General features: G+C 46.0%; 1 protein-coding gene across 2 annotated transcripts; it reads right to left on the reverse strand.

The window, feature by feature from the left end:
• Positions 1-5956: 5956 nt before the first annotated feature.
• On the reverse strand, positions 5957-47167 carry SDHAF4 (succinate dehydrogenase complex assembly factor 4). Of its 2 annotated transcripts, none has more exons than XM_077289952.1 (3): positions 47015-47167; positions 16360-16512; positions 5957-7054 (listed from the first exon to the last, which is right to left on the reverse strand). In XM_077289952.1, the coding sequence occupies exons 1-3, from the start codon at positions 47073-47075 to the stop codon at positions 6945-6947; spliced, it is 324 nt and encodes a 107-aa protein (XP_077146067.1). In that variant the 5' UTR covers positions 47076-47167; the 3' UTR covers positions 5957-6944. The 2 variants fall into 2 exon arrangements, with proteins under 2 accessions (XP_077146067.1, XP_077146068.1); XM_077289953.1 differs by lacking the exon at positions 47015-47167 and adding an exon at positions 22550-22603.
• Between the last annotated feature and the right edge of the window lie 24922 nt (positions 47168-72089).

The raw sequence follows: 72089 nt of genomic DNA on the forward strand, positions 1-72089 counted from the left end.
CAGGCTCCCTCACATGTCAGTAGCCCAGTAGATAGCCATGGACTCCCTCACATGTCAGTAGCCCAGTAGATAGCCATGGGCTCCTTCACATGTCAGTAGCCCAGTAGATAGCCGCGGGCTCCGTCACATGTCAGTAGCCCAGTAGATAGCCGCGGGCTCCTTCACATGTCAGTAGCCCAGTAGATAGCCGCGGGCTCCCTCAGATGTCAGTAGCCCAGTAGGTAGCCGCGGGCTCCCTCACATGTCAGTAGCCCAGTAGATAGCCGCGGGCTCCCTCACATGTCAGTAGCCCACTAGATAGCCGCGGGCTCCCTCACATGTCAGTAGCCCAGTAGATAGCCACAGGCTCCTTCACATGTCAGTAGCCCAGTAGATAGCCGCGGGCTCCCTCACATGTCAGTAGCCCAGTAGATAGCCGCAGGCTCCCTCACGTCAGTAGCCCAGTAGATAGCCGCAGGCTCCCTCACATGTCAGTAGCCCAGTAGATAGCCGCGGGCTCCCTCACATGTCAGTAGCCCAGTAGATAGCCGCGGGCTCCCTCACATGTCAGTAGCCCACTAGATAGCCGCGGGCTCCTTCACATGTCAGTAGCCCAGTAGATAGCCGCGGGCTCCCTCTCATGTCAGTAGCCCAGTAGATAGCCGCGGGCTCCCTCACATGTCAGTAGCCCACTAGATAGCCGCGGGCTCCCTCACATGTCAGTAGCCCAGTAGATAGCCACAGGCTCCTTCACATGTCAGTAGCCCAGTAGATAGCCGCGGGCTCCCTCACATGTCAGTAGCCCAGTAGATAGCCGCAGGCTCCCTCACATGTCAGTAGCCCAGTAGATAGCCGCAGGCTCCCTCACATGTCAGTAGCCCAGTAGATAGCCGCGGGCTCCCTCACATGTCAGTAGCCCAGTAGATAGCCGCGGGCTCCCTCACATGTCAGTAGCCCACTAGATAGCCGCGGGCTCCTTCACATGTCAGTAGCCCAGTAGATAGCCGCGGGCTCCCTCACATGTCAGTAGCCCAGTAGATAGCCGCGGGCTCCCTCACATGTCAGTAGCCCAGTAGATAGCCGCGGGCTCCCTCACATGTCAGTAGCCCACTAGATAGCCGCGGGCTCCTTCACATGTCAGTAGCCCAGTAGATAGCCGCGGGCTCCCTCACATGTCAGTAGCCCACTAGATAGCCGCGGGCTCCTTCACATGTCAGCAGCCCAGTAAATAGCCGCGGGCTCCCTCACATGTCAGTAGCCCAGTAGATAGCCGCAGGCTCCCTCACATGTCAGTAGCCCAGTAGATAGCCGCAGGCTCCCTCACATGTCAGTAGCCCAGTAGATAGCCGCGGGCTCCCTCACATGTCAGTAGCCCAGTAGATAGCCGCGGGCTCCCTCACATGTCAGTAGCCCACTAGATAGCCGCGGGCTCCTTCACATATCAGTAGCCCAGTAGATAGCCGCGGGCTCCCTCACATGTCAGTAGCCCACTAGATAGCCGCGGGCTCCTTCACATGTCAGCAGCCCAGTAGATAGCCGCGGGCTCCCTCACATGTCAGTAGCCCAGTAGATAGCCGCGGGCTCCCTCACATGTCAGTAGCCCAGTAGATAGCCGCGGGCTCCCTCACATGTCAGTAGCCCAGTAGATAGCCGCGGACTCCCTCACATGTCAGTAGCCCAGTAGATAGCCGCAGACTCCATCACATGTCAGTAGCCCAGTAGATAGCCGCGGACTCCCTCATGTCAGTAGCCCAGTAGATAGCCGCGGGCTCCGTCACATGTCAGTAGCCCAGTAGATAGCCGCGGGCTCCATCACGTCAGTAGCCCGGTAGATAGCCGCAGGCTCCCTCACATGTCAGTAGCCCAGTAGATAGCCGCGGACTCCATCACATGTCAGTAGCCCAGTAGATAGCCGCGGGCTCCCTCACATGTCAGTAGCCCAGTAGATAGCCGCGGGCTCCCTCACATGTCAGTAGCCCAGTAGATAGCCGCGGGCTCCCTCACATGTCAGTAGCCCAGTAGATAGCCGCGGACTCCGTCACATGTCAGTAGCCCAGTAGATAGCCGCGGACTCCATCACATGTCAGTAGCCCAGTAGATAGCCGCGGGCTCCCTCACATGTCAGTAGCCCAGTAGATAGCCGCGGGCTCCCTCACATGTCAGTAGCCCAGTAGATAGCCACAGCCTCCCTCACATGTCAGTAGCCCAGTAGATAGCCGCGGACTTCATCACATGTCAGTAGCCCAGTAGATAGCCGCGGGCTCCGTCACATGTCAGTAGCCCAGTAGATAGCCCAGTAGATAGCCGCGGGCTCCATCACGTCAGTATCCCAGTAGATAGCCGCAGGCTCCCTCACATGTCAGTAGCCCAGTAGATAGCCATGGGCTCCTTCACATGTCAGCAGCCCAGTAGATAGCTGCGGGCTCTGTCACATGTCAGTAGCCCAGTAGGTAGCCGAGGGCTCCCTCACATGTCAGTAGCCCAGTAGATAGCCGCGGGCTCCGTCACATGTCAGTAGCCCAGTAGGTAGCCGAGGGCTCCCTTCACATGTCAGCAGCCCAGTAGATAGCCGAGGGCTCCCTCACATGTCAGTAGCCCAGTAGATAGCCGAGGGCTCCCTCACATGTCAGTAGCCCAGTAGATAGCCGCGGGCTCCGTCACATGTCAGTAGCCCAGTAGATAGCCGCGGGCTCCGTCACATGTCAGTAGCCCAGTAGATAGCCGCAGACTCCCTCACACGTCAGCAGCCCAGTAGATAGCCGCAGACTCCCTCACACGTCAGCAGCCCAGTAGATAGCCGCGGGCTCCCTCACATGTCAGCAGCCCAGTAGATAGCCGCGGGCTCCCTCACATGTCAGCAGCCCAGTAGATAGCCGCGGGCTCCCTCACATGTCAGCAGCCCAGTAGATAGCCGCGGGCTCCCTCACATCAGTAGCCTAGTAGATAGTCACAGGCTCCCTCACATGTCAGTAGCCCAGTAGATAGCCGCTGGCTCCCTCACATGTCAGTAGCCTAGTAGATAGCCACAGGCTCTGTCACATGTCAGTAGCCCAGTAGATACCACGGGGATGTCATAAGCAGGGTCGGACTGGAGCACCGAGACACCGGACGATTCGCCGTTGGGCCCCCGAGCAGAACTTAAGAGGGGGCCCGCTGGTTTCAATTGAATTCAGTTGAAATGTATTGCGGTGCAGAAAGTCTGCCCCGCAATAGTTAACATGGCGACCGAGTTATCAGAGGCCGGCGCATGAAAGTGACCTCGACGGGGTGTCCTGACATCAAGTGCCTGCTTCTGATAGATCAGTGGCCATTTTAACACGACTGCACCACCAATCTGAATGGAGAGGGAGCCGGGAGTGCAGGCAGGTAACAAGAATCTTTTTTTTTTTCTCCTGTGGACGAGGGGCCAGGACCAGGTGCATGGCGGTCTATTTCAGATGAAGAAAAGCAAAGATGAAGGACTTCAAATAGAGACGTCACTTCTAAGTTAGTGTGTTACCGGTACACTGTATACTATATACTGTACAGAGCTCCTGTGTATAATGTCATTGGTTATCACTGTATTACCTGTACACTGACACTATAGAGAGGTCTCCTGTGTATAATGTCACTGGTGATCATTGTATTACCTGTACACTGACACTATAGACAGGTCTCCTGTGTATAATGTCACTGGTGATCACTGTATTACCTGTACACTGACACTGTATACAGAGCTCCTGTGTATAATGTCACTAGTGATCACTGTATTACCTGTACACTGACACTATAGACAGAGCTCCTGTGTATAATGTCACTGGTGTTCATTGTATTACCTGTACACTGACACTATAGACAGGTCTCCTGTGTATAATGTCACTGGTCTGGTGATCACTGTATTACCTGTACACTGACACTATATACAGAGCTCTTGTGTATAATGTCACTGGTGATCATTGTATTACCTGTACACTGACACTATATACAGAGCTCCTGTGTATAATGTCACTGGTGATCACTGTATTACCTGTACACTGACACTATATACAGAGCTCCTGTGTATAATGTCACTGGTGATCACTGTATTACCTGTACACTGACACTATATACAGAGCTCTTGTGTATAATGTCACTGGTGATCTTTGTATTACCTGTACACTGACACTATATACAGAGCTCCTGTGTATAATGTCACTGGTGATCACTGTATTACCTGTACACTGACACTATAGACAGAGCTCCTGTGTATAATGTCACTGGTGATCATTGTATTACCTGTACACTGACACTATATACAGAGCTCCTGTGTATAATGTCACTGGTGATCATTGTATTACCTGTACACTGACACTATAGACAGGTCTCCTGTGTATAATGTCACTGGTGATCATTGTATTACCTGTACACTGACACTATAGACAGGTCTCCTGTGTATAATGTCACTGGTCTGGTGATCACTGTATTACCTGTACACCTGCATTGCCAATTTTGATCTGACCCCTTGGCTCAAAATTGGACATCTCCAATTTTTTTTTGAGGACCACTCGGTCTGAGGAAAAAAAATTGGACATGTGCACAGCCCCATCATATCATAGGTACAAATGCTGTCCGTAAAAACCAGATGGCACTAGTGTGAGAATATCGGACATGGGCACGAGCACTAAGGCTAAGTTCACACAGAGAGTTTTTGAATGCTCAAAAAAAAAATGTATTTTTCAAGTAGAAACCACTTCAGGGTTGCTCTTCTTTTTTCTCCTCATATACGAGAAAGACTGATGCTCATTGGTCCGTTTTTCTCGTTTGTGAAGAAATCGGTCATGTGGCCCTACCCTTAGGATGAGTAAAGAAAGTGTGGAATGCCAGGAGCAAATATTCAGCTAATCCAGCAGTAGATCCCACATAAAAGAACATATGAAGTCCCTACAGGTCTTGTAAGCAATTGGCCCCAACTCACCAAAGTGTTTTCTCCAGAAATGGGGCAAAATAACACTGATAAGCTGCACATTTTTTCTGGAACTCGATGTTGCACTAAAATTTTGTGACTTTTACCATATTCACTCCAGTTTTGCTCAGCTCTGCCAAATTGGGTGGAGCTGGGGGTGTGATGGACGGCGTGACACCACAACTCTTCATGTTCATGACTAGCTGCGGCCTGTCGTACGTCAGAAATCTTACTCCCGTCTCTGACTAGATGGAGGAGTAACATCTGTGGCAAGGCGCACCCAACTTTTCAGACACGCATGATTTGATCAGAGGTGTGCACCTCTTAATGAATCAGGTGCCTCTGACTCCAGCACGTCCCCTCATCAAGACTGGCATGAAGATTGATCCTGATGAGCAGGGGTCATTGGGCGCCATCTCGTCTGCCTGATAGGCACATTTTGTGCCTCCACTCAAAGTCCCCATGCCTCTTTGTAAATTAAGATATGTATTGATGTAGAAGTATCGCATCTATATGATAATAGCGCCATACATATTGCACTGACTGAGCACATTGTATGGCAGCACATATACTACAGAGCTATATTGTGTGCCGCCATACAGGCTCCCTACTGTGTACATGATCATTGGCAATATATGGAGATCAGAAATAAATGTATATACACCTGGCGTAGACGGTGGCATGGATGCTAAAAGACAAGGAGAATGCGGAGCACACTTTTGATCCACGACAATTGAGATTTGGTGCTGTAGGTTAACGCAGTGTGATGCAAAGCCACCTTACATTTCCTACAAGTGTCTTTGACGTGGATGTAAAAGATCAAAAGACAAAAAAAAATATTCTACAAGTGGCACCTTTATTGGCTATAGCTAAAAAGTGACAAAAAGCGCACAATAGGGCAGGACCCGGGCGATAAACGCAGATAGTATGGCATTGCTCACCTGGCTGGCTTGTGTCAGGCACAGCTCCTGTGCAGATATAGATACCAGCAGTAAATGCAATATAAGAAAGGGATATGCAGATAATTCTGGCCAAGAAATCCACAGGCGATGAGGGTGTTGGACAAAGAGCAGTTTTATTAATCTACGTGGTTCATTGTGGAACAAACTCCCTTCATCAGGAAAACAAAAATGCAATGCTAATCAGAAGAATAGTAAAACAAAATATTTCAAGTGGATGAAAACGTTGCACAATTTCATTTGACTTCTAATACAAGTGCTAGAGACAATTTACAGTAACTTGCAATTTTCTGCAGACATCATGAATCCATAAACCCGGCCAGTTCACATATTACAAGGCATTTTTTTTTTGTATGAATTAGCACTGGACAGTGCTTTTTTCACCATTCTGCAGGAGTTTAAAGGGGTTATCTGGTCTTCTCATAATATGCTACAGTCTACCTACATGACTGCAAACTTCAGAATCCTGACAGTGTGGTGCGCATGATGTCAGAATTCACAACTATTGGCAATGAGAGTGGGCAATCACATGACTGTAAGTATGTATGCGCTTTTCATACTTCCAGCCACTCTCCAACTAGACGTGCTCCGCTTCTATCATTACAAGGGAATTGTGAGAAGTCTGGAATGTCTAGTCTGCAAGTGACAAGATGCATACTGGCGATCACATGACCCACTCACCGGCAATTCAGGGGAATCTGCACCGCATGTTATCAGAATTCAGAAGTCTGCAGTAGTGTAGAATGACTGCAACCTTTTTATCAGATGACCGGGCAACCCCTTCAAAAAGTCGGCGCAAGAAATCAGCTGATCACTAGAATAGCTTTTTTTTGCCAAACGGGTTATTGGAAGTTCACATAATGCATCTCCAAGTCAGCAGCCCCAAAACGTAGGTTGTATAGTTGCTGACTGGCCAGTAATGCTCTATTCACAGGCCCTGTTTGGAGACACAATGTTACATCTCACATTTAACTACAATTTATTGCAATCGATACATTTCTCCCAAGGTTATTTCTTCTTAGTACTGGAGCAGGAACTCATCTATTCACAACAGGCAGGAAACATTCACCGCTTTCCCAGTGCTACTAAAAGTCTATACATCTCCCCTTCCTCTCCCAGTCTCCATAGCGCGTTGGTTCTGGTCCCCTCGGGCCACCTTTCTCCTTTGTAATAGGGTTGATATCGTTCGGGAATCCTACAACAGTATAAAAAAACAAACCAAATTAGTGTTCTTGGTCAATGAAGATGCAAAATATGCAGAACTCCAAGTATAATATCTGTATTATCAAATAATTATACCAAAAAAGAAAGATATATATCTTGGTAGCGTGTTAGCCAGTGGATAGAAAAATATTTAGAATTGAGAGTCCTCAGTGGTTGATACCTTTTAATGGCTAACTGTAGTCTCGAAAGCTTGCAATTTGTTGTCCACTACTGTACAATTTTTGTTTTAACCCCTTTATGACAAGTGACGGACATAACATGGCATAAGCGGGTGTCATTTCCCACACCATGACATGCAATGTCTGTCATGACTTTAACCCTTTAACCCCCAAGGGTGGTTTGCATGTTAACGACCGGGCCAATTTTTACAATTCTGACCACTGTCCCTTTATGAGGTTATAACTCTGGAACGCTTCAACAGATCCCGGTGATTCTGACATTGTTTTCTTGTGACATAATGTAGTTCATGATAGTGGTAAAATTTCTTTGATATTATTTGCGTTTATTTGTGAAAAAAATAGAAATTTGGCGAAAATTTTGAAAATTTTCACAATTTTCTAACTTTGAATTTTGATGCCTTTAAATCACAGAGATATGTTACACAAAATGCTTAACCCTTTCGCGACATGCGCCGTACATGTACAGCGCATGTCGGGTCCCCTGCTTTGATGTGCGCTCCGGCGGTGAGCGCACATCAAAGTCGCGACATGTCAGCTGTTTTGTACAGCTGACATGTGCGCGCAATAGCGGCGGGTGAAATCGCTATTCACCCGCCGCTATTAACCTGTTAAATGCCGCTGTCAAATGCAGACAGCGGCATTTAACTACCGCATCCGGCCGGGCGGCCGGAAAAGATGTCATCGCCGACCCCCGTCACATGATCGGGGGTCGGCGATGCATCAGGAAGGTAACCATAGAGGTCCTTGAGACCTCTATGGTTACTGATGCCGGCCTGCTGTGAGCGCCCCCCTGTGGTCGGCGCACACAGCACACCTGCATTTCAGCTACATAACAGCGATCTGATGATCGCTGTTATGTAGCAGAGCCGATCGGGCTGTGCCTGCTTCTAGCCTCCCTTGGAGGCTACTGAAGCATGGCAAAAGTGAAAAAAAAAAGTTTTTAAAAATGTGAAAAAAATATTAAAAATATAAAAGTTTAAATCACCCCCCTTTCGCCCCATCCTAAATAAAACAATAAAAAAACAAAACAAACCTACACATATTTGGTATCGCCGCGTTCAGAATCGCCCGATCTATCAATTAAAAAAAAGCATTAACCTGATCGCTAAACAGCGTAGCGAGAAAAAAAATCCGAAACGCCAGAATTACGTTTTTTTGGTCGCCGCGACATTGCGTTAAAATGCAATAACGGGCGATCAAAAGAACGTATCTGCGCCGAAATGGTATCATTAAAAACATCAGCTCGGCACGCAAAAAATAAGCCCTCACCCGACCCCAGATCACGAAAATTGGAGACGCTACGGGTATCGGAAAATTGCACTTTTTTTTTTTTTTTTTTTTTTTTTTTTTAAGCAAAGTTTGGAATTTTTTTTCACCACCTGGATAAAAAATAACCTAGACATGTTAGGTGTCTATGAACTCGTAATGACCTAGAGAATCATAATGGCAGGTCAGTTTTAGCATTTAGTGAACCTAGCAAAAAAACCAAACAAAAAACAAGTGTGGGATTGCACTTTTTTGCAAGTTCACCGCACTTGGAATTTTTTTCCTGTTTTCTAGTACATGACATGGTAAAACCAATGATGTCGTTCAAAAGTACAACTCGTCCCGCAAAAAATAAGCCCTCACATGGCCATATTGACGAAAAAATAAAAAAGTTATGGCTCTGGGAAGGAGGGGAGCGAAAAACGAAAACACAAAAACGAAAAAGGGCCGCGACTTGAAGGGGTTAATAAGTAACATTTCCCACATGTCTACTTTACATCAGTACAATCTTGGAAGCTAAATTTTTTTTGTTAGGGCGTTATAAGGGTTAAAAGTTGACCAGCAATTTCTCATTTTCAGAACACCATTTTTTTTTTTTTTTTCTAGGGACCACATCACATTTGAAGTCACTTTGAGGGGTCTATATGATAGAAAATACCAAAAAGTGACACCATTGCAACATGAAGGTGCTCAAAATCACATTTAAGAAGTTTATTAACCCTTCAGGTGCTTCACAGGAATTTTTGGAATGTTTAAAAAAAAAATGAACATTTAATTTTTTCCACAAAAAAATTATTTCAGATCCAATTTGTTTTATTTTACCAAGGGTAATAGGAGAAATTGGACCCCAAAAGTTGTTGTACAATTTGTCCTGATTAGGCTGATACCCAATATGTGGGGGTAAACCACTGTTTGGGCGCATGGCAGAGCTCGGAAGGGAAGGAGCACCATTTGACTTTTTCAACGCAGAATTGGTTGGAATTGAGATCAGACGCCATGTCGTGTTTGGAGAGCCCCTGATGTGCCTAAACAGTGGAAACTCCCCACAAGTGACATCATTTTGGACACTAGACCACCTAAGGAACTTATCTAGATGTGTGGTGAGTACTTTGAACCCTCAAGTGCTTCACAGAAGTTTATAATGTAGAGCCGTAAAAATACAAACTCATATTTTTTTCACAAACATAATATTTTGCCCCAATTTTTTATTTTCCCAAGGGTAACAGGAGAAATTGGACTTCAGAAGTTGTTGTGCAATTTGTTCTGAGTACGCTGATACCCCATATGTGGGGGTAAACCACTGTTTGGGCGCATGGCAGAGCTCAGAAGGGAAGGAGCACCATTTGACTTTTTCAACACAGAATTGGCTGGAATTGAGATCAGACGCCATGTCGTGTTTGGAGAGCCCCTGAGATGCCTAAACGCTGATACCCCATATGTGGGGGGGACCACCGTTTGGGCATATGGCAGAGCTCGGAAGGGAAGGAGCGCCATTTTGGAATGCAGACTTTGATGGATTGTCTGCGGGTGTCACATTGCGTTTGCAGAGCCCCTGATGTACCTAAACAGTAGAAACCCACCACAAGTGACCCCATATTGGAAACTAGACCCCCCCAAGGAACTTATCTAGATGTGTTGTGAGAGCTTTGAACCCCCAAGTGTTTCACTAAAGTTTATAACGCAGAGCCGTAAAAATAAAAAAATCATTTTTTTCTCACAAAAATGATTTTTTAGCCCCCAGTTTTGTATTTTCCCAAGGGTAACAGGAGAAATTGGACCCCAAAAGTTGTTGTCCAATTTGTCCTGAGTACGCCGATACCCCATATGTGGGAGAAAACTACTGTTTGGGCACACGTCCGGGGCTCGGAAGGGAAGATGTGGCGTTTTGGAATGCAGATTTTGATGGAATGGTCTGCGGGCATCATGTTGCGTTTGCAGAGCCCCTGATGTACCTTAACAGTGGAAACCCCCCACAAGTGACCCCATATTGGAACGTAGACCCCCCAAGGAATTTATCTAGATGTGTTGTGAGAACTTTGAACCCCCAAGTGTTACACTACACTTTATAACGCAGAGCCGTGAAAATAAAAAATCACTTTTTTCCCAGAAATGATTTTTTAGCCCCCAGATTTTTATTTTCCCAAGTTAGACAGCAAAAGTTGTTGTCCAATTTGTCCTGAGTACGCTGATACCCCTATGTTTGGGCGCACGTCGGGGTTCAGAAGGGAAGAAGTGGCATTTTGGAATGCAGACTTTGATGGAATGGTCTGCAGGCGTCACATTGCGTTTGCAGAGCCCCCGATGTGCCTAAACAGTGGAACCCCCAATTCTAACTCCAACCCTAACCCTAACCCACCCCTAACCCTAATCCCAATCCTAACCACACCCCTAACCCCAACCCTAATCCCAACCCTAACCATAACCCTGACCGCACCCCTAACCCAACCACACCCCTAAGCCTAATCCCAACCCCAACACACCCCTAACCCCAACATACCCCTAACCCTAATCACAACCCTAACCTTAATCACACCCCTAACCCTGACACACCCCTAACCCAACCGTAAACGTAATCCAAACCCTAACCCCACCTCTAGCCCCAATCCTAACTTTAGCCCCAACCCTAACTTTAGCACCAAACCAAACCAAACCAAATGGAAATAAATACATTTTATTTTATTATTTTTCCCTAACTAAGGCGGTGATAAAGGGGGGTTTGATTTACTATTTATAGCGGGTTTTTATAGCGGGTTTTTATGTTTGGCAGCTGTCACATACTAAAAGATGCTTTTTATTGCAAAAAATAGTTTTTGCGTCACCACATTTTGAGAGCTATAATTTTTCCATATTTTGGTCCACAGAGTCATGTGACGTCTTGTTTTTTTGCGGGACGAGTTAAAGTTTTTATTGGTACCATTTTCGGGCACATGACATTTTTTGATCGCTTTTTATTCCGATTTTTGTTAGGCAAAATGAACAAAAACCAGCAATTCATGAATTTCTTTGGGGGGGGGGGCGTTTATACCTTTCCGCGTTTGGTAAAATTGATAAGGCGGTTTTATTCTTCGGGTTAGTACGATTACAGCGATACCTCATTTATATCTTTTTTATGTTTTGGCGCTTCTATACAATAAAAACTATTTTATATAAAAAATAATTATTTTTTCATTGCTTTATTCTGAGAGCTATAACTTTTTTTTTTTTTTTGTCGCTGATGACGCTGTATGGCGGCTCGTTTTTTGTGAGACAAGATGACGTTTTCAGCCTCACCATGTTTATATATCCTTCTTTTTGATCGCGTGTTATTCAACTTTTTGTTCGGCAGTATGATAAGGCATTGCCTCACTTTTTATTTTTTTACGGTGTTCAATGAAGGGATTAACTAGTGGCACAGTGTTATAGGTCGGGTTGTTACGAACACGGCGATACTAAATACATTGCGTTGTTCTGACGGTCTCAGGGAAGCACGCAGGGAGTCCCCACCCTGCGTGATGCTTCCCTATGCCACCCGAACGCTGCGATCATGTTTGATCGCAGTGTTCCAGGGGTTAATGTGGCGGGAGCGGTCCGTGACCACTCCTGGCACATAGTGACGGATGTCAGCTGTGATAATCAGCTGAAACTCGTCCGTGATCGGCCACTCTGCCCCCGCTAGCGCAGCTAATCGCCTATGACGTACTATCCCGTCCATGAGAATTAAGTCTCAGGTCACATGGACGGGATAGTACGTCCAATGGCAGAAAGGGGTTAAACGGTCACTGCCTGTAAAAACGCAGTGATAGTGACAGCTGTCAGCACGGAACTAACAGCTGAGCGGCATGGGAAGAGGTGTGGGGACCCATACTGTCGGTCCCCGCACTCAGGGCTCTGTGATTGGCCAGTCAATCTGACTGACTAATCACACAGTAGATGTTGAAATATCAGCACCTCCCGCATGATCACAGCAGGAGCTCGGCGCTGCTAATGGCTAAGCTCCTTCACTAACAGCCAGGGACTGTTCCAGCACCACCCCTGGCTACTTAATCCTCTAAATCAGGGGTGGGGAACCTCAGGCCCCAGGGCCATTTACAGCCCTCAATGAACTTTTATCAGGCCCCCGAGCAGATTCTCAGGGACCGCATTCTTGGGCAGGGAGCTGTATTTTGATTACAACAAGCTCATTAATTTCTTCATGCTCTGTTAGCACACACACAGTGTTCACTACTAAACACTGAAGGGCATGCAATGAAAGATTACGTCCTGAAACCAGTGCCAGAGCCAGGATGCACTTTGTGGGCGGAGTTTGTACGACCCCGAAGGATGGTATAAATATCCAAATGGCCTTGGTAGAAAAAAAGATTCCCCACCCCTGCTCTAAATGCTGCAATTGAGAGCGATCGCAACATTTAGCAGGCAGGCAGAGGAAGGGAGCTTCTTCAGATCAGCGCCTTATTGTTGATGTGGTGACCTGGGGTTGACATGACAACCCCCGGGTCACCAAGCTACAGAAAGCTGCTTAGACCATGCTCAAATCATTGTTTAAGAGACTTTCTGTACAGGTATAATTCATTGCAATGCATTGTACCTGTTATCAAAGTGAAAAAAGTGAAAGTCCCATAGAGGGCCTAAGTAAAAAAAAAACAAAAAAAAACTGTAACAATATATTTTTCAAAATATTAATTACAAAATAATAAATATTACACAAATTAATACACATTTTTATGTAAAAATAAAAAAGTACACATACAGTGAAGGAAATTATTATTTGATCCTTTGCTGATTTTGTAAGTTTGCCCAATAAAAAAATTGGGGCTAAGAGAACATTTATTTGTGGGAAAAATTGTATTTTCTATTTTCAGGGCTCTACGTTATAAACTTTTGTGAAGCACCTGGGGGTTCAAGGTGCTCACCGGATTCTGAGATACATTCATTGAGGGGTTTAATTTCCAAAATGGGGTCACTTGTTGAGGGGTTTCCAACAAGTAGGCGAGGATGGGTGGAGAGATGGGGCAGCCCAAGGAACCAGCGCAGGTGGGGAGATGAAGCAGCCTGATGGAGAAGCGCGGGTGAGGAGCTGGAGCAGCGTGAGGAGCCAGCGGGGGTGGGGAGCTGGAGTAGCGTGAGGAACCAGCGCGGGTGGGGAGCTGGAGCAGCACAAGGAGCCAGCGCAGGTGGGGAGCTGGAGCAGCGCGAGGAGCCAGCGCGGGTGGGGAGCTGGACCAGCGCAAGGAGCCAGCGTGGGTGGGGAGCTGGACCAGTGCAAGGAGTCAGCGCGGGTGGGGAGCTGGAGCAGCACGAGGAGCCAGCGCAGGTGGGGAGCTGGAGCAGAACGAGGAGCCAGGGTGGGTGGGGAGCTGGAGGAGACAGCGCGGGTGGGGAGCTGGAGCAGCACGAGGAGCCAGCGCGGGTGGGGAGCTGGAGCAGAATGAGGAGCCAGGGTGGGTGGGGAGCTGGAGGAGACAGCGCGGGTGGGGAGCTGGAGCAGCACAAGGAGCCAGCGCGGGTGGGGAGCTGGAGCAGAACGAGGAGCCAGGGTGGGTGGGGAGCTGGAGGAGACAGCGCGGGTGGGGAGCTGGAGCAGCACGAGGAGCCAGCGCAGGTGGGGAGCTGGAGCAAAACGAGGAGCCAGGGTGGGTGGGGAGCTGGAGGAGACAGCGCGGGTGGGGAGCTGGAGCAGCACGAGGAGCCAGCGCGGGTGGGGAGCTGGAGCAGAATGAGGAGCCAGGGTGGGTGGGGAGCTGGAGGAGACAGCGCGAGTGGGGAGCTGGAGCAGCACGAGGAGCCAGCGCGGGTGGGGAGCTGGAGCAGAACGAGGAGCCAGGGTGGGTGGGGAGCTGGAGGAGACAGCGCGGGTGGGGAGCTGGAGCAGCACGAGGAGCCAGCGCGGGTGGGGAGCTGGAGCAGAACGAGGGGGCCAGGGTGGGTGGGGAGCTGGAGGAGCCAGTGCGGGTGGGGAGATGGAGCAGCACGAGGAGCCAGCATGGGTGAGGAGATGGAGCAGCACGAGGAACCAGCGAGAGTGGGGAGATGGAGCAGCACGAGGAGCCAGCACGGGTGGGGAGATGGAGCAGCACGAGGAACCAGCGTGGATGGGGAGATGGAGCAGCGTAAAGAACCAGGGTGGATGGGGACACATAAATGTCTTTTCTTGTTATTTTAAAACGTTTTAAGATTTTCCAAAGTTATTTTTACTGCTTGGATACAATATAGTTTTCATTAACTGAATGTAGTCATTTCTGCACAGGGAGAATCGCAGACATGTTACATCTGCTGTATGGTAATATGCCCTTATATTGAATACCAAATTGACACAATACACATAGGTATTACTTGTAGATGCTCATTTCATCCTTTATCCAGCATTCTCGGAGCTGAACCTTGCTGCCTGTGACATGGAGCCTCATGAGCCGCTGACATTGAAGCTTACTAGTAGGGTATCAGAATATCTGACCAGCGACATGCAGACACTGGGACTTCATGGCACACAGAATGACCAAGGGTGAAGCTAATTATTCCACCTTATTATTATTATTAATCTATGGTAGGTAAGTAAATGCCTCGGTGGTGTGAACTAAACGTGCACGTGCCCGGCATCCTGCCAAGGAGCGGATGAAGGATGTATTCTCCTTGAAATGGATGCTGAATAATTAAGGAAGGTCAATCTGATGAGACTACGGCTGTGCTTCTCTCTAAGAAACCCATGAAGATGTAGCCAGACTGCTAGCTTTCCTTCATATCCCGAGGAGCTTTGTCACTTCTAAACTGTACATGTCGACCACTGGAAGACACGGGATCGACCGAGAGTTTATAGTGAAGAATTGCAGAAGCCCCCAGGAGGCGAGAGACCCCATGACATATCCCCCATTATAACACGCCTGTTTCTCGCATGCAACTTCTAAATTGGATTTTAGAAGAGGCCGAACTTCTGTCCTGAGCAAGGCACCAGCCAGTACCACCATGTCCTGTAGGGTTATTTGCCCCGGCATCAAATGCCATGTGTATTCCATCTACTGACTACAAGCATTTCTTTCCTATTTTACATACACTGGGCAGGCCACTGGAGGACTTGTCCTTCATTACGATAGCCTTGTAGTTATGCTTTCAAAAATTAAAGGAAATCTGTCACCAGGTTTTGCTATTCCATCTGAGAGTGGCATGATATAGGGGCACTAACCTTGATTCCAGTTCTGTGAATAGTGAGCTCTGTAAGATCCCACCCTCAGCACTGATTGGCAGCTTTCTAGATCCCTAGTGATTATCTCCTGCTGATAAAACTACGATTTCATCAAAACTACACTAAGCAGCCCAGTGAGTGACAGATCAGTGGAATTAGAGTCTCTGCCTCTACATCATGCTGCTCTCAGAATAGGTGGCAAAACCCTGGTGTCAGATTCCATTTAATAGTTCTCCACTGCACCCTGGTGACCCTACCTGTGACCTCCAAATGCTGTAGTTGGCACCCAGGGGATTTTTGTATTAACCCCGGCCAGTGTTGCCATCTGTCCAGATATTCCAGGACAGTCCATAAAAATAGAGAAATTTTGTGCCCTGTTGGTAAAAAGATGAAGGCGTCCGTGATATTTGTGAAGCTGAATAAGCCTATACAGATTCTTTTAACTGTAATTGTCATCATGTTAGAGTTTACTGTGAATGCAGCTAACGTCTCCATATCAGAATTGTGGGCTGCAGACACGGATCACTGATAATCAGAGTGATTTATTATGGTTTTACAATGTGTCCGGAAAAAATATTGTCTGTCCTTGATTTTCTGATGAGTAGTGCAAAAAAAAAAGTCAAGTTGGCAACCCCTGGCACGTTGTGTAGCGTAATGTGTAATTATTGCCGCACTCACTTTCTAGCGGTTCTTTTTCTTTTGCAGTCTGTTCAGTCTCATCGAATCGCCCTTGAGGAGTCTTTGATTTCTTTAGAGGGGTCTTTGTTGAGCTGTTACTTTGGGTCGAGCTATTGCTTACTGCTCTTAACCACCTCAATTTTCCAGCACATTCTATAACAAACACAAGAGGTTAAAATTCATTTTGTATTGTTTGTTTGCTCGATGAGATCATTATCACTATAATTCTATGATTATTCACTTTCCCATCTCAGACAATTATAACATTTTCGCCATTTTTTAACGTATAACTCTCAATTAGTGACTTTATTTACGCAAAATTTAACCAACGATTTACGCCTTGTTTAACCCCTTAGTAACAGAGCCAATTTTGTACTTAATGATCAAGCCAATTTTTACAATTCTGACCACTGTCACTTTATGAGGTTACAGCTCTAGAACGCTTCAACGGATCCCGCTGATTCTGAGACTGTTTTTTCATGACATATTGTACTTCATGTTAGTGGTAAAATTTCTTCGACATGACTTGTGTTCATTTATGAAAAAATGGAAATTTGCAAAAATTTTGCAATTTTTAAACTTTTATTTTTGTGCCCTTAAATCAAGGAGTCATATCACACAAAATAGTTAATAAATCACATTTCCCACATGTCTACTTTACATCACCACAATTTTGGAAACATATTTTTTTGTGAGGAAGATATAAGGGTTAAAAGTTGGCCAGTGATTTCTCATTTTTCCAACAAAATTTACAAAACCATTTTTTTAGGGACCACCTCACATTTGAAGTTAGTTTGGCATATATATGACAGAAAATACCCAAAAGTGACACCATTCTAAAAACCGCACCCCTCAAGGTGCGCAAAACCACATTCGATATCTTTATTAACCCTTCAGGTGATTCACGAGAACTAAAGCAATATGGAAGGAAAAAAATAACATTTAACTTTTTTCACAAAAAAATTTACTTTAGACCCAAACTTTTTTGTTTTCACAAGGATAACAAGAGAAAATGGACCACAACATTTTTTGTGCAATTTCTCCAGGGTACGCAGATAGCCCATATATGGGGGAAAGCCACTGTTTGGGCGAATGGCAGAGGCCCAGCCCTAATCCAACTATAACCCTAACCCTAGCTCTAGCCTCAACCCTAACCCTAGCCCCAGTCCTAACCCTAGCCCCAACCCTAACCGAAAAATGGAAAGAAATACATTTTTTTTAATTTTATTATTTTTACCTAACTAAGGGGGTGATAAAATGTGGTTTGATTTACTTTTTTTTTTGATCACCGTGATCAAAATGAACCAATAGGAAAAATCTATTGTTGCCAGGTGCTGGCCAGCAGATCTCATTTTTTTCATGGAAGAAGATGCCGGGGGACACCGGAGATACCGGGGGGGGGGGGGCTCGGGGGACCCCATTTCTCTTTCCTCTGGTATGCTAGATCATAGCAGGAGGAGACAGAAAGAAATGGGTAATCAAACCTTTTTTTTTTTTTTTTGCAGTCGCCGTTATTTGGTGAATAACGATGATCGCAACACTGGGGATGGTAAGACAACCCAAACCATGTTCTTTGGGGTCTCAGCTACCACCGAGACCATGGAGATTTTCCAACTCTGGGGGGCGCTATAACCTTATTTCTCAGCGCCGTTAAAAAGTGGCGCCGAGGAATGAGTACCTTTAACTGCCGCCATTAAAAGGTGTATCGGCGATCGTTAAGGGCTTATTTTCTATTTTTTAGACCAGTATGACCTTTCCAGATGTTTTAAGCCAATTCATCAAATGTGACTTTTAAAGACGCTGCAAAATTTGGTACAAATATACTCCAATTATGCGGTTCTCAAAGCCGCGTCGGGTGTTGAGGTGCAGCAGCCATTCAATGACAACAGTTATTGTACATACTGTATGTCATGTTCTAATCTACCCATTTAGTCGGATAGGGCAGCAGCATCCATCTGCCACATGTTGGACGCTATATTGTATCCTTCTCATAATTGTATCTCAATGCCAATAGCAAGCAGTTTTTATCTAAAACCTGGCCATATGTGGATCTACAAAGTATCAGTATTGGTTTATTTCATAGAATACAGATGTACTGCAATTTGGATGAACACCGCTACCATCAGGGTGATCAAGAAATGACCATGGTCAGGACTTCTCAATATGGCACCCACCTATAAAAGACGACACAGGAGCTTAGTCCACAGATTGTAGGATGCTGTGCCAAAAAACAGAGTGCTTGCCCGTGGTACTGCACATTTTTTTCAAGTCAAACCTATTCTTAATGTTTCTCTTCTAAAATCTGTGCAGCGCATCACAAAACCTGAACAATAAACAGTAAAATGCGCATGCATACGAAATATTGGCTGCACTGCGATTGCATGGTACATGCCCTGGTAGGCCACGCTGCTGTTTATGTACATCGCTGCAGTGATGACGTCACGTCCCTCAGTCATGTGGTCACAGCAGCCAAACACTGGCCCCAGCGAGCTTCTGCACATTCACTTCAAGGTCCCGATTCATCATTGCGGTTTCTCCAGTTTTAAGGAGTGATTTGAGTAGCCTAAAAGGGGTTGTCTGATACCTATAATACCCTTTATAAATATCTACCTTTATGTCCTGATCACTTTTGTAATTTGCTTTATTATACAATTTCCTAACATTTTCCCTATTCTGCTAATCCAGGGATTTGAAACCCAAACACAAACAGGGCCAACATTACAAGCTTGGATCAAGTCAATGGCAAAACGTGATATTTTTTTTTTTTTAAATGTCTACAAATGAGGATGTTTTTCCTTATCAAATATCATGATGAACCTTTTCAAATGGAATAAAACTTAAAGGCTTTTCCCATGAACAAAGTACATTTCAATTAATAGATACTAGTTGGCCCCTGCAAAATGTTCGCACATTGGTTGTCGGGGGCGCAGGCAATTTCAGGAAGATCAATCTGGTCAAATGTTAATGTATTTAATGAGATGATGAACACAGAGAGGTATTTATATATGTAGATTGGCAATACAATAAATTGGTTTGATAAGTAGAGGCTAAAAAAAAGTCTTGAGGTTGTGGTACCACCTGCAGGTTATTGTTTTTTTCTGCAGGTTTCTGAAAATGAATGTTTAACCCCTTCATGGCCTTGGGATTTTCCGTTTTTCCGTGTTCGTTTTTCGCTCCTTCCCAGAGCCATAACTTTTTTTCCGTCAATATGTCCATGTGAGGTTTTTTTTTTGCAAAACAAGTTGTACTTTTGAATGACATCATTGGTTTTAGCATGTCGTGTACTACAAAACGAGAAACAAATTCCAAGTGCGGTGAAATTGCAAAAAAAGTGCAGTCCCACACTTGTTTTTTGTTTGGCTTTTTTGCTAGGTTCACTAAATGCTAATGCTGACCTGCAATTATGATTCTCCAAAAATTGACTAGATTATTTTTTATCTAAGTGGTGAAAAAAAAATTCCAAACTTTGCTAAAAAAAAAAAAAAAAATTGTCCCATTTTCCGATACCCGTAGCGTCTCCATTTTTCATGATCTGGGGTCGGTTGAGGGCTTATTTTTTGCGTGCCGAGCTGGCGTTTTTAATTATACCATTTTGGTGCAGATACGTTCTTTTGATCGCCCGTTATTGCATTTTAATCCAATGTCGCGGCGACCAAAAAAACGTAATTCTGGCGTTTCGAATTTTTTTCTCGCTACGTTGTTCAGCGATCATGTTAATGCTTTTTTTTATTGATAGATCGGGCGATTCTGAACGCGGCAATACGAAATATGTGTAGGTTTGATTTTTTTTTTATTGATTTATTTTGAATGGGGTGAAAGGGGGGTGATTTAAACTTTTATATTTTTTTTATTTTTTTCAAATTTTTTTTTTTTTTTACTTTTGCCATGCTTCAATAGCCTCCATAGGAGGCTAGAAGCTGGCACAACTCGATCGCCTCTGCTACATAGCAGCGATCATCAGATCGCTGCTATGCAGCAGAAATGCAGGTGTGCTATGAGCGCCGACCACAGGGTGACGCTAACAGCTACCGGGGATCAGTAACCATAGAGGTCTCAAGGACCACTATGGTTACTATACAGAAGCATCGCTGACCCCCGATCATGTGACGGGGGTCAGCGATGCGCTCATTTCCGGCCGCCCGGCCGGAAGCGCCGGTTAAATGCCGCTGTCAGCGTTTGACAGCGGCATTTAACTAGTTAATAGCGGCGGGTGAATCACGATTTCACCCGCCGCTATTGCGGGCACATGTCAGCTGTTCAAAACAGCTGACATGTCCCGGCTTTGATGCGGGCTCACCGACGGGATAGTACATCCGAGGGCAGAAAGGGGTTAAACTGTATTGATCAAATCGTGAAAGTGTGGTTTGTTTGTGTCTTTTCTTGCTGAAGAGGGCAAGTTTACCTTTCAAATGGTGTATTATTTGTGTGTGGGGGGCAAAATAATCACCAAAAAAGCAGTGTATGTTTACAAATGTGTTTGCATACAGTGGGGCAAAAAAGTATTTAGTCAGTCAGCAATAGTGCAAGTTCCACCACTTAAAAAGATGAGAGGCGTCTGTAATTTACATCATAGGTAGACCTCAACTATGGGAGACAAACTGAGACAAAAAAAATCCAGAAAATCACATTGTCTGTTTTTTTAATCATTTTATTTGCATATTATGGTGGAAAATAAGTATTTGGTCAGAAACAAACAATCAAGATTTCTGGCTCTCACAGACCTGTAACTTCTTCTTTAAGAGTCTCCTCTTTCCTCCACTCATTACCTGTAGTGATGGCACCTGTTTAAACTTGTTATCAGTATAAAAAGACACCTGTGCACACCCTCAAACAGTCTGACTCCAAACTCCACTATGGTGAAGACCAAAGAGCTGTCAAAGGACACCAGAAACAAAATTGTAGCCCTGCACCAGGCTGGGAAGACTGAATCTGCAATAGCCAACCAGCTTGGAGTGAAGAAATCAACAGTGGGAGCAATAATTAGAAAATGGAAGACATTCAAGACCACTGATAATCTCCCTCGATCTGGGGCTCCACGCAAAATCCCACCCCGTGGGGTCAGAATGATCACAAGAACGGTGAGCAAAAATCCCAGAACCATGCGGGGGGACCTAGTGAATGAACTGCAGAGAGCTGGGACCAATGTAACAAGGCCTACCATAAGTAACACACTACGCCACCATGGACTCAGATCCTGCAGTGCCAGACGTGTCCCACTGCTTAAGCCAGTACATGTCCGGGCCCGTCTGAAGTTTGCTAGAGAGCATTTGGATGATCCAGAGGAGTTTTGGGAGAATGTCCTATGGTCTGATGAAACCAAACTGGAACTGTTTGGTAGAAACACAACTTGTCGTGTTTGGAGGAAAAAGAATACTGAGTTGCATCCATCAAACACCATACCTACTGTAAAGCATGGTGGTGGAAACATCATGCTTTGGGGCTGTTTCTCTGCAAAGGGGCCAGGACGACTGATCCGGGTACATGAAAGAATGAATGGGGCCATGTATTGTGAGATTTTGAGTGCAAACCTCCTTCCATCAGCAAGGGCATTGAAGATGAAACGTGGCTGGGTCTTTCAACATGACAATGATCCAAAGCACACCGTCAGGGCAACGAAGGAGTGGCTTCGTAAGAAGCATTTCAAGGTCCTGGAGTGGCCTAGCCAGTCTCCAGATCTCAACCCTATAGAAAATCTTTGGAGGGAGTTGAAAGTCCGTGTTGCCAAGCGAAAAGCCAAAAACATCACTGCTCTAGAGGAGATCTGCATGGAGGAATGGGCCAACATACCAACAACAGTGTGTGGCAACCTTGTGAAGACTTACAGAAAACGTTTGACCTCTGTCATTGCCAACAAAGGATATATTACAAAGTATTGAGATGAAATTTTGTTTCTGACCAAATACTTATTTTCCACCATAATATGCAAATAAAATGATAAAAAAAACAGACAATGTGATTTTCTGGATTTTTTTTTCTCAGTTTGTCTCCCATAGTTGAGGTCTACCTATGATGTAAATTGCAGACGCCTCTCATCTTTTGAAGTGGTGGAACTTGCACTATTGCTGAATGACTAAATACTTTTTTGCCCCACTGTATATGAGTCACCTGCAGTGAAGTGTGCAATCCTCGAATTTGCCTGAAATAGGCTGGGCAAGTACTTTGGCAAGCTGGAAAATAGAATTAGTCTTACCGGTAATTCGGTTTCTGGGAACCCTCCACGACATCAGCATCGGAGGATGTCTCCCCGCCCTAATGGGGGACAGGAAACACAAAGAGGTTAAATACCCCTCCCCTTCCTGCAACCCCCAGTGTTTTGTCTGGTCACACTAGCATGAGTAGTTACCACCAAAGTGCAGAAATCATCCAATAAGAAAATCAGATAGGGAGGGAAATTAGTGCTGTCGTGGAAAGTTCCTAGAAACCGAATTACCGGTAAGACTAATTCTATTTTCTCTAGTCACCTTCCACAACAGCAGCATCGGAGTAATACCAACAACTAATTTCTTAGGGAGGGACTACAGCCTGCAGAACTCGTCTGCCGAATGTTAAATCCCTATTAAAACTTAGTCTGTAGTGCTTGGTAAACGTATGGACAGAAGACCAGTTGGCGGCTCTGCATATCTGCTCAGTAGATGCGTCCCCTCTCTCTGCCCACGATGCTGATACTGAACGTGTAGAATGAGCCTTCATTGATGCAGGAGGAGATAGACTCTGTGATGAGTATGCCAGGCAGATAGCTTGTTTGATCCAATTGGCGATCATATTCTTAGCCATCTTCTTGTCCTTATTTCGTCCTGAGGGCTGAATTAATAAGTTTTGGTCAATCCGTTTTGGTCAATCCTCCAGCCCTTTGTTGCGAAGATCAAGGGTGTGAAAGGCTTCTTCCTTCGTCTTAGAAGGATCTGGGCAGAATTAAGGTAGCACAATATTATTATTATTATTATTATACATTTTTATAGCGCCATTTATTCCAAGGCGCTTTACATGTGAAAAGGGGGCAAATATAGACAAATACAATTAAACATGAGCAAAAAATAAGGCACACAGGTACATAAGGAGGGAGGACCCTGGGGAATAGTAGGGAGACAGGTAGATTAGTCGGGCAGCAGAGTGTAGGATGGATTGGAGTGGTGCCAGAGTGCTAGAGGGGAGGCCAGAGAGTAGGAGTTTGCAGTAGTCAAGGCGGGAGATAAGGGCATGCACTAGTGTTTTTGTGGTGTCACGGTAAAGGAATGTGCGGATCCGGGAGATATTTTTGAGTTTGAGACGGCAGGAGGAGGCGGAGGATATGTGGCTTGAAAGAGAGGGCAGAGTCGAGGATCACCGTGAGGCACCGGGCATGTGAGACTGGGGAAAGTGAGCAGCAATTGACATTGATAGATAGGTCTGGTGGAGGGGTAGAGTGAGATGGGGGAAAGATGATGAATTCTGTTTTGTCCATGTTCAGTTTTAGAAAGCGAGCAGAAAAGAAGGCCGAGGTAGCAGACAGACAGTGTGGGATGTTGGTAAGTAAGGAGGTGAGGTCAGGTCCGGATAGGTAGACCTGCGTGTCATCGGCGTAGAGATGATTGTCATGTCAGACGCTGTTCAGACCAGGTCGTTCGACAGACAGCGGTAATTCCGCTTTTGACCACTATGTGCTCATTGGCGTCGGCTAGATTTTATCTAGCTGTTCCGGGGTTAATTTACCTGATCCTCGGATTGGAGGCTGGCATAGGCGCCGCGTCCACAGAACCCACCACCTTCTTTAGACGAGACCTGTGGAACACTGTTATGGACTGGTAATTTAGGAGCGACATGCGACTAGCTCTGAGCAGGTGGTAACTATACAGACCGCAGTTCCTGATCTTAACACAACACTAGAAGTAGCCGTGGGATGTTCCTGTCACTCCCTGGACACCTCGTCACAGCCGGAGAACTAGCTACCCCTAAAGGTAGAAACAGGAAAGCTATCTTGCCTCAGAGAAAATCCCCAAAGGATAGGATAGCCCCCCACAAATATTGACTGTGAGAGGAGAAGGAAATGACATACGTAGTATGAAACAAGATTTAGCAAAGGCGGCCACTTCTAGCTATATACATAGTAAGGAAAGAACACTGTGCGGTCAGTAATAAAAACTAGAAAAAGTCCACCGCAGAGATATGCAAAAATCTCCACACCTGACGAAAGGTGTGGAGGGCAAAATCTGCAGCCCAGAGCTTCCAGCTTAGCTAAATAGATCCATACTGATAAGCTGGACAAATGAGCAAAACATAGAATGTGCTGAACAATAAAGTCCACAACAAATGGACTGCCAAAGGACAAGCAAGGACTTATCTTTGCTGAACTGGACAGAGTGTCAGGGAAATCCAAAAGAGCAGTGGCTCCAAGCAGGAACAATTGACAACTGGCATTGATTGAGGGCTAAGGCCAGACTAAAATAGCCGAGCCAGAAAGACGATCAGTGGAAGCAGCTGCTAATGCTAAATCCAAGAAGCAGCTATAGCACTCAAAACCACAGGAGGGAGCCCAAGAGCGGAATTCACAACAGAATACGTTGTGTATCTTATACACCATAGGGAGCTCCAATCGGTACGCTACTGGGTTAATGACGGCGGTGACCCTAAATGGACCAATAAACCGTGGACCCAATTTAAGGGACGGTATTTTGAGTCTTATGTTTTTTGTGGATAACCACACCCAGTCATCCACACTCAGGTCCTGACAGAGGGAAAAGAACGTTCTCACCTTCGCGTTCTGGCCACTGGCAAATAGATCCACATCTGGAATTCCCTATCTTGACACAAGGGATAGAAAGACTGCTTGGTCCAGGCATCACTCCCACCGAATGGACATCCTTTCTGGTGAGGAAGTCCGCCTGGACACTGGCAGACCCCTTTAGATGGACTGCTGTGATGGACAGAAGATGTTTCTCTACCCAGGAAAAAATTCTTGCAGCGATTGATTTCCAACTGGCGTTTTTCGTGCCCTCCTGGTGTCGGAGGTAGGCCACTGTGGTCATATTGTCAGAGTAGACACGTACATGATGACCTTGTGCAAGGGCAGATGTGGCTTTCAACGCCTCCTCTACTGTCTTCAGTTCTCTGAGGTTTGAGGAACTGGATCTGATGTCTGGGGCCCATAACCCCTGGAAGTGGGTTTTCTCTACCACAGCGTCACAGCCTCTCTGACTGGCATCTGAAGAGTGTATCTTCAGGGAAAGTGGATTCCAGCTGACTCCCCGCTACTTCACATGACCGGGAAGGGGAACTCTCCTGGTCAAAGAATTTTGATGCCTTTTCCAAGACAGAAGAAAGTGAGTCTGGAGGACTCGTGTATGGGCTTGAGCCAAGGAAACTGCCTGGATGCATGATGTCAGTGATCTCAGGATAGACATTGAGTCCCTCAGGGTAGGAGCCCCCAGGTCTCTGAACTTGGAGATCCTCTGAAAAAGATCGAGCTGACGATCTTTGGGCAAGAAGGATGCTTTTTTCCCTGAATCCAAGAGAATTCCCAGGAATTTCTTCCTTGATGAAGCATGAAGATCCGACTTCTCCAAATTTGGGATCCAGCCTAGGGATTCCAGGATCTCCAAGGTTTTAGCCACATCTAAATTTAGACGCGGGATAGATGATGTGACGACGAGAAAGTCGTCTACATACGGAATGATGCAAATCCCCTGATGATGAATAAAGATTACCGCTTCTGCCAAAATCTTGGTAAATACCCGCGGCGCTGATAAAATGCCAAACGGGAGGACATTGAATTGGTAATGGCTGACCTGATGACCATGGGAAAATACAAATCTGAATAACTTCCGGTGATCTGGGTGGATTGGCACATGGTAATAGGCATCCTTCAGATCTATTGTAGCCATTACCCAATCCTTTCCAATGAGTAGGATTGCTGATTTGATCGACACCTTCTTGAATAGTCTGTGTGCGATCACTTGATTCAGGGATTTCAGACTGATGATGACTCTGTGCTTCCTGTTATGATCCTAGTGGCTGAGGATCACAAAACGGACTAGCTAAGTTTATGAACATAGACACGAGCTCTAGGGAGGTGGAAACTGGACTGACCGCAAACCTGATCCTAACCAAAACACTAAAGGTAGCCGGTGAACGTGCCTAAAATCCTGGACGTCTCGATGCAGCCTGAGAAACTATCACTCCTGGAGGGAAAGTAAGACCTCACTTGCCTCAAGAGAAATCACCCCAAAGATATAGGAAGCCCCCAACAAATAATAACGGTGAGGTAAGGGGAAAACACAAACGTAGAAATGAAAACAGATTCAGCAAATGAGGCCCGCTAATACTAGATAGCAGAAGACAGATAGGGAACTGTGCGGTCAGTAAAAAACCCTATGCAAAATATCCACGCTGAGAATACAAGAACCCCCACACCAACTAACGGTGTGAGGGGAGAAACTCAGCCCCCTAGAGCTACCAGCAAGCAAGGAAATCACATATTAGCAAGCTGGGCAAGAAACAAAAATAAACCAAGAAACATATGACCACTGATGGTCAAAAAATGAACCAAGCAAAACTTAGCTTCTCTTGAAGAGACTGATAACGAAGGACTGCAGGAGAGCTCCAAAATAGCACTGAAGACATTGACAGCAGGCAACAACTGAGAGTCCAGGTGAACTAAATAGGAAACCAGCTAACAGATAACGAGACAGCTGATCAGCCTCAGACCTGCAGAATGACACAAAGAACCACCAGAGGGAGCCCAAAGACAGCACTCACACAGTACCAGTTGTGACCACAAGAGGGAGCCCAAAAACAGAGTTCACAACAGCTTCCCTGAGGGTTTCTCGACTAGTAATAAGCGAGAACAGTGCCCTCTGCCTATCTCCTGTAAGGGTACTCGAGAGATCACCTTTGCTTGAAGCAGACCTTGAATATCTAACAGTAAGGAATCTTTAAGGTGTAGACTCTGTAGTGAGGTAATTCCCAGGCATTGAGGGGGAAACATTTTTTTCTCGAACTCTAGTTTTAACCCATCCTGAATTGTACGGAGGACCCACTGGTTCGTGGAGATGGATTGCCAGTGAGGGAGAAAGCTCGAGAGTCGACCCCCGACAGGAGAGCAGTCATTGTTTGTCAGGAGTTTGCTGGTGGTGGGGGACAAGGTTATTTTTGCCCTTACCACCCTTCGGATAGCTCCAACTACCCGATTTGCCTTTCCCTTTATATTCCCTCAGGGAAGACCGATCTCGGAAGGGGTGAAAAACCCGTTTTTTAGGGTTTTTCTGCTCAGGGAGCAATTTCTTTTTGTCCGTAGCTTTTCCTAAAATATCATCGAGTGCTGGACCGAAAACATAGTGTCCCTGAAAGGGAATGGCAAAGCTTAGCCTTAGAGGTTACATCGCCACTCCATGACTTCAGGTACAGAGCTCTCTCCTAGCCGAGTTGGAGAGGACTGCGGATTTCGCTGCTACAAGTGCAAATTCCTCAGAAGCATCGGCTTTCTGAAGGAGGGAAAGAGTCAAGTATCTCTTCCCTAGAAGTTCCCTGAGTAAGGTGGTCTTCTAATGTACGGAGCCAGCGAAATAGAGATCTGGCAAAACAGGTGGAAGCACGTTTGTCTTTAGTAGATTAGTGGAGGTTTCCCAGGATTTCTTAGTAAGCTCTCAATTTTACGATCCATGGGATCTTTGAGCAGAGACGAGTCCTTGAAAGGAAGAGCCATCTTCTTAGCCACTCTGGACACCTGAGCATCCACTTTGGGAATTTCCCACCTAGGGGGAAACAATTTAAATCTGACGGGACGCAAAGCCCTTTCTCAGCGAGCCCATTTCAGAAGGATAAGGCTTTGGATGTTATCGTGTATGGGAAAAACCTGATTTTTTTTTAATTTTTTTTTTTAGGAGGGGGTTGCGGTACTGGGGCCTGGGAAAAGGCGGACATAGAGGGCTGAACCTCTTGCTTGATGAGGATTTGATGCTGTCCAACAGGGAGAGCTGTTCAGCATGCAACACACCATCAGTGCAGGGCTGGCAAAGCTTCTTATATGCTGAGGGAAGCCTGGTAGCACATATACCACACTTGTGGCTGGGCACTCCCTCTTAAGAGCAGGGTCCATAAGGTCATAACCCAGATATCAAGGGACCTTCATCCACCGCTTACAGTAGGAGGGTGGACACTGGGAAAGAGGGAACAGAAAGGAACTACTGAGATGAGGGAAAAGAAGGGAACGCTACAGAGGCACGGAGGCTGGCAGGACAATATGGAGACACTGAGGCTGACGGGAGCAAGGAAAGGATATAGGAGCCGGGCAGGTACCGCAGAGGAAAAGGAACTGAAGGAACACGGCAGGAACACAGGAAACAGGCGGGCACTGCAGAGAGAGGAGGAGACCCAAGGTCAGAGAGCTAGGAACGCACAGAGACCACAGGCGACCAGAAGCACTTGTAAACACAAATGAACATCAGGCACAGAGGAGCAGCAGGAAGCAGTTTACATAGCAGCGTGGGAGCTACTTCCGGGTTACAGTCCTCCAGGATGACAGAGAGGACAGGAAAGAGCACCAACAGAGGAATCAGATGTGCGCATGCGCAGAGCTGAATGCGACGCGTGCGCGCACCCGGCGAGCTGCAGTGGGGAGAGGCGGCGGCAGCAGCAACGGCATGACATTATCATTTGTGTGTGTCGGAGTATAAACGGATCAAGTGTGCAATTGAATAGGCAGTGCATGTTTACAAATGTGTTTGCATATGTGACTCACCTACAGTGAAGTGTGCAATCCTCCATTGTGCCTGAAATTGGCTGGGCAAGGAGTTTGGCAAGCTGGAAAGCCCCCAAGGCAAATGTTAGGATTTATTTGTGATGTCTATAAGCAGCTTTGTGGTAGTGTGCTTTGGTAGTGTGGTGCCACCTGCAGTTAATTTTTCCTTACTGCAGATTTATGAAAATTAATGTTTAAACTGTATTTTGTGATCACATTGTGGATGTGTGTTTTTTTGGGCTATTTTCTTGCTGAAGGGGGCAAGTTTACCTTTCAAATGGTTGTATCATTTGTGTGTGTGGGTGCAGTATGAACTGAGATACAAAGTAATCACCAAAAAAGAGTGTTTAGAAATAATATATAAGGATCTGAATGAAATATTGAAATAATATAATTTGTTATGTAAGAGAAGTACAAAAGCATATGGTGCAAAATATGTAATAACAAAGGATAAAAACCTTGAATAATACAGATAATAAAGTACGGTGCAAACAAAAGTGACCCCAAACACAGTAAGATAGGCCCACAGCAAATTTCTTCACATGCATGGTATGATGACCCAATGGTCCCTCCCTTAACATCCTCCGTAAAAATGTGGTGACACCATTACAGTATTATTCCAAAACTGTCATCTCCATACAGTCCACCACACATTATAATGTACCCCACATAGCCCTCCACACAGTATAATGGCCCCATATAGTGCACCACACAGTATAATGGCCCTATATAGTGCTCCATACAATATAATGGCCTTACATAGTCCTCCATACAGTATAATGGCCCCATATAGTCCTCATTACAGTATAATGGCCCCACATAGTCCTCCATATAGTATAATGGCCCCACATACTCATCCATACAGTATAATGGCCCCACACAGTCCTCCATACAATATGATGGCCCCACATAGTTCTCCATACAGTATAAAGGCCCCACATAGTCCTCCATACAATATAATGTCCCCACATAGTCCTCCATACAATATAATATATACATTGCTACATACCTTAAAAAATAATCAAATACTCAACTCTCCCCTTTCCCAGCTGATGAGGTCGCTCGGCAGAGGGCGCGCTTTAGTGACATAATCGCACCCTCTGCCCTGGGATGTCACAGAGAGTCAGAAGACGCTGAAGAAACCGATGCAGTATGGAATGGGAAAAGGAGAACATTTGAGGGGGGCCTCTTTGCCAGGGCTGTAACCGGGATCCTCTGACTCATAGCCCCATAGCGTGTTGGTGTCCCTGACAGCGAGTTGACCCCCTTGCGCTTGTTGAGGACTCCAGCCCTGCTAATTGAACCCTTGAAATGTATTAGGAGATTCATGGATCAAACATCTGTTGTGAATTTTGCCATTAAGCTCCTTGTCAGAGAACAGCAAGTTGTGCAAAAAGTGCTGAAATTTTGAAGTTGGACGTGTGCAATCAGAAGTTTAGAGACGGTCACTTTAAGTTCACCTGAAAATGTTAGAGTGCATCTTAGGTTTATCCTGAAATTTCGCCCAAAAGCCAAATACTCCTAACATTTTGTGAGTAATGTATATAGCTATTATATCATTTTATAATGAAGCAAATTACAAAAGTGGTTAGAATTTAAAGATAGGTATTTATAAAGGGCATTATAGGTATCTGACCACTACCTTGTACCTTAATATCTGCACCTTGTTCTTTGTGTTATAAACTGTTTCTTAAGTGATTGCATATTCAGATGTTTTAGACGGATTTATCACATGTGAAATAAACCAAATGTCACTTTTTTGGCGCTTGTCACTCCAATAACTCCCTAGAGTAAAGATTCTGGAAGGGATTTCAATTTGATGCATATTCTTGTGATTTTTTAAAGGATCTGTCTCAATATTTGTTTTTGAGTTTGCACCAAATTCATGAACGGTGTGTGACATTTTGAAGTATTTGGCACAAAAAATGTCAGAAAATACAACAAAAAAGCAAAAGTGAATTCAATAGCTGGCGAATGATGACTGGGGCCCTGACACTTTGGCATAGTATTGGGGTTTGGGATGTGCAGCTCTATTCTTGGATTCGGGGGTCTCAGCTGATCACTAGGAATGCAGTTATATAAAGGAGCCGCCTTATAACGATGTGGACACTTAGGCTGGGATCACACATGCGAGATATACGGCCGAGTCTCGCATGTTAATACCCGGCATTGCCGCCGTCACTCAGGAGCAGAGCGTGAGGCTGCATGTATTGCTCATGAGTGACGGCGGCAATGCCGGGTATTAACCCCTTAATCCCATATGACGCACTATCCCATCGAGGTGACCTGGGACTTAATTGACTTAATTCCCAGTGACGGGATAGCACGTCATATGCGATCGGCCACGCTCACAAGGAGAGCGCGGCTGGGTGCCAGCTGACTATCGCAGCTGACATCCGGCACTATGTGCCAGGAGCGGTCACGGACCGCCCCTGGTACATTAACCCCCAGCACACTGCTATCAAACATGATCGCAGTGTTCCGGCGGCATAGGGAAGCATCGCGCAGGGAGGGGGCTCCCTGCGTGCTTCCCTGAGACCCTCGGAGCAACGCGATGTGATCGCGTTGCTCAGAGGGTCTCCTACCTTCTTCTCCGTGCAGGATTCAAAATAGCCGCGGGGCTGCATCCGGGTCCTGCAGGGAGGTGGCTTACCAGCGCCTGCTCAGAGCAAGCGCTGGTAAGCCAGCAGCCCTGCATGTCAGATCGCTGATCTGACACAGTGCTGTGCAAAGTGTCAGATCAGCGATCTGACCTAATAACATGATGCCCCCCCCCGGGGCAATGTTGTGAAGTAAAACAAAAATATTCACATGTGTAAAAAAAATAAATTCCAAAATATTGTTCCCATAAAAACATTTCTTTATTTAAATAATAAAAAAAAACAATAAAAATACACATAGTATCGCCGCGTCCATAACGACCCCACCTATAAAACTGTCCCGCTAGTTAACCCCTTCAGTGAACGCGGTAAAAAAAAAAACGAGGCAAAAAACGCTTTATTATCATACCGCCGAACAAAAAGTGGAATAAGACGGATATAAATAACCATGGTACCGCTGAAAACGTCATCTTGTCCCTCAAAAAACGAGCCGCCATACAGCAACATCAGCGAAAAAATAAAAAAGTTATAGTCCTCAGAATAAAGCGATGCAAAAATAATTATTTTTTCTATAAAATAGTTTTTATCGTATCAAAGTCCCAAAACATAAAAAAATGATATAAATGAGGTATCGCTGTAATCGTACTGACACAAACAATAGAACTGCTTTATCAATTTTACCAAAAGTGGAACGGCATAAAAGCCCCCCCCCCCCCCCCAACCCCAAAGAAATTCATGCATAGCTGGTTTTTGGTCATTGTGCCAAAATATGGAAAAATTATAGCTCTCAAAATGTGGAGACGCAAAAACTATTTTTGCAATAAAAAGCGTCTTTTAGTCTGTGATGGCTGTCAATCATAAACATCTGCTAAAAAAACGCTATAAAAGTAAATCAAACCCCCCTTCATCACCCCCTTAGTTAGGGAAAAATAATAAAATTTAAAAAATGTATTTATTTCCATTTTCCCATTAGGGTTAGGGCTAGGGTTAGGATTAGGGCTAGGGTTAGGATTAGGGCTAGGGTTAGGGTTGGGGCTAGGGTTAGGGCTAGTGTTAGGGTTTCAGTTACAATTGGGGGTTTCCACTGTTTAGGCACATCAGGGGCTCTCCAAACGCGACATGGTGTCCGATCTCAATTCCAGCCAATTCTGCGTTGAAAAAGTAAAACCGTGCTCCTTCCCTTCCGAGCTCCTTCGTGCGCCCAAACAGTGGTTTACCCCAACATATGGGTTATCAGCGTACCCAGGACAAATTGAACAACTTTTGGGGTCCAATTTCTCTTGTTACCCTTGGGAAAATAAAAATTTGTGGGGCTAAAAAAACATTTTTGTGGGAAAAAAAATATTTTTTATTTTCACGGCTCTGCGTTATAAACTGTAGTGAAACACTTGGGGGTTCAAAGTTTTCATAACACATCTAGATAAGTTCCTTGGGGGGTCTAGTTTCCAATATGGGGTCACTTGTGGGGGTTTCTACTGTTTAGGTAACTAGTGGTTCTGCAAACGCAATGTGACGCCTGCAGACTATTCCATCTAAGTCTGCATTCCAAATGGTGCTCCTTCCCTTCCGAGCTCTGCCATGCGCCCAAACGGTGGTTGCTCCCCATATATGGGGTATCAGCGTACTGAGGACAAATTGGACAACAACTTTTGGCGTCCAAATTCTCCTGTTACCCTTGGGAAAATACAAAACTGGGGGCTAAAAAATTTTTCGGGAATTTTTTTTTTTTATTTTCGCGGCTCTGCGTTATAAACTGTAGTGAAACACTTGGGGGTTCAAAGCTCTCACAACACATCTAGATAAGTTCCTTAGGGGGTCTACTTTCCAAAATGGTGTCACTTTTGGGGGGTTTCAATGTTTAGGCACATCAGTGGCTCTCCAAACGCAACATGGCGTCCATCTCAATTCCAGTCAATTTTGCATTGAAAAGTCAAACAGCGCTCCTTCCCTTCCGAGCTCTGCCATGCGACCAAACAGTGGTTTACCCCCACATATGGGGTATCAGCATACTCAGGACAAATTGCACAACTTTTGGGGTCCAATTTCTTCTCTTACCCTTGGGAAAATAAAAAATTGGGGGCTAAAAAGGTCATGCACTTGGGTAGAATTAATAAGATGTATAACTATGTGCTTAATTCTAAAAACTCTGGGCAAAACCGTCCATGAAAAAGACCTGGGTGTATGGGTGGATGACAAACTCACATTTAGTGGCCAGTGTCAGGCAGCTGCTACAAAGGCAAATAAAATAATGGGATGCATTAAAAGAGGCATAGATGCTCATGAGGAGAACATAATTTTACCTCTATACAAGTCACTAGTTCGACCACACTTAGACCACACGCCGTCCCCCCCCCACAGAAAGAGGTCGTCTATATAGCGCATCCAGCACAGCACATGGTCCATGGACCGCACGCCCCTGTCGCCAAAAATCGATCTCTCCCATGCTCCCAGGAAGAGATTGGCGTACGAGGGCGCGCAGGCCGCGCCCATGGCTGTGCCGCGCCTCTGTAGATAGTAATTATCTTTAAAGACGAAAAAGTTGTGGGTGAGGGCAAAGCGCAGCAAACTGAGGACTAAATCGCACATAGGGCCGCCCAGGTCGGAGGAAAAGGTGGACAGCCGACAAACCGTGCTCATGGTCAATACATGTGTAAAGTGTTTGGACGTCGGCGGTCACCAAAAGGACACCGGGGTCGACAAGGACCCCGTCAACACGTGATAGGACGTCCGTTGTGTCTCTGATGTACGACGGCAGGACCTCCACTAGTGGTTTTAAGAAAAAATCTATAAATTTACACACTGGGTCACACAAGCCGTCAATGCCTGACACAATCGGACACCCCGATGGGTTGACGGGATCCTTGTGGACTTTAGGTAAAAGATAAAAGGTCGGCGTCCTTGGTGATCTAACCGTGAGTCCTTCCAACACTTTCTTGTCTATGATCCCATCCTCCAGCGCCCTCCCAAGGATAATCTGCAACTTGGAGGAGAAGGATCTATTATATCCAAAGATCAACAGACAAAGAACGCAAACAGATGGTGACAAGGTCCGGTTTATAACCACATATAACCACGAGTGGCTACATATGCGGGAGATATTGAAAAAACACTGGCCGGTCTTACTAACAGAACCCGCACTCACCTCAGTTTTGGGCGATTTTCCATCAATGACCGCCAGGAGATCTCCCAATTTGGGTAACCTATTGGTGAGGAGCCATTATGTCCCTCCTGTGGCTAATCCATTCAGTTCTAGGGGCCCAGTACTAGGTTCATTCAAGTGCGGCCACTGCGTAGCTTGCACTAACATAATACGGATTTCGACTTTTAAATCCTCTGATGGTTCCAAGATATATGACATTAGACAACACATTACATGTGGTACGTCTAATGTCATATATTATGCTACATGTGGATGCTCTCTGATCTACGTAGGACTTACGTCCAGGGAGCTTCGGATACGTGTTCGGGAACACGTCAGAGACATCCAAGCCGCACGCACGGCCACCGATGAATCTGACCTGAAGACACTCCCCCGTCATTTTAAAAAATTCCATAATTGTGACGCGGGGACTCTTCAGGTCAGGGGCATCGATTGTGTCCATCTTGGGGTCAGAGGTGGTAATTATAAAAAGGCATTGGCACAGCGAGAGGCTGCTTGGATTGTGCGCCTCAACACTCTGACCCCAAGTGGACTCAATGAATCCCTTAGTTTCTCCTCCTTTTTGGGATAAACTGTGGACCCTTTTAATCTTTAATTTCCAAGCCTTGCTCTTTATTTAGTTTTGATCTATTATATCATTATGTGATTTCTGTACCCGTGCATCCTCCTGGCCCCTAACTGAGTGGATCCCTTGGTGGGATTTTCTGTTCATTTTTATTGTGTTTTTATTGATTATTTCTTTTTTCTATGTTTTTTAGTTTGTATACTGTGCATCTGATGTACCCCGACCCATCTTGGACTTCTCATATGGACCACTTTGGCTGCAGCTTTGAAATACCCTACGCCTTGTTAGCCGAATGTTATATATGCAGTGTACTCCATTTACGGCAATTATTTGCCTAATTTGCATACTGTTGGTAATAGATATGCCTGTTTACTTTGCAAATGTGTGTATATATAAATGGTATGTTTTTTCCGTCAATGGGTTCCTCAGACATATGTGACATAGTGCAGCCCCCCCCCCTTTTTTTTCTCTTTGTGCTTTTCTGCTTATTAAGCCGATCGTTACATCGTGGTATCCTGTTCACGGTAATTACCCGGTTAACTTGTGGCACTTTTGCTTATATACATGTACATGTACCAGGGTTTGCCGCTGACAGATTCCCTGCACACCGCGGCTTGCAGTCAGGTACTTATGTTTGATTACGCCGTAAGTATAATAGCCTGGGTGCGCATGCGTGGCTTCTGGTTGCCTTGGTTCCCAGTCCGGACGGCGTCTCTTTGCCTCGCGCAGGCGCGGTGAGATCTCATCTCCCCACTGCGTCTCAGCGACGCTTGACGCCGTTCCGGACGTGGGGCGGGGCACCATGGCTGCGCATGCGCCGTTATTATGGCTACTATTGGTAGAAGTTTTACACGTGATTACTCACGTGATATAGATTCGGCACTATTTGAGAGGTCCTGTATTGGTCTGGTACATTCCCCTTGAGAAAGCTAAAGCACCCGCGCTGGCGAAACACGCGTCGGGGGTCCTATTGGACTGAATCCTGCCCGGTATACACCACCTCCGTATTCTCTTGGTAAGCGCCTGTTTGGTTGCCGGTATTTACATTGTGGGGGATAAATTTGTGACTCCCAGGGTTAACCTCACACACATGGGTGGCTGCCTTCCTAGTACCATTGGCTGTGTTATATTTATATTCTTATTGAGGTGGTGTTTTGTACCGGTAGGGACTCACTCTACTCTTACCATCCTTTCTGTACTGTTACTATATATTTTATGCACCAACTTTTGTATAATCAATAAATTATATTTATAATATTTCTTTGCTCCGGTTTACTCCTTTTTTCTAAGGTTCTTATGGAGTTTTTTTGTCCTTGGGACTTTGGGTTTTTCTGGCACGATTCAGTGCTTTAATCTCCCAGATAATATGTTGCCTAGTTCTATTCTAACTTAGAATACTGTGTACAGTTCTGGTCTCCGGTGTATAAGAAAGACATAGCTGAACTAGAGCGGGTGCAGAGAAGAGCGACCAAGGTTATTAGAGGACTGGGGGGTCTGCAATACCAAGATAGGTTATTACACTTGGGGCTATTTAGTTTGGAAAAACAAAGGCTAAGGGGTGATCTTATGTTAATGTATAAATATATGAGGGGACAGTACAAAGACCTTTCTGATGATCTTTTTAATCATAGACCGGTGACAGGGACAAGGGGGCATCCTCTACGTCTGGAGGAAAGAAGGTTTAGGCATAATAAGGCTACTTTCACACACAGCATATTTGCTGCGTATTTTTACGCGCGCGTATTTTGCTGCTGCTTTACCTGCGTTTTTTTACGCAGGCAAAAAACGCAGCTGCTTTCACACACTGCGTTTTTTGCAGCTGCGTTTTTTTCAGCATTGTGTACTGAAATTAAAGTTTGTTTGAAAAAAAAAAAAGGGGGAAAAAAAAAAAAAGAGTCATTGAGGTCATTTCCTGTCTTTATGACTCAGAATACAATACACACTGGAGTTAACACTGGAGTTTTCCGGTACTCCACATTGTTTGCTGTACGTTATTCCTGACACTCCTGTGAGTTCTTCTACCATAGATATACACTCACCGGCCACTTTATTAGGTACACCATGCTAGTAACGGGTTGGACCCCTTTTGCCTTCAGAACTGCCTCAATTCTTCGTGGCATAGATTCAACAAGGTGCTGGAAACATTCCTCAGAGATTTTGGTCCATATTGACATGATGGCATCACACAGTTGCCGCAGATTTGTCGGCTGCACATCCCAAAGATGCTCCATACAAGGCAGGATGGATCCATGCTTTCATGTTGTTTACGCCAAATTCTGACCCTACCATCCGAATGTCGCAGCAGAAATAGAGACTCATCAGACCAAGCAACGTTTTTCCAATCTTCTACTGTCCAATTTCGATGAGCTTGTACAAATTGTAGCCTCAGTTTCCTGTTCTTAGCTGAAAGGAGTGGTACCCGGTGTGGTCTTCTGCTGCTGTAGCCCATCTGCCTCAAAGTTCGACGCACTGTGCGTTCAGAGATGCTCTTAGGCCTACCTTGGTTGTAACGGGTGGCGATTTGAGTCACTGTTGCCTTTCTATCAGCTCGAACCAGTCTGCCCATTCTCCTCTGACCTCTGGCATCAACAAGGCATTTCCGCCCACAGAACTGCCGCTCACTGGATTTTTTTTCTTTTTCGGACCATTCTCTGTAAACCCTAGAGATGGTTGTGCATGAAAATCCCAGTAGATCAGCAGTTTCTGAAATACTCAGACCAGCCCTTCTGGCACCAACAACCATGCCACGTTCAAAGGCACTCAAATCACCTTTCTTCCCCATACTGATGCTCGGTTTGAACTGCAGGAGATTGTCTTGACCATGTCTACATGCCTAAATGCACTGAGTTGCCGCCATGTGATTGGCTGATTAGAAATTAAGTGTTAACAAGAAGTTGGACAGGTGTACCTAATAAAGTGGCCAGTGAGTGTAGAGTGCCTTCTATTCAGCAGTTCCCCTCGTAGTATATCTGATTTCTAGGGGGTGTCCTCTATTCATGGCAAGTGGGTGTTATGTAATGTGTATTTTTTGCCATGGTCGACAAATCAAAGAAGCAGACTACATCATAGTTAAAAGTTCAAATATTTATTTGTAGTAACTGTCAAAATTGAAAAACTTTTCTAATAAAATTGAGAATAGAATGATTTGTTGTTTTTTTTTGTTATTAACAAAATTCAACACGTAAACACTGTAAACATCCCCAAAATGGGATTATAAACCTGTGGATGTCCAAGTCCACTCATTAATTGCCGCCAGGAGGGCATGCTTCCAGCTTTCATTAGTATTGCGCAAGGCCCTTTCCTCGTCACCACTGACGGTGAGTCATTCGGCACTTGCGCAACACTAATCAGAGCTGGAAACATGCCCTCTTGGCGGAAACTGAGGAGTGGACTTGGACATCATGGCGTTTTAAACATGAAAAGCAACATTATGCCTACTGGTCCTCATATAGGCTTTGTGAATATGAGTAGTAGCTCCAGTCTGGATGGTGTTCTTCAGACTGGGCTACTACTCTGGATGTTGGTGCACCTGCAGCAGCACTTGGAGCAGATGGCAGAGGTCTATTGAATGCTGCTGCAGGTGCAAGAGGAGTCGGCGTCGGTGGATGCCAGATGTGGTTTAGTGAACAAACCATTTCTTCAAAGGTTGGATTTATATGCGGATACTTCTTAAAACATGTCACCGCCATTGAAATATACGTCATGCAGGAGTCCTGGACCTCGGGGGACAGAGTACGCATTCTGGAAGCTAGAGTGGTTCCATATGCTGAGAATTGATCCTCTTCAGGTTGGCGATCAATTAGAGAAATTGCCCTTGCCAAGGCAGCCGTCTCCTCATCCTCCTTTGAAGAGCCTCTTTTCCTCTTCCTCTGTGTTGAGGCTGGAGGTGGAGGTGGTGTTGGTGGCGGTGGTGGCGGCGGCGATGCCAATGAACTAGTCTCGGAGAGGGGCAGATCATCATTTTGGGTAGAAGGGTCAGGCCTTGGCTCATTTGGAAGAGAGCTGGTAGCAGGCTGTGAAGCATGTTCATACACTGGAGTTGTTGCTGTGGCCGGGATTTCGGTCATCGGCTGGACATTGCCTATGGTTCTGTAAAGAGAAACATCAAAACAATAGTTTTAATACATTTTATTTTCTATTCAAAATTAAAGACGTTACTGATACTTACGGTCGGTAATGTAGACTGCCGCTTAAAAATTGGAGTTCCTGTTCAAAACGCGCTTGAGAAGCAGGTGCCGCAGAGCCACTTGGTGCTTCTGACCGTGACCGTGTAAATCTGTCCCTCACCGACCTCCAGCGGGTTCTCAAGGCTGAAACTAAAAAGTGAAAAATTGAACCTATTAATATACTATTCAACTACATACAGACAAGAAATTCAAAAATACTCCTCCAAAATGGAAAATATTTACCAATTTCTTTTTGCCGCTCCTTTGTGTATGACTCGTACAGGGGATAGAGGGTGACACAGACCTTGTGCCAGGAAGCAGTTTTTGTATATTTGTTGGAAAACTCCCGGCACCCCTTATCCCATGGGAAGTTTTGAACCTAAAAAAGGTAAAACATTAACTACTAGTTATACACACAAAATTTGACAAACTTGATAGAGGCAGAAAAAGTAACACAGGCTGCTGAGGAATGACAACCCCAACTGCTTGTTATTACCTTCACACGCATACGGGACACACACGCACAGGGGACACACACGCACAGGGGACAGAAAATCCGGTGAAGAGCGTTTTTTTTAATAAATATTTTGCTAGGTTTAAAACTAAATTGGAAATAAATAGGGATTCAACGCAGGGCGCAGAGAACGCAGCAAGTTGCGTATCTAAGTGCCACGTATCACGTATTTCGGTGCCACGTGCCAAGTATTTAAGTGCCACGTGCCACATATTTCAGTGCCACGTATCAAAGTGCCACGTGCCACATATTTCAGTGCCACGTATTTCAGGGCCACGTGCCACGTATTTCAGTGCCACGTATCAAAGTGCCACGTGCCACATATTTCAGTGCCACGTGCCACGTATTTAAGTGACACGTGCCACGTATCAAAGTGCCACGTATCAAAGTGCCACATATTTCAGTGCCACGTGCCACGTATTTCAGGGCCACGTGCCACGTATTTCAGTGCCACGTGCCACGTATCAAAGTGCCACGTGCCACATATTTCAGTGCCACGTATTTAAGTGACACGTGCCACGTATCAAAGTGCCACGTATCAAAGTGCCACATATTTCAGTGCCACGTGCCACGTATTTCAGGGCCACGTGCCACGTATTTCAGTGCCACGTGCCACGTATCAAAGTGCCACGTGCCACATATTTCAGTGCCACGTATTTAAGTGACACGTGCCACGTATCAAAGTGCCACGTATCACGTATTTCAGTGCCACGTATTTAAGTGACACGTGCCACGTATTTCAGTGCCACGTGCCACGTATTTCAGTGCCACGTATCAAAGTGCCACGTGCCACATATTTCAGTGCCACGTGCCACGTATTTAAGTGACACGTGCCACGTATCAAAGTGCCACGTATCACGTATTTCAGTGCCACGTATTTAAGTGACACGTATCACGTATAAGTGCCACGTATTTAATTGCCACGTATTTAAGTGCCACGTATCAAGATTTTCCATGGAGAACAGACACATCCAGAGATATGTCTGCTCTCCACGGCTGCAGCAACACACTGACAGGAGCCATAGTTCCTGTCGGTGTGTCACTGCGCATGCGCGAGCGAGTTTACCGGCGGTCATTGACCCCGGCACTCTCGCTTAACGGCAGTGCTGCGTGGGAAAGTTCAACGCAGCTGTACTGCTGTTAACCGAGACGCCGGAGTCATTGAACTCCGGAACAGTATGCGATACACTGCTAGGAGCTTCGCTCCTGGCAGTGTATCGCCGGAGAGCAGGGGATCGGCGTGGGACACTCGTTTTATGGATTCTGCGGACAGGGAGTATGAATTTGGTTTATTATTTTTGGATTTTTTCCTGGAGGATCGAGGGCTTCGCCTACCAGTGTGCTGTTGGTGAGTATATACTCTATGTTATGTGTTGTATGTACTGTACTGTGTGTCATGTATGTGTATTGTGTGTAGGTGTTTTGTGTAACTTTACAATTGTGCTAAGTCGCCGGACACAGGGACAACTCTCCCATCCTAATACCGGATGGGAGTAGTAGTCCCATACGGCGACTTAGCACAATGGAGGCACTAGCGTCGCATGGGGACACACACACACACACACACATACCGTCTCGATCAGCAGCCCCACGTTTATGGTCATTCTGTTGAATGACTCCATGCTGCTTCACTGGCACTGGGGGGCGGGGGCTTCCCTCTTCCTGTCCGACGTCACGTCCGGTCCTGGGTGTCAACCCCTCCGTACAAAGACGCCGACACCCAGGACAAAGGCGCTGTGTGTGGACGGTAAGATGGGGCCCTATGGGGATACGCAGACACGCCGCTGCGTAAAGAATTGACATGTCAATTCTTTTTACGCCGGCGTGTTTGCAGACAAAAGCGCCGCGTTTTTTTGCGGTGTGTCTGAACGGCAAAGTGAATTTCTCATTCACTTTGCCGGCAGACGAAAATGACATTGCGCATTTTTGAAAAGCGCCCGCAAAATAGCGCTCAAAAATGCGCTATGTCTGAAAGTAGCCTTACAGACGCAGATTATTTACTGTAAGAGCAGTGAGACTATGGAACTCTCTGTCGTATGATGTTGTAATGAGTGATTCATTACTTAAATTTAAGAGGGGACTGGATGCCTTTCTTGAAAAGTATAATGTTACAGGGTATATACACTAGATTCCTTGATAAGGCGTTGATCCAGGGAACTAGTCTGATTGCCATATGTGGAGTCGGGAAGGAGTTTTTTTTCGCCAATGTGGAGCTTACTCTTTGCCACATGGGTTTTTTTGCCTTCCCCTGGATCAACATGTTAGGGCACGTTAGGTTAGGCTATGGGTTGAACTAGATGGACATTAGGTCTTCCTTCAACCTTAGTAAGTATGTTACTATGAAAAGATCATTTTTGTGAAAAAATATGATTTTTTATTTTTACGGCTCTGCATTATAAACTTCTGTGAAGCACTTGGTGGGTCAAAGTGCTCACCACACATCTAGATAAGTTCCTTAGGGGGGTCTACTTTCCAAAATGGTGTCACTTGTGGCAGGTTTCAATGTTTAGGCACATCAGTGGCTCTCCAAACGCATCATGGCATCCCATCTCAATTCCTGTCAATATTGCATTGAAAAGTCAAACTGCGCTCCTTCCCTTCTGAGCTCTGCCATGCGCCCAAACAGTGATTTACCCCCACATATGGGGTACTAGATGGTGGCCCGATTCTAACGCATCGGGTATTCTAGAATATGTATGTATGTATGTATATAGCAGCCACAAAGTATATAGCACAGGCCACGTAGTATATAGGAGTACTACGTGGCCTGTGCTATATACTATGTGGCTGCTATATACATACATACAGTGCCTACAAGTAGTATTCAACCCCCTGCAGATTTAGCAGGTTTACACATTTGGAATTAACTTGGCATTGTGACATTTGGACTGTAGATCAGCCTGGAAGTGTGAAATGCACTGCAGCAAAAAAGAATGTTATTTCTTTGTTTATTTTTTTTTTTAAATTGTGAAAAGTTTTTTCAGAGTGTCATTTATTATTCAACCCCTCAACCCCCCAGAATTCTGTTTGGTTCCCCTAAACTAAAGTATTAAGAAGTAGTTCAGGCACAAAGAACAATGAGCTTCACATGTTTGGATTAATTATCTCTTTTTCCAGCCTTTTCTGACTATTTAAGACCCTCCCCAAACTTGTGAACAGCACTCAAACATGGTCAACATGGGAAAGACAAAGGAGCATTCCAAGGCCATCAGAGACAAGATCGTGGAGGGTCACAAGGCTGGCAAGGGGTACAAAACCCTTTCCAAGGAGTTGGGCCTACCTGTCTCCACTGTTGGGAGCATCATCCGGAAGTGGAAGGCTTATGGAACTACTGTTAGCCTTCCACGGCCTGGACAGCCTTTGAAAGTTTCCTCCCGTGCCGAGGCCAGGCTTGTCCAAAGAGTCAAGGCTAACCCAAGGACAACAAGGAAGGAGCTCCGGGAAGATCTCATGGCAGTGGGGACATTGGTTTCAGTCAATACCATAAGTAACGTACTCCACCGCAATGGTCTCCGTTCCAGACGAGCCCGTAAGGTACCTTTACTTTCAAAGCGTCATGTCAAGGCTCGTCTACAGTTTGCTCATGATCACTTGGAGGACTCTGAGACTGACTGGTTCAAGGTTCTCTGGTCTGATAAGACCAAGATCGAGATCTTTGGTGCCAACCACACACGTGACGTTTGGAGACTGGATGGCACTGCATACGACCCCAAGAATACCATCCCTACAGTCAAGCATGGTGGTGGCAGCATCATGCTGTGGGGCTGTTTCTCAGCCAAGGGGCCTGGCCATCTGGTCCGTATCCATGGGAAGATGGATAGCACGGCCTAGCTGGAGATTTTGGCCAAGAACCTCCGCTCCTCCATCAAGCATCTTAAGATGGGTCGTCATTTCATCTTCCAACAAGACAACGACCCAAAGCACACAGCCAAGAAAACCAAGGCCTGGTTCAAGAGGCAAAAAATCAAGGTGTTGCAGTGGCCTAGTCAGTCTCCTGACCTTAACCCAATTGAAAACTTGTGGAAGGAGCTCAAGATTAAAGTCCACATGAGACACCCAAAGAACCTAGATAACTTGGAGAAGATCTGCATGGAGGAGTGGGCCAAGATAACTCCAGAGACCTGTGCCGGCCTGATCAGGTCTTATAAAAGACGATTATTAGCTGTAATTGCAAACAAAGGTTATTCCACAAAATATTAAACCTAGGGGTTGAATAATAATTGACCCACACTTTTATGTTTAAAATTTATAAAAATTTAACTGAGCAACAAAACTTTTTGGTTTGTAAGATTTATGCATCTGTTAATAAATCCTGCTCTTGTTTGAAGTTTGAAGGCTCTAACTTATTTGCATCTTATTAAACCTGCTAAATCTGCAGGGGGTTGAATACTACTTTTAGGCACTGTACATATTGTAGAATACCGATGCGTTAATACAGGCCACGCAGTAAATAACACAGCCCACATAGTATATAACACAGTCCACGCAGTATATAGCAGCCACGCAGTATATATAGGCCACGTAGTATATAACACTGGCCACATAATATATACCACAACCCACATAGTATCTAACACTGGCCATAGAAGAAAATAGTCCCATACAGCTTCATATGATACACGACTACTCCGCACAGCTGGGGCCACCGTACACATAGATCACTACGCCCGGGCCCAGCCACTCACCGTGTAATTAAAAAATAGTTATATACTCACCAGCCGGGGTCCAGCGAAGCTGTGCCAATGCGCGCGCGGCTGCCGCCAGCTTCCGTTCCCAGGATGCATTGCGAAATTACCCAGATGACTTAGCGGTCTCGTGAGACCGCTAAGTCTTCTGGGTAATTTCGCAATGCATCTCTGGGAACAGAAGCTGGTGGCAGGCGCGAGCGCATCGTCGGACGAGGGAAGGTGAGAATAGCAGTTTTTTTATTATTTTTAACATTAGATCTTTTTACTATCGATGCAGCATAGGCAGCATGAATAGTAAAAAGTTGGGGACACACAGGGTTAATAGCAGCGTTGACGGAGTGTGTTACCCGCGGCATAACGCGGTCCGTTACTGCTGGGATTAACCCTGTGTGAGGGCAGACTGGACGGGAGTATGGAGCGGGCGCCGGGCACTGACTGGACGGAAGTAGGGAGGGACTAATTCTCGGCCTGACTGTGCCCGTCGCTGATTGGTCGCGGCAGCCAGGAAAGGCAGCTGGCGAGACCAATCAGCGACGCGGGATTTATGTTACAGACAGACAGGTGGAAGTACCCCTTAGACAATTATATATATAGATCAGCGTACTCAGGACAAATTGTACAACATCTTATGGGGTCCAATTTCTTCTTTTACTCTTGGGAAAATAAAAAATTGGGGGCAAAAAGATCATTTTTTATTTTTATGGCTCTGCATTATAAACTTCTGTGAAGCACTTGGTGGGTCAAAGTGCTCACCACACATCTAGATAAGTTCCTTAGGGGGTCTACTTTCCAAAATGGTGTCACTTGTGGGGGGTTTCAATGTTTGGGCACATCAGGGGCTCTCCAAAAGCAACATGGCGTCCCATCTCAATTCCAGTCAATTTTGCAATGACAAGTCAAATGGCGCTCCTTCCTTTCCGAGCTCTCCCATGCGTCCAAACAGTGGTTTACCCCCACATATGGGGTATCAGCGTGCTCAGGACAAATTGTACAACAACTTTTGGGGTCCATTTTCTCCTGTTACCCTTGGTAAAATAAATCAAATTGGAGCTGAAGTAAATTTTGTGTGAAAAAAAGTTAAATGTTCATTTTTATTTAAACAATCCAAAACTTCCTGTGAAACACCTGAAGGGTTAATAAATTTCTTGAATGTGGTGTTGAGTACCTTGAGGGGCGCAGTTTTTAGAATGGTGTCACACTTGGTTATTTTCTTTCATATAGACCCCTAAAAGTGACTTCAAATGAGATGTGGTCCCTAAAAAAAAATGGTGTTGTAAAAATGAGAAATTGCTGGTCAACTTTTAACCCTTATAGCTCCCTTACAAAAAAAAAAATTTAGTTCCAAAATTGTGCTGATGTAAAGTAGACATGTGGGAAATGTTACTTATTAAGTATTTTGTGTGACATATTTCTGTGATTTAAGGGCATAAAAATTCAAAGTTGGAAAATTGCAAAATTTTCAGAATTTTCGCCAAATTTCCGTTTTTGTCACAAATAAACGCAGGTAATATCAAAGAAATTTTACCACTATCATGAAGTACAATATGTCACGAGAAAACAATGTCAGAATCACCAGGATCCGTTGAAGCGTTCCAGAGTTATAACCTCATAAAGGGACAATGGTCAGAATTGTGAAAATTGGCCTGGTCATTAACGTGCAAACCACCCTTGGGGGTGAAGGGGTTAACATGCAAGACTCGGCTGTATTTCTCGCATGTGTGATCCCGGCCTTAGGAGGGCGGCAGGGTGGCTCAGTGGTTAGCACTGCAGCCCTGGGGACAAATCCCACCAAGAACAACTCTGCAAGGAGTCTGTATGTTCTCCCCGTGTTTGTGTGGGTTTCCTCCGGGTTCTCCGGTTTCCTCCCACCACTCCTCATACTGATAGGGAATGTAGATTGTGAGCCCCATCGGGGACAGCGCTGTCTGTAAAGCGCTCTAGAAGGGAGTAATAATAAAGTAGAAGAGACTGACGCTGGGTCACTGCTGGTTAATAATTCAGCCCCTGATGCCGGCAGTAACGCTGAGCAGCACGGCTGACACCCTGGTAATGACCCTTTCCTGACTATGTCCGCCCGGTGCTCCGGACACCCAGGGTGCACACTGCTCCTGCTGCTGCACCACAACAAAGAGCACAGTCTCCTACTGTCACTGCCTCAGACTGCATATGGCCACCAGGTGCGTCATCATTAACCCCTGCACGTCCCATCTGGTGCATTGGCGTCAGTCCTGCAGCGCATTAGTAACTCACGTGGGGGAGCTCGCAGTAGGACCCTGGTGACCCCGCTCCAGCTACACAGCAGGCCTGCCATCCTGCCCACCGCACTATGCACAGGACAGATGGGGAATCCCACAAGGTTAAAGGACCTTTGATGAGGTCATGACCATGTGATCAGTCACGTGTGTGGGCGGAGTCAGACTGCTGAGCTACAAAGACAACTCAGATCGCTCATAGTTATAAGAACTTGTGTGCATGAGCCCCAGACACCGAGCTGCCTGTCCTGCACTGCATGCTATATACTCACTGCATTATATATACTCACAGCTCTGCACTGCATGCTATATACTCACTGCATTATATATACTCACAGCTCTGCACTGCATGCTATATACTCACTGCATTATATATACACACAGCTCTGCACTGCATTCTATACTCACAGCTCTGCACCGCATGCTATATACTCACAGCTCTGCACCGCATGCTATATACTCACTGCTCTGCACCGCATGCTATATACTCACAGCTCTGCACCGCATGCTATATACTCACTGCTCTGCACCGCATGCTATATACTCACAGCTCTGCACCGCATGCTATATACTCACAGCTCTGCACCGCATGCTATATACTCACAGCTCTGCACCGCATGCTATATACACACAGCTCTGCACCGCATGCTATATACTCACAGCTCTGCACCGCATGCTATATACTCACAGCTCTGCACCGCATGCTATATACTCACAGCTCTGCACCGCATGCTATATACTCACAGCTCTGCACCGCATGCTATATACTCACAGCTCTGCACCGCATGCTATATACTCACAGCTCTGCACCGCATGCTATATACTCACAGCTCTGCACCGCATGCTATATACACACAGCTCTGCACCGCATGCTATATACTCACAGCTCTGCACCGCATGCTATATACTCACAGCTCTGCACCGCATGCTATATACACACAGCTCTGCACCGCATGCTATATACTCACAGCTCTGCACCGCATGCTATATACTCACAGCTCTGCACCGCATGCTATATACTCACAGCTCTGCACCGCATGCTATATACTCACAGCTCTGCACCGCATGCTATATACTCACAGCTCTGCACCGCATGCTATATACTCACAGCTCTGCACCGCATGCTATATACTCACAGCTCTGCACCGCATGCTATATACACACAGCTCTGCACCGCATGCTATATACTCACAGCTCTGCCCTGCATGCTATATACTCACAGCTCTGCACCGCATGCTATATACTCACAGCTCTGCACCGCATGCTATATACTCACAGCTCTGCACCGCATGCTATATACTCACAGCTCTGCACCGCATGCTATATACTCACAGCTCTGCACCGCATGCTATATACTCACAGCTCTGCACCGCATGCTATATACTCACAGCTCTGCACCGCATGCTATATACTCACAGCTCTGCACCGCATGCTATATACTCACAGCTCTGCACCGCATGCTATATACTCACAGCTCTGCACCGCATGCTATATACACACAGCTCTGCACTGCATTCTATACTCACAGCTCTGCACCGCATGCTATATACTCACAGCTCTGCACCGCATGCTATATACTCACAGCTCTGCACCGCATGCTATATACTCACAGCTCTGCACCGCATGCTATATACTCACAGCTCTGCACCGCATGCTATATACTCACAGCTCTGCACCGCATGCTATATACACACAGCTCTGCACCGCATGCTATATACTCACAGCTCTGCACTGCATGCTATATACACACAGCTTTGCACTGCATGCTATATACTCACAGCTCTGCACCGCATGCTATATACTCACAGCTCTGCACCGCATGCTATATACTCACAGCTCTGCACTGCATGCTATATACTCACAGCTCTGCACTGCATGCTATATACTCACAGCATTATATATACACACAGCTCTGCACTGCATGCTATATACTCACAGCATTATATATACTCACAGCTCTGCACCGCATGCTATATACTCACAGCTCTGCACCGCATGCTATATACTCACAGCTCTGCACCGCATGCTATATACTCACAGCTCTGCACCGCATGCTATATACTCACAGCTCTGCACCGCATGCTATATACTCACAGCTCTGCACCGCATGCTATATACTCACAGCTCTGCACCGCATGCTATATACTCACAGCTCTGCACCGCATGCTATATACTCACAGCTCTGCACCGCATGCTATATACTCACAGCTCTGCACCGCATGCTATATACTCACAGCTCTGCACCGCATGCTATATACTCACAGCTCTGCACCGCATGCTATATACTCACAGCTCTGCACCGCATGCTATATACACACAGCTCTGCACTGCATTCTATACTCACAGCTCTGCACCGCATGCTATATACTCACAGCTCTGCACCGCATGCTATATACTCACAGCTCTGCACCGCATGCTATATACTCACAGCTCTGCACCGCATGCTATATACTCACAGCTCTGCACCGCATGCTATATACTCACAGCTCTGCACCGCATGCTATATACTCACAGCTCTGCACCGCATGCTATATACACACAGCTCTGCACCGCATGCTATATACTCACAGCTCTGCACTGCATGCTATATACACACAGCTTTGCACTGCATGCTATATACTCACAGCTCTGCACCGCATGCTATATACTCACAGCTCTGCACCGCATGCTATATACTCACAGCTCTGCACTGCATGCTATATACTCACAGCTCTGCACTGCATGCTATATACTCACAGCATTATATATACACACAGCTCTGCACTGCATTCTATACTCACAGCTCTGCACCGCATGCTATATACTCACAGCTCTGCACCGCATGCTATATACTCACAGCTCTGCACCGCATGCTATATACTCACAGCTCTGCACCGCATGCTATATACTCACAGCTCTGCACCGCATGCTATATACACACAGCTCTGCACTGCATGCTATATACTCACAGCTCTGCACCGCATGCTATATACACACAGCTCTGCACTGCATGCTATATACTCACAGCTCTGCACTGCATGCTATATACACACAGCTTTGCACTGCATGCTATATACTCACAGCTCTGCACTGCATGCTATATACACACAGCTCTGCACCGCATGCTATATACTCACAGCTCTGCACCGCATGCTATATACTCACAGCTCTGCACCGCATGCTATATACTCACAGCTCTGCACCGCATGCTATATACACACAGCTCTACTGCATTATATATATATATATACTCACAGCTCTGCACCGCATGCTATATACACACAGCTCTGCACCGCATGCTATATACTCACAGCTCTGCACTGCATGCTATATACACACAGCTTTGCACTGCATGCTATATACTCACAGCTCTGCACCGCATGCTATATACTCACAGCTCTGCACCGCATGCTATATACACACAGCTCTGCACCGCATGCTATATACTCACAGCTCTGCACTGCATGCTATATACACACAGCTTTGCACTGCATGCTATATACTCACAGCTCTGCACCGCATGCTATATACTCACAGCTCTGCACCGCATGCTATATACTCACAGCTCTGCACCGCATGCTATATACACACAGCTCTGCACCGCATGCTATATACTCACAGCTCTGCACTGCATGCTATATACACACAGCTTTGCACTGCATGCTATATACTCACAGCTCTGCACCGCATGCTATATACTCACAGCTCTGCACCGCATGCTATATACTCACAGCTCTGCACTGCATGCTATATACTCACAGCTCTGCACTGCATGCTATATACTCACAGCATTATATATACACACAGCTCTGCACTGCATTCTATACTCACAGCTCTGCACCGCATGCTATATACTCACAGCTCTGCACCGCATGCTATATACTCACAGCTCTGCACCGCATGCTATATACTCACAGCTCTGCACCGCATGCTATATACTCACAGCTCTGCACCGCATGCTATATACACACAGCTCTGCACTGCATGCTATATACTCACAGCTCTGCACCGCATGCTATATACACACAGCTCTGCACTGCATGCTATATACTCACAGCTCTGCACTGCATGCTATATACACACAGCTTTGCACTGCATGCTATATACTCACAGCTCTGCACTGCATGCTATATACACACAGCTCTGCACCGCATGCTATATACTCACAGCTCTGCACCGCATGCTATATACTCACAGCTCTGCACCGCATGCTATATACTCACAGCTCTGCACCGCATGCTATATACACACAGCTCTACTGCATTATATATATATATATACTCACAGCTCTGCACCGCATGCTATATACACACAGCTCTGCACCGCATGCTATATACTCACAGCTCTGCACTGCATGCTATATACACACAGCTTTGCACTGCATGCTATATACTCACAGCTCTGCACCGCATGCTATATACTCACAGCTCTGCACCGCATGCTATATACTCACAGCTCTGCACTGCATGCTATATACTCACAGCTCTGCACTGCATGCTATATACTCACAGCATTATATATACACACAGCTCTGCACTGCATTCTATACTCACAGCTCTGCACCGCATGCTATATACTCACAGCTCTGCACCGCATGCTATATACTCACAGCTCTGCACCGCATGCTATATACTCACAGCTCTGCACTGCATGCTATATACTCACAGCTCTGCACCGCATGCTATATACACACAGCTCTGCACTGCATGCTATATACTCACAGCTCTGCACTGCATGCTATATACACACAGCTTTGCACTGCATGCTATATACTCACAGCTCTGCACTGCATGCTATATACACACAGCTCTGCACCGCATGCTATATACTCACAGCTCTGCACCGCATGCTATATACTCACAGCTCTGCACTGCATGCTATATACTCACAGCTCTGCACCGCATGCTATATACACACAGCTCTGCACTGCATGCTATATACTCACAGCTCTGCACTGCATGCTATATACACACAGCTTTGCACTGCATGCTATATACTCACAGCTCTGCACTGCATGCTATATACACACAGCTCTGCACCGCATGCTATATACTCACAGCTCTGCACCGCATGCTATATACTCACAGCTCTGCACCGCATGCTATATACTCACAGCTCTGCACCGCATGCTATATACACACAGCTCTACTGCATTATATATATATATATATATATATATATATACTCACAGCTCTGCACCGCATGCTATATACTCACAGCTCTGCACCGCATGCTATATACTCACAGCTCTGCACCGCATGCTATATACTCACAGCTCTGCACTGCATGCTATATACTCACAGCTCTGCACTGCATGCTATATACACACAGCTCTGCACCGCATGCTATATACTCACAGCTCTGCACCGCATGCTATATACACACAGCTCTGCACCGCATGCTATACACTCACAGCTCTGCACCGCATGCTATATACTCACAGCTCTGCACTGCATGCTACACACACCTCTGCACTGCATGCTATATACTCACAGCTCTGCACTGCATGCTATATACACACAGCTCTGCACCGCATGCTATATACACACAGCTTTGCACCGCATGCTATATACTCACAGCTCTGCACCGCATGCTATATACTCACAGCTCTGCACCGCATGCTATATACTCACAGCTCTGCACCGCATGCTATATACTCACAGCTCTGCACCGCATGCTATATACTCACAGCTCTGCACTGCATGCTATATACACACAGCTCTGCACTGCATGCTATATACACACAGCTCTGCACCGCATGCTATATACACACAGCTTTGCACCGCATGCTATATACTCACAGCTCTGCACCGCATGCTATATACACACAGCTCTGCACCGCATGCTATATACTCACAGCTCTGCACCGCATGCTATATACTCACAGCTCTGCACCGCATGCTATATACTCACAGCTCTGCACCGCATGCTATATACTCACAGCTCTGCACCGCATGCTATATACACACAGCTCTGCACTGCATGCTATATACACACAGCTTTGCACTGCATGCTATATACTCACAGCTCTGCACCGCATGCTATATACTCACAGCTCTGCACCGCATGCTATATACTCACAGCTCTGCACCGCATGCTATATACTCAGCTCTGCACCACATGCTATATACTCACCTCTGCACCGCATGCTATATACTCACAGCTCTGCACTGCATGCTATATACTCACAGCTCTGCCCTGCATTATATATACTCACAGCTCTGCACCGCATGCTATATACTCACTGCTCTGCACCGCATGCTATATACTCACAGCTCTGCACCGCATGCTATATACTCACAGCTCTGCACCGCATGCTATATACACACAGCTCTGCACCGCATGCTATATACTCACAGCTCTGCACCGCATGCTATATACTCACAGCTCTGCACCGCATGCTATATACTCACAGCTCTGCACCGCATGCTATATACTCACAGCTCTGCACCGCATGCTATATACTCACAGCTCTGCACCGCATGCTATATACTCACAGCTCTGCACCGCATGCTATATACTCACAGCTCTGCACCGCATGCTATATACACACAGCTCTGCACCGCATGCTATATACTCACAGCTCTGCCCTGCATGCTATATACTCACAGCTCTGCCCTGCATGCTATATACTCACAGCTCTGCACCGCATGCTATATACTCACAGCTCTGCACCGCATGCTATATACTCACAGCTCTGCACCGCATGCTATATACTCACAGCTCTGCACCGCATGCTATATACTCACAGCTCTGCACCGCATGCTATATACTCACAGCTCTGCACCGCATGCTATATACTCACAGCTCTGCACCGCATGCTATATACTCACAGCTCTGCACCGCATGCTATATACTCACAGCTCTGCACCGCATGCTATATACTCACAGCTCTGCACCGCATGCTATATACTCACAGCTCTGCACCGCATGCTATATACACACAGCTCTGCACTGCATTCTATACTCACAGCTCTGCACCGCATGCTATATACTCACAGCTCTGCACCGCATGCTATATACTCACAGCTCTGCACCACATGCTATATACTCACAGCTCTGCACTGCATTCTATACTCACAGCTCTGCACCGCATGCTATATACTCACAGCTCTGCACCGCATGCTATATACTCACAGCTCTGCACCGCATGCTATATACTCACAGCTCTGCACCGCATGCTATATACTCACAGCTCTGCACCGCATGCTATATACACACAGCTCTGCACCGCATGCTATATACTCACAGCTCTGCACTGCATGCTATATACACACAGCTTTGCACGGCATGCTATATACTCACAGCTCTGCACCGCATGCTATATACTCACAGCTCTGCACCGCATGCTATATACTCACAGCTCTGCACTGCATGCTATATACTCACAGCTCTGCACTGCATGCTATATACTCACAGCATTATATATACACACAGCTCTGCACTGCATTCTATACTCACAGCTCTGCACCGCATGCTATATACTCACAGCTCTGCACCGCATGCTATATACTCACAGCTCTGCACCGCATGCTATATACTCACAGCTCTGCACCGCATGCTATATACTCACAGCTCTGCACCGCATGCTATATACTCACAGCTCTGCACCGCATGCTATATACTCACAGCTCTGCACCGCATGCTATATACTCACAGCTCTGCACCGCATGCTATATACTCACAGCTCTGCACCGCATGCTATATACTCACAGCTCTGCACCGCATGCTATATACTCACAGCTCTGCACCGCATGCTATATACTCACAGCTCTGCACCGCATGCTATATACTCACAGCTCTGCACCGCATGCTATATACTCACAGCTCTGCACCGCATGCTATATACTCACAGCTCTGCACCGCATGCTATATACTCACAGCTCTGCACCGCATGCTATATACACACAGCTCTGCACTGCATTCTATACTCACAGCTCTGCACCGCATGCTATATACTCACAGCTCTGCACCGCATGCTATATACTCACAGCTCTGCACCGCATGCTATATACTCACAGCTCTGCACCGCATGCTATATACTCACAGCTCTGCACCGCATGCTATATACTCACAGCTCTGCACCGCATGCTATATACTCACAGCTCTGCACCGCATGCTATATACACACAGCTCTGCACCGCATGCTATATACTCACAGCTCTGCACTGCATGCTATATACACACAGCTTTGCACTGCATGCTATATACTCACAGCTCTGCACCGCATGCTATATACTCACAGCTCTGCACCGCATGCTATATACTCACAGCTCTGCACTGCATGCTATATACTCACAGCTCTGCACTGCATGCTATATACTCACAGCATTATATATACACACAGCTCTGCACTGCATTCTATACTCACAGCTCTGCACCGCATGCTATATACTCACAGCTCTGCACCGCATGCTATATACTCACAGCTCTGCACCGCATGCTATATACTCACAGCTCTGCACCGCATGCTATATACTCACAGCTCTGCACCGCATGCTATATACACACAGCTCTGCACTGCATGCTATATACTCACAGCTCTGCACCGCATGCTATATACACACAGCTCTGCACTGCATGCTATATACTCACAGCTCTGCACTGCATGCTATATACACACAGCTTTGCACTGCATGCTATATACTCACAGCTCTGCACTGCATGCTATATACACACAGCTCTGCACCGCATGCTATATACTCACAGCTCTGCACCGCATGCTATATACTCACAGCTCTGCACCGCATGCTATATACTCACAGCTCTGCACCGCATGCTATATACACACAGCTCTACTGCATTATATATATATATATACTCACAGCTCTGCACCGCATGCTATATACACACAGCTCTGCACCGCATGCTATATACTCACAGCTCTGCACTGCATGCTATATACACACAGCTTTGCACTGCATGCTATATACTCACAGCTCTGCACCGCATGCTATATACTCACAGCTCTGCACCGCATGCTATATACACACAGCTCTGCACCGCATGCTATATACTCACAGCTCTGCACTGCATGCTATATACACACAGCTTTGCACTGCATGCTATATACTCACAGCTCTGCACCGCATGCTATATACTCACAGCTCTGCACCGCATGCTATATACTCACAGCTCTGCACCGCATGCTATATACACACAGCTCTGCACCGCATGCTATATACTCACAGCTCTGCACTGCATGCTATATACACACAGCTTTGCACTGCATGCTATATACTCACAGCTCTGCACCGCATGCTATATACTCACAGCTCTGCACCGCATGCTATATACTCACAGCTCTGCACTGCATGCTATATACTCACAGCTCTGCACTGCATGCTATATACTCACAGCATTATATATACACACAGCTCTGCACTGCATTCTATACTCACAGCTCTGCACCGCATGCTATATACTCACAGCTCTGCACCGCATGCTATATACTCACAGCTCTGCACCGCATGCTATATACTCACAGCTCTGCACCGCATGCTATATACTCACAGCTCTGCACCGCATGCTATATACACACAGCTCTGCACTGCATGCTATATACTCACAGCTCTGCACCGCATGCTATATACACACAGCTCTGCACTGCATGCTATATACTCACAGCTCTGCACTGCATGCTATATACACACAGCTTTGCACTGCATGCTATATACTCACAGCTCTGCACTGCATGCTATATACACACAGCTCTGCACCGCATGCTATATACTCACAGCTCTGCACCGCATGCTATATACTCACAGCTCTGCACCGCATGCTATATACTCACAGCTCTGCACCGCATGCTATATACACACAGCTCTACTGCATTATATATATATATATACTCACAGCTCTGCACCGCATGCTATATACACACAGCTCTGCACCGCATGCTATATACTCACAGCTCTGCACTGCATGCTATATACACACAGCTTTGCACTGCATGCTATATACTCACAGCTCTGCACCGCATGCTATATACTCACAGCTCTGCACCGCATGCTATATACTCACAGCTCTGCACTGCATGCTATATACTCACAGCTCTGCACTGCATGCTATATACTCACAGCATTATATATACACACAGCTCTGCACTGCATTCTATACTCACAGCTCTGCACCGCATGCTATATACTCACAGCTCTGCACCGCATGCTATATACTCACAGCTCTGCACCGCATGCTATATACTCACAGCTCTGCACTGCATGCTATATACTCACAGCTCTGCACCGCATGCTATATACACACAGCTCTGCACTGCATGCTATATACTCACAGCTCTGCACTGCATGCTATATACACACAGCTTTGCACTGCATGCTATATACTCACAGCTCTGCACTGCATGCTATATACACACAGCTCTGCACCGCATGCTATATACTCACAGCTCTGCACCGCATGCTATATACTCACAGCTCTGCACTGCATGCTATATACTCACAGCTCTGCACCGCATGCTATATACACACAGCTCTGCACTGCATGCTATATACTCACAGCTCTGCACTGCATGCTATATACACACAGCTTTGCACTGCATGCTATATACTCACAGCTCTGCACTGCATGCTATATACACACAGCTCTGCACCGCATGCTATATACTCACAGCTCTGCACCGCATGCTATATACTCACAGCTCTGCACCGCATGCTATATACTCACAGCTCTGCACCGCATGCTATATACACACAGCTCTACTGCATTATATATATATATATATATATATATACTCACAGCTCTGCACCGCATGCTATATACTCACAGCTCTGCACCGCATGCTATATACTCACAGCTCTGCACCGCATGCTATATACTCACAGCTCTGCACTGCATGCTATATACTCACAGCTCTGCACTGCATGCTATATACACACAGCTCTGCACCGCATGCTATATACTCACAGCTCTGCACCGCATGCTATATACACACAGCTCTGCACCGCATGCTATACACTCACAGCTCTGCACCGCATGCTATATACTCACAGCTCTGCACTGCATGCTACACACACCTCTGCACTGCATGCTATATACTCACAGCTCTGCACTGCATGCTATATACACACAGCTCTGCACCGCATGCTATATACACACAGCTTTGCACCGCATGCTATATACTCACAGCTCTGCACCGCATGCTATATACTCACAGCTCTGCACCGCATGCTATATACTCACAGCTCTGCACCGCATGCTATATACTCACAGCTCTGCACCGCATGCTATATACTCACAGCTCTGCACTGCATGCTATATACACACAGCTCTGCACTGCATGCTATATACACACAGCTCTGCACCGCATGCTATATACACACAGCTTTGCACCGCATGCTATATACTCACAGCTCTGCACCGCATGCTATATACACACAGCTCTGCACCGCATGCTATATACTCACAGCTCTGCACCGCATGCTATATACTCACAGCTCTGCACCGCATGCTATATACTCACAGCTCTGCACCGCATGCTATATACTCACAGCTCTGCACCGCATGCTATATACACACAGCTCTGCACTGCATGCTATATACACACAGCTTTGCACTGCATGCTATATACTCACAGCTCTGCACCGCATGCTATATACTCACAGCTCTGCACCGCATGCTATATACTCACAGCTCTGCACCGCATGCTATATACTCAGCTCTGCACCACATGCTATATACTCAGCTCTGCACCGCATGCTATATACTCACAGCTCTGCACTGCATGCTATATACTCACAGCTCTGCCCTGCATTATATATACTCACAGCTCTGCACCGCATGCTATATACTCACAGCTCTGCACCGCATGCTATATACTCACAGCTCTGCACCGCATGCTATATACTCACAGCTCTGCACTGCATGCTATATACTCACAGCTCTGCACTGCATGCTATATACTCACAGCTCTGCACTGCATGCTATATACTCACAGCTCTGCACCGCATGCTATATACACACAGCTCTGCACCGCATGCTATATACTCACAGCTCTGCACCGCATGCTATATACTCACAGCTCTGCACCGCATGCTATATACTCACAGCTCTGCACCGCATGCTATATACTCACAGCTCTGCACCGCATGCTATATACTCACAGCTCTGCACCGCATGCTATATACTCACAGCTCTGCACGCTATATACTCACAGCTCTGCACTGCATGCTATATACTCACAGCTCTGCACTGCATGCTATATACTCACAGCTCTGCCCTGCATTATATATGCTCACAGCTCTGCACTGCATGCTATATACTCACAGCTCTGCACCGCATGCTATATACTCACAGCTCTGCACCGCATGCTATATACTCACAGCTCTGCACCGCATGCTATATACTCACAGCTCTGCACTGCATGCTATATACTCACAGCTCTGCACTGCATGCTATATACTCACAGCTCTGCACTGCATGCTATATACTCACAGCTCTGCACCGCATGCTATATACTCACAGCTCTGCACCGCATGCTATATACTCACAGCTCTGCACCGCATGCTATATACACACAGCTCTGCACCGCATGCTATATACTCACAGCTCTGCACTGCATGCTATATACTCACAGCTCTGCCCTGCATGCTATATACTCACAGCTCTGCACTGCATGCTATATACTCACAGCTCTGCACTGCATTCTATAGTCACAGCTCTGCACCGCATGCTATATACACACTGCATTATATATACTCACAGCTCTGCACCGCATGCTATATACTCACAGCTCTGTACTGCATTATACATATATATACACAGCTCTGCACTGCATGCTATATACTCACAGCTCTGTACTGCATTATACATATATATACACAGCTCTGTACTGCATTATACATATATATACACAGCTCTGCACTGCATGCTATATACTCACAGCTCTGCACTGCATTCTATAGTCACAGCTCTGCACCGCATGCTGTATACACACTGCATTATATATATACTCACAGCTCTGCACCGCATGCTATATACTCACAGCTCTGCACTGCATGCTATATACTCACAGCTCTGCTCTGCATGCTATATACTCACAGCTCTGCACCGCATGCTATATACTCACAGCTCTGCACCGCATGCTATATACACACAGCTCTGCACCGCATGCTATATACTCACAGCTCTGCACCGCATGCTATATACTCACAGCTCTGCACCGCATGCTATATACTCACAGCTCTGCACCGCATGCTATATACACACAGCTCTGCACTGCATGCTATATACACACACAGCTCTGCACTGCATGCTATATACACACAGCTTTGCACTGCATGCTATATACTCACAGCTCTGCACTGCATGCTATATACTCACAGCTCTGCACCGCATGCTATATACTCACAGCTCTGCACCGCATGCTATATACTCACAGCTCTGCACCGCATGCTATATACTCACAGCTCTGCACCGCATGCTATATACTCACACCTCTGCACCGCATGCTATATACTCAGCTCTGCACCGCATGCTATATACTCACAGCTCTGCACTGCATGCTATATACTCACAGCTCTGCCCTGCATTATATATACTCACAGCTCTGCACTGCATGCTATATACTCACAGCTCTGCACCGCATGCTATATACTCACAGCTCTGCACCGCATGCTATATACTCACAGCTCTGCACTGCATGCTATATACTCACAGCTCTGCACTGCATGCTATATACTCACAGCTCTGCACTGCATGCTATATACTCATAGCTCTGCACTGCATGCTATATACACACAGCTCTGCACCGCATGCTATATACTCACAGCTCTGCACTGCATGCTATATACTCACAGCTCTGCACCGCATGCTATATACTCACAGCTCTGCACCGCATGCTATATACTCACAGCTCTGCACCGCATGCTATATACTCAGCTCTGCACTGCATGCTATATACTCACAGCTCTGCACTGCATGCTATATACTCACAGCTCTGCACTGCATGCTATATACTCACAGCTCTGCCCTGCATTATATATACTCACAGCTCTGCACTGCATGCTATATACTCACAGCTCTGCACCGCATGCTATATACTCACAGCTCTGCACCGCATGCTATATACTCACAGCTCTGCACTGCATGCTATATACTCACAGCTCTGCACTGCATGCTATATACTCACAGCTCTGCACTGCATGCTATACACACAGCTCTGCACCGCATGCTATATACTCACAGCTCTGCACCGCATGCTATATACTCACAGCTCTGCCCTGCATTATATATACTCACAGCTCTGCACCGCATGCTATATACTCACAGCTCTGCACCGCATGCTATATACTCACAGCTCTGCACCGCATGCTATATACACACAGCTCTGCACCGCATGCTATATACTCACAGCTCTGCACTGCATGCTATATACTCACAGCTCTGCCCTGCATGCTATATACTCACAGCTCTGCACTGCATGCTATATACTCACAGCTCTGCACTGCATTCTATAGTCACAGCTCTGCACCGCATGCTATATACACACTGCATTATATATACTCACAGCTCTGCACCGCATGCTATATACTCACAGCTCTGTACTGCATTATACATATATATACACAGCTCTGCACTGCATGCTATATACTCACAGCTCTGTACTGCATTATACATATATATACACAGCTCTGTACTGCATTATACATATATATACACAGCTCTGCACTGCATGCTATATACACAGAGTCTACTGCATTATATATACTCACAGCTCTGCACCGCATGCTATATACTCACAGCTCTGCACTGCATGCTATATACACACTGCATTATATATACTCACAGCTCTGCACCGCATGCTATATACACACTGCATTATATATACTCACAGCTCTGCACCGCATGCTATATACACAGAGTCTACTGCATTATATATACACACAGCTCTGCACTGCATTATACAGGTCCTTCTCAAAAAATTAGCATATAGTGTAAAATGTCATTATTTACCATAATGTAATGATTACAATTAAACTTTCATATATTATAGATTCATTATCCACCAACTGAAATTTGTCAGGTCTTTTATTGTTTTAATACTGATGATTTTGGCATACAACTCCTGATAACCCAAAAAACCTGTCTCAATAAATTAGCATATTTCACCCATCCAATCAAATAAAAGTGTTTTTTAATAACAAACAAAAAAACCATCAAATAATAATGTTCAGTTATGCACTCAATACTTGGTCGGGAATCCTTTGGCAGAAATGACTGCTTCAATGCGGCGTGGCATGGAGGCAATCAGCCTGTGACACTGCTGAGATGTTATGGAGGCCCAGGATGCTTCAATAGCGGCCTTAAGCTCATCCAGAGTGTTGGGTCTTGCGTCTCTCAACTTTCTCTTCACAATATCCCACAGATTCTCTATGGGGTTCAGGTCAGGAGAGTTGGCAGGCCAATTGAGCACAGTAATACCATGGTCAGTAAACCATTTACCAGTGGTTTTGGCACTGTGAGCAGGTGCCAGGTCGTGCTGAAAAATGAAATCTTCATCTCCATAAAGCATTTCAGCCGATGGAAGCATGAAGTGCTCCAAAATCTCCTGATAGCTAGCTGCATTGACCCTGCCCTTGATGAAACACAGTGGACCAACACCATCACTGACTGTGGGTACTTGACACTGGACTTCAGGCATTTTGGCATTTCCTTCTCCCTAGTCTTCCTCCAGACTCTGGCACCTTGATTTCCGAATGACATGCAAAATTTGCTTTCATCAGAAAAAAGTACTTGGGACCACTTAGCAACAGTCCAGTGCTGCTTCTCTGTAGCCCAGGTCAGGCGCTTCTGCCGCTGTTTATGGTTCAAAAGTGGCTTTACCTGGGGAATGCGGAACCTGTAGCCCATTTCCTGCACACGCCTGTGCACGGTGGCTCTGGATGTTTCCACACCAGACTCAGTCCACTGCTTCCTCAGGTTCCCCAAGGTCTGGAATCGGTCCTTCTCCACAATCTTCCTCAGGGTCCGGTCACCTCTTCTCGTTGTACAGCGTTTTCTGCCGCATTGTTTCCTTCCAACAGACTTACCATTGAGGTGCCTTGATACAGCACTCTGGGAACAGCCTATTTGTTGAGAAATTTCTTTCTGGGTCTTACCCTCTTGCTTGAGGGTGTCAATGATGGCCTTCTTGACATCTGTCAGGTCGCTAGTCTTACCCATGATGGGGGTTTTGAGTAATGAACCAGGCAGGGAGTTTTTAAAAGCCTCAGGTATCTTTAGCATGTGTTTAGAGTTAATTAGTTGATTCAGAAGATTAGGGTAATAGGTCGTTTAGAGAACCTTTTCTTGATATGCTAATTTATTGAGACAGGTTTTTTGGGTTATCAGGAGTTGTATGCCAAAATCATCAGTATTAAAACAATAAAAGATCTGACAAATTTCAGTTGGTGGATAATGAATCTATAATATATGAAAGTTTAATTGTAATCATTACATTATGGTAAATAATGAAATTTAACACTATATGCTAATTTTTTGAGAAGGACCTGTATATACTCACAGCTCTGCACTGCATTCTGTACTCACAGCTCTGCACCGCATGCTATATACTCACAGCTCTGCACCGCATGCTATATACACACTGCATTATATATACTCACAGCTCTGCACCGCATGCTATATACTCACAGCTCTGTACTGCATTATACATATATATACACAGCTATGCACTGCATGCTATATACACAGAGTCTACTGCATTATATATACACACAGCTCTGCACTGCATGCTATATACTCACAGCTCTGCACTGCATTCTATAGTCACAGCTCTGCACCGCATGCTATATACACACTGCATTATATATATACTCACAGCTCTGCACCGCATGCTATATACTCACAGCTCTGCACCGCATGCTATATACTCACAGCTCTGCACCGCATGCTATATACTCACAGCTCTGCACCGCATGCTATATACTCACAGCTCTGCACCGCATGCTATATACACACAGCTCTGCACCGCATGCTATATACACACAGCTCTGCACCGCATGCTATATACACACAGCTCTGCACTGCATGCTATATACACACAGCTCTGCACCGCATGCTATATACTCACAGCTCTGCACTGCATTCTATACACACAGCTCTGCACTGCATTCTATACACACAGCTCTGCACTGCATGCTATATACCCACAGCTCTGCACCGCATGCTATATACACACTGCATTATATATATACTCACAGCTCTGCACCGCATGCTATATACTCACAGCTCTGCACCGCATGCTATATACTCACAGCTCTGCACTGCATGCTATATACTCACAGCTCTGCACCGCATGCTGTATACTCACAGCTCTGCACCGCATGCTATATACTCACAGCTCTGCACCGCATGCTATATACACACAGCTCTGCACCGCATGCTATATACTCACAGCTCTGCACCGCATGCTATATACTCACAGCTCTGCACCGCATGCTATATACACACAGCTCTGCACCGCATGCTATATACTCACCGCTCTGCACCGCATGCTATATACTCACAGCTCTGCACTGCATGCTATATACTCACAGCTCTGCACTGCATGCTATATACACACAGCTCTGCACCGCATGCTATATACTCACAGCTCTGCACTGCATTCTATACACACAGCTCTGCACCGCATGCTATATACACACAGCTCTGCACTGCATGCTATATACTCACAGCTCTGCACCGCATGCTATATACTCACAGCTCTGCACTGCATGCTATATACTCACAGCTCTGCACTGCATGCTATATACTCACAGCTCTGCACCGCATGCTATATACTCACAGCTCTGCACTGCATGCTATATACTCACAGCTCTGCACCGCATGCTATATACTCACAGCTCTGCACCGCATGCTATATACTCACAGCTCTGCACCGCATGCTATATACACACAGCTCTGCACCGCATGCTATATACTCACAGCTCTGCACTGCATGCTATATACTCACAGCTCTGCACTGCATTCTATACACACAGCTCTGCACCGCATGCTATATACACACAGCTCTGCACCGCATGCTATATACTCACAGCTCTGCACTGCATGCTATATACTCACAGCTCTGCACTGCATTCTATACACACAGCTCTGCACCGCATGCTATATACTCACAGCTCTGCACCGCATGCTATATACACACAGCTCTGCACCGCATGCTATATACTCACAGCTCTGCACCGCATGCTATATACACACAGCTCTGCACCGCATGCTATATACTCACAGCTCTGCACCGCATGCTATATACTCACAGCTCTGCACTGCATGCTATATACTCACAGCTCTGCACCGCATGCTATATACACACAGCTCTGCACCGCATGCTATATACTCACAGCTCTGCACTGCATGCTATATACTCACAGCTCTGCACTGCATTCTATACACACAGCTCTGCACCGCTTGCTATATACACACAGCTCTGCACCGCATGCTATATACTCACAGCTCTGCACCGCATGCTATATACACACAGCTCTGCACCGCATGCTATATACTCACAGCTCTGCACCGCATGCTATATACTCACAGCTCTGCACCGCATGCTATATACACACTCTGCACCGCATGCTATATACTCACAGCTCTGCACCGCATGCTATATACTCACAGCTCTGCACCGCATGCTATATACTCACAGCTCTGCACCGCATGCTATATACACACAGCTCTGCACCACATGCTATATACTCACAGCTCTGCACCGCATGCTATATACTCACAGCTCTGCACCGCATGCTATATACTCACAGCTCTGCACCGCATGCTATATACTCACAGCTCTGCACCGCATGCTATATACTCACAGCTCTGCACCGCATGCTATATACTCACAGCTCTGCACCGCATGCTATATACTCACAGCTCTGCACCGCATGCTATATACTCACAGCTCTGCACCACATGCTATATACTTGTTGAGGGAGGATCTAAATTGATCCTTCACGGTTAACTCAGTGATTTCCAAATTAATCTACAAGGTGTTGCCGGCAACTGAAAATGACCAGACGGAGAGGAGACGTGTGCCTCTGTATGGGGGATCGAGCAGATCTATGGCCCCCGTTTATTCTGTATGACTTTTCAAAGTCATAGAAATTATATTTCAACCAATCAGCATAAGAACACGCTCACAGTTCTTAGCCTATAAAAATGCAGGAACAATCTGTGCGTCAAAGTCTTGTAGAACAATACACCCTCAGTCTCATGTTCTACCCAGGTTGCAACAATCAAGGTCTCATAACAGCTGTAAACTTTAGCCTACTAACAAAATTTATATCAAAACAATAAAATGGAGTCGAAAAGCACAAAATGGAGAATCTTTCTTAATTTCTTCCTTCACATTCCCCCCTAGATAAATTTTGTTAATGTCCAGCATCAGAGGTACTATCCCAAGCTATAAGCTCGAGGGGTACTGGTCTTCACATGGCTGGTGCCTTGTTACCAGCCATGGCTGTTGCGGCGTACCCTGTATACTAGAATTTACGAATAACAATTATTGATAACAGTGGTGGGGATCTTTTGAAGATAGCCATGCACTTGGCTTCAACACCTTCATCAGATAACTTTGTGAAATCGGTGTAGAGAAGAGCAGGGGTGGCAACGCTTTTGGTTTCATCACTAGTTGTCTTAGTGCAGAATTTCCTAATGCATACAGAAATACACCAAAGAACAAGTTTTAGTATTACATACATAACAAGGATAAAGGCAACAATATATAACAAACTTTGCAAGATTCCAGCTATCCAGCCCCCAGGTCCCTCAAATCAATTGGCTAGATTAAAAAGGAGAAGGTGTCTGCCCACCAACTGTCCTTATTACGGTCATTGTCTTTATTATATTAATCTCTGAGTCTTTGATGAGTTGGTTTTGGACAGCAACAGTAGTATTAAGTATATCCAATATATCCCAAATTTGATCATCTAGATAATCTGTGGCCCTAACCAATTTATCCCACATTTGTGTAATCATAGGGTAAATGAAAATAGAACTGACAATTTTATTGGCTATACCCATCTGTACTACTAATCTTTCATGATATTGGACAAACTTATTATTCAAGGATATTGGGGAATTTAGGCTGTCCCATGTGGTTACCAATATTATTATATGGAAATACGAAAAACCAAAACATTATGTCCCCTTATTTGCTACTAGTGTGTTCGACCAGCTTGCAGTGCGATGCGTAGATCCACGTCGACCTTCCTTCCAGCTTTACTGACATAATGAGGAGGACTAGATAGGGACCGTCATACAAGGGTTCTAGTCCGTGTTTTCTGACATGCCTTTTCACGACAACAAAACCACCAGGCTTCAAAGTTGTGACAAGTGTCGGTTTCTGCTGAATCTGGAAAGGAAGAAGAAACTAAAACATGGTTGTTAGCAAGATTTTTACTAAGCTGAATAACATATTGAACAGCACGGTCAGTTTCTTCTGATAACTACTGAGGCTGGAAATTTTCAACTGGGGGCCTAGCACCAAACAATATCTCATATGGGGACAGGCCATGTTTTGCCTTAGGGGTAGTACAAATGTGGTACAGTACAATGGGTAGGAGCTCTGGCCATGGAGCCGTAGTCTCCTGCATCATTTTGGTCAATTGTCCCTTCAGTGTGCCGTTCAGCCTCTCAATTTTCCCACTGGATTGTGGATGGTACGGAGTATGGAGGGCTACAGTGGATCCAAGCATTATCAAAACCTGATACACATGAGAAGAAAAGGCCGGGCCTTGATCACCTTCGACAACTTCTGGAATACCATATCTGCATATAACTTCCATCACCAGTTTCTTTGCTGTGGTTTTTGCAGTCATATTGGTAACGGAAAATGCTTCTGGCCAACTGGAGAACATGTCGACAACCACCAGACAATATTCACACCTTCCAGACTTAGGCAACGTGATGTGGTCCACTTGGAGCCTTTGGAAAGGATAGTCGGGCTTAGCAAGGTGCTTCGGGGGTACACGTTGAAGTTGACCGGGATTGCAGGTCTGACAGATGTTACATGCATGGTTGAGTGCTGTCAGGACTGTAGAAATACCTGGAGCCCAGTAGAATTTTTGTACCAGGGCTAGGGCCTGGTTTTTTCCTCGATGTGTGGGCAGCCCATGTGCCCACATGGCAATAGCAGGGTACATCCGCTTAGGGAGACACACAAGTTGGTCCTTTTTCCAGAGACCATTGTCCATACGTGCTCCATCAGCCTTCTACTGCTTCACTTCTTCCTTTGGGGAAATTCTCTGCATCGTCATTAAGCGGTCTCGCGGGGTCTGACAGAAAACCTCAGTCTGGCGTAGATCATCAGGTTCCTGTAGAGTCAGTGTTTCTTGTAACTGTTTACGCTGAGAGCGTGTAGTCACCATAGCTGGTATGGTCGGTTCAACGGGTAGGAGAGCAGCAGCTTTTGCTTGCATATCCGCAAAAGTGTTACCGACAGTGTGTGGACTTTTCCTAGGACCGTGCTCCTTAACTTTGATAATGGCCACCTGGGTAGGTAATTTGATTGAGTCCATGAGGGTTTTAACAGCTTCAGCATTCTTCACTGGAGTCCTAGCAGTGGTAATAAACCCTCGATTGAGCAATACCAAATGCATACTGTGAGTCCATGTATATATTAGCCCGCCTGTCTTTGGCCAGAACACATGCAGTAGACAGAGCCTGAAGTTCTGCTTCTTGTGCTGACAGTGAGGGAGGGAGGGAGTGCAGCTCCGTGCAGTACAGTGTCTTCCGTAGTAACAGCGTATCCGGTGTGGAATCTGCCAAACTCATCAGCATATCTTGAACCGTCTTTCAGGACATTGTAGAAAGGTTATAGATCCTACAAAAAGGCCTGGAGTAAATATACACCCAAAAATGTAATTTACTAAAACTCAAATTTTATTATAAATATCACATGCACAAAAACAAAGTACATAAACAAAGTGCTCGTAGCATACACATACAAGGGACCCTGACTACTGCAAGTAACACCATGTAGACACTAACAGGCAAAGCACCGCTCAGTATAAAACTGAGTCCGGTTCAGATGACCACATCTGACGGTATGTGCATCTCCCATATAACCCTTTATGCCTATATAGGCCAGATTAAAGGACCGATAAAGCCATGTCTGTCTTACCCATTTATGTTGGTGCCAGTGTCAGTCCCGCTGCCCCGACGCGCGTTTCGCGTTGGGCTTCCTCGGGGGGCACCCCCCGAGGAAGCCCAACGCGAAACGCGCGTCGGGGCAGCGGGACTGACACTGGCACCAACATAAATGGGTAAGACAGACATGGCTTTATCGGTCCTTTAATCTGGCCTATATAGGCATAAAGGGTTATATGGGAGATGCACATACCGTCAGATGTGGTCATCTGAACCGGACTCAGTTTTATACTGAGCGGTGCTTTGCCTGTTAGTGTCTACATGGTGTTACTTGCAGTAGTCAGGGTCCCTTGTATGTGTATGCTACGAGCACTTTGTTTATGTACTTTGTTTTTGTGCATGTGATATTTATAATAAAATTTGAGTTTTAGTAAATTATATTTTTGGGTGTATATTTACTCCAGGCCTTTTTGTAGGATTTATATTCGTATGGAGTTGTACCCTGTGATCTATGTCCAGTTAAAGGGTGTTTCCCTGTGATAGAGTTCCTTGATATGTATCAGTGGTATATGCATTGTAGAAAGGTTGCATTATACGGGATGCGTCCGGTATCCACTGACGACAATAAGTACATAGTCCAAGAAAACGCTGGAGTTCAGTCTCATCTTTTGGAAAAGGAAGGGAGCTGATGGCTATTTTTCTTTCTTTTGAGAGGTGTCTGACACCCTGAAGGAGACAGTGACCCAAAAATATCACTTGACCAAGGCAGAACCGAAGTTTCGAGGCCGAAACCCGACAGTTCAGATCTGCCAGATACTTGAGAAGGCTAACAGTGGCAACAATGGCTTCCTGCTCTGTTCGTGCACACAACAAAAGATCATCCACATACTGAAGCAGCGTGACATAGGGATGTTCTAACTGCCAGGGTAAAAGACACTCGCTCATATTTTTTGCAAACTGATTGGGACTGTTTTGGGCCCCTTGTGGCATAACTGTCCATGTCAATTGTCGTCCCTGATAAGTGAATGCAAACAGAAACTGGCAATCTAGGTGTAATGGAATGCTGAAGAAGGCATTGGCAAGGTCGATGACTGTGAACCAAGCAGCATCCTGAGGTATCTGGGACAAAAGAGTATGTGGCTTAGGCACCGGAGTTTCCAGAACAGTAGCTGCATTAACTGCCCGTGGATCTTGTACCAGCCGGTACACAGGGGTTTGGCCGGGTGGGGGCTTTTCTTAACGGGAAACAAGGGCGTGTTACATGGGGAAACACGGTATCATTATCGAGTAACATTTGTATTTGCCCCTTGAAGCCCCGCTCCTGATCATATTTCAAAGGGTATTGATGGACTTTGGGAAAAGGGGCACCAGGTTTCAGAAACACTTTTACTGGTTCTACAGGCATTATTGGGGGTGGATCTGGGCCTATCAGGACCATCATAACCGTGGGAAGGGCGTGTAAGATACACATCTCATTGTGTTCATCTGCATAGGGGTTATATAACGTAAGGAACATCTGACCATCATCTTGGAATTGTATTCTGGAGCGGAACTGTGATAATAAATCTGCCCCCAGTAAATTTACCGGACATGAGGGAGAGATTAGGAACTGAGCCATGACTTCAGGGAAGGGTCCCACAGGAATAGGTTTTATAAGAGTATGTTTATAGGGTCTGCCATCTACTCCAATTAAAACAAGCTCTTGGTCTGAGAATTGACATGGCGGGGCTGGGGAGTGAGATTCCCAGACAGGGTTAAAAGAGATATTGGAGAACTGAATCTGTGTAGGGTGGGAGGGCTGGAGCTGAAGTCTGTTACGTGGGCCACTGATAAGGAACGGAGCTGCGTCCTTGCAGCTGTGAGGGGGGGGGGCTGTATTTGGAGCGGGAATTGCTGTGGCTACTGGTTTAACCCTTGTCTTTCCTGCTGATGCAGAGCGGGGTAAGTTCTTAAAACCTTTTTTACTACTTTTAATGCATCATCCGGAGTGGAAGTCTCAATATCAGGTTTAACTGACATTATTGCCTCTTTCAATTCAGATTTAAGGCCGAACATTAAAGCTGCCACAAAAAGGTGTGAATGGGCTTTATTATACAATGAGAATCCCAAATCTTTAAACACTACCATAAGACGCCCATAAAAACTTCTCGGCAGTCTCCCCCTTGTCATGTGTGACATCTGTGAGGGAGGTAGCTTGGTCCGCTAATCTATCTTGTGCCCAAACTTTTAAAGCATTACAGAAATCAACACCACTCTCATATGTTCCCCCGTCCAGGTTCACATTATACATTATGCCACCCTCAATAATTGGAAAATATCCCTCCCCAGCCTTCACTTGGAGTAAGTGTAACAGATCTCTCCGGGGAGTGAAATAAATCTCTCGATTCGCTGCTATTTGTCTATAGAAGGCCATGGGGGAGGTTTCTGGGTCGGGTAATTGGTTACAAAGGGTGTCTATCTGGGATGGAGAAAAGGGGGTATACTTTGGCCTGTCAGGAGTAGTTTTCACATCATCTTCTTCAAACTCTGATATTACTGACTCGGGGGCGGGAGGAGGTGGCGGTAGTACGGGCACAAGAGGCATCTGCTGCGAAAGCAAGGCAGGAGGCTCTGTTACAGTTAGAGATTGTATTGCCTGATGGGCCGTTAGGCGGCTATCAAGAACAAATTGAACCTCCTCTAATTTTATGGGGTTTTCCTGTATAAAGCGCTCTATTGCTGATACTATAACCATGGCGGCATCCTTCTTGGGATATTGGAAGATACCGGCAGAGATTGATGGTATGGCCATTGCACATTGAGGCATCGTACCGGGAGGAACGGAGGAGGCATACAGGATTGCGTTCTGGACAGCCTCAGTAAGCAACTGTTGGGACCTGGGAATGTTGGTAGGATTATACCGTGGCCCCACTGCATGTATTACATATTGACACGGCAGCTGTCCTGCTCTGGTTGCTGCGACCTGTCCTGTTTCTACCTGGCCATAAGTTTGT

This window comes from Ranitomeya variabilis, chromosome 2, assembly GCF_051348905.1.
Source record: "Ranitomeya variabilis isolate aRanVar5 chromosome 2, aRanVar5.hap1, whole genome shotgun sequence".
NCBI classification, from domain to species: Eukaryota; Metazoa; Chordata; class Amphibia; order Anura; family Dendrobatidae; genus Ranitomeya; species Ranitomeya variabilis.

Coding starts and splice junctions, on each gene's coding strand:
- SDHAF4 (XM_077289952.1), bottom strand. CDS start 47,075: ATGGCAGGCCTGCTGTGTAGCTGGAGCGGGGTCACCAGGGTCCTACTG. Junction 16,513..47,014: donor CCTACTGCGAGCTCCCCCAC/GTGAGTTACTAA, acceptor TGTTTGTTATAG/AATGTGCTGGAAAATTGAGG. Junction 7,055..16,359: donor AGAAAAAGAACCGCTAGAAA/GTGAGTGCGGCA, acceptor ATACTGTTGTAG/GATTCCCGAACGATATCAAC.